This window comes from Musa acuminata, chromosome BXJ1-6 (assembly GCF_036884655.1).
Source record: "Musa acuminata AAA Group cultivar baxijiao chromosome BXJ1-6, Cavendish_Baxijiao_AAA, whole genome shotgun sequence".
NCBI lineage: Eukaryota > Viridiplantae > Streptophyta > Magnoliopsida > Zingiberales > Musaceae > Musa > Musa acuminata.
The window spans coordinates 43,447,753-43,509,124 of NC_088332.1; the positions used below are offsets into that span (position 1 = coordinate 43,447,753).

The following is a 61,372-nucleotide window of genomic DNA, read 5'->3' on the forward strand; positions in this document are numbered from 1 at the left end:
TCTCCTTCCTCTTGGATTTTATGTGGCCTTATACCTGATGGGGTGATTGCTAGAAGGAATTTCTGGTTCGTAGTCGATTCTTGCTATTTCGATCTTAAACATGATAAGATTTACGATCTTGCATCTCGTTCTAATAAGTTCTCCAGAAGTTTTTTCTCAATTACTCTGGGGAATTTTCATGGATGGATGGTGATTTCCCTCTTTAGTGCTCCTTTTTTGGGCTATCTTCATATTATGTTTCTAAGAGCCCAGACCAAAATTGCTTGGTTCAGCTTTCTACTATGTTCATCTTGACATCTTCTGTTCATTGAGTGCTTATGTTAGTTGGTGTCTGATTTTTGTTTTTATGTCAAGTGCTAAACTCTTCTTTTTTTTTTGTTTATTGGGAACTTTGTTTCCGAAACTTGATATTGGCAACCCCTACAAAAATAATAAAATATAATTTTATTATTTACAATCTCTCAATTATCAATCATATCCTTATTCCCACAACCCCTTATTCCTACAACCCCTCGAGGGGGAGGAGGAGATGGATGGTGATGATAGACTCATGATTAGGAGAGAAAAGAGGGAAGATGATGAGGATATTTACGTCTATTTGAAGAGGGATATCTTAGGAATATTAAAAGATCTTAAAATAAGATTGCAAATAGCAAAAAAGCAGTTGCCAATAGAAATCTCATCCTTTTTTTTTCTTGTTTTCCCTAATTTTTCTTGGCAAGATTGAAAAAAAAAACTTGTTATTCTTATGATTTGTCTCTTTCAGCTAGCTTTGTTCACAGTGAAGGATATGTATGAAGTAGAAAAGCATACTGATCTGTTTTCTCTTTAGAAAGGTTGATTGCTATGGGATTAATCCTGTTTATGATGTTACATCTACTACACCCGAAACCTAATTATGCATTTCGCAGAATAATTTCTATGAGAATTAAGGTTATATTCCATCCAGTTATTGATGAGAAAACAGTAAGGAAGAGAAGTAAGAAAAGATATATGAGGTTGCAACAGAAAGCACTGTCACTTGAAGATTTGTTGATTTCAGAGCAAGGATAATTTACTGTGGTTTTTTGGTAGGAGGATCTACTTGGATGTTTCTTTACAGTTGTCTACAAGTGAAATTAGTGGATGACAACATTTTAGTTCCATTAATCACAAACTTTTGGAAAATTTAGCATGTCACACAGCTACAAATTTATTAGATACTTATGCTTCTCCACTGGGAGTACTCTGAAAGGATGTAGGTTAAGTTTGTTCATCTTATTTTGCTGTGTGCTTATTGCTAGAATATCTTTGGCATGTCATCCATCTCTTGATAATGGAATGAGACTGAAAGTGATGAATGTGTTCATGCTCATTATCAAGGAACTCAATTTTGGTAGTGAACCAGTATCGTATCGGTCCATGGTTGGACCGGTACAGATATGATCCTTACCAACATACTGGCATATGGTGTGCCAACATATATATCAGTCGGACGATGGTGTTTACAGGAAGAGTTAAAAAAATGTTTCTTTTTATATAGTTGTGTAGAGTATTCTTGTCTTTCTGTGCCAGAGAAAATTCGGGGACGGTTTTAGCTATGTAATTTTAGGGACAACACTATCCGTGTTATAATATAGTTTCTGTGATAATTTTTAGTATCGTCTCGAAGGTTGTCTATCAAGTAGCAATTTCACAGTTTTAAGTGGATCTCATACTTTCAGGAGTGATGTTTTAGCATGTATGGCATTTAGGTTTGTTTATATGACACAAGATCAATATTCTACTCTACATAGGGGTTTCTATGAAGGAGAATGACCAGAATGGTCGGTCAGGAACGAATGAAGGAGGAACAGAGGGAAAAAAAAAAGATTAGATTCATTTCATCTAAGTAAAGAAAGGAAGAATATAGGAAGAATCGCAGACGTGCATACAAAGTCTCGATCTTTTGAGGTTAACCTCATGGATCCTTTCCTTCCATATGGCTCTTCTGAAGGCAATACGATTAGGCAAACTAAGAGTCGTCAAGTCTCTTTATTATGCTTTCTTGTGGTGTTCTTGAGCCTTCCTCTACTTTTGGTGTACTAATGCTTAATTAACTCGCATCGTTCTATCTATTGCCATTTCATATGTATATGAATTTTTGTTTATCAATTGAATGTCTTATTATAGACATGGTTTTGAAACTTCTTATCTGTACTTTGTTAGGGGTAAGTTTTCGGTTTTGAATGTCTTAAGATATCGGTGCAGTCGCTGAAATATGCTACTTAACCTATTCTGCTGGATAGTTATTTATCTTAGATGGCTGTTATATTTCAGGATGCATCTGAAGAAGTCGACAATGTTTTGGCTACAGAAGCTGATGAAGAGGATGAAGGTGCACCAATCAGTTCATCCGGTTTGACCAGTAGCCATAAAGATGAAGTCAACAAAACCTCCATTGCAGATGAAAAAGCAGCAGAAAAAGGCAAATCTGAGGACACCAAAACTGAGACTGATTGCTCGACACAAGAAAAGGTTCTCAAGAAGCCGGATAAGATTCTACCGTGCCCGCGCTGTAATAGCATGGACACCAAATTCTGCTATTACAACAACTACAATGTTAACCAACCGAGACACTTCTGCAAGAACTGCCAGAGGTATTGGACTGCCGGAGGAACAATGAGGAACGTCCCTGTGGGTGCCGGCAGGCGTAAGAGCAAGCATTCGGTGGCTTTACAGTGTCGGAGCTTGGTGATTCCTTCAACCGGGTTACAGTCTACTCAACCGGACACTCCGAACTCGACTCATCATCAACGAGCTCTCCCGTGTGTGCCGACGTCCCCTGCACGACCTCTGGTCGGAAATGGCACCGTCCTTAGATTTGGACAAGAGGTTCCTCTCTGCGAGTCCGTGGCCTCTGTGTTCGGTATCAGAGGAGAGCAAGGTGAGACTGCCGATTCTGGCTCCACGATACGTGGAGACAACAGGGAGGAGCCTTGCCGTGCATCTTCTGACATGGAACGAAGCAGCGTGCAAGTTCACTGCAACGGACTTGCTACCTGGGCGTATCCATGGAGACCAACTTGGAACGATGTGGCTGCCATGGAAGCGCATTCTTGCAGACCAGAGAATGGCGATTGGAGATCGGTTCCGTGGGGTGCCGGAGCGGTGATGGCAGCAACACTCCCTTTCCCTCTCATGGCAGCTCCATTTTGGGGCTTCACCGCCTGGCCAAATGGGACGTGGAATGTATCTTCTACGAGCAACAGAGGTTGTTCAGGAAATGACTCGCCGACTTTGGGGAAGCATTCCAGAGATAGCAACTTAGCGAGCGAGGCGGAGACGATGGAGAAGTCTTTGTGGGTTCCGAAGACTCTTAGGATAGATGATCCAGAGGAGGCTGCAAAGAGTTCGATATGGGCTGCGTTAGGTATCAAGCCTGACATGGGTGGTATCATCTTCCAGTCCAAGGCCGAGAAGACAGCTAATAAGTCGGATGTCGCACGTATATTGCATGCAAATCCTGCTGCATTGTCCAGATTCGAGTCATTCCAAGAAAGCACATAGAAATCCTGCTTAGGTTTGTGACAGAGAAAGCAGGATGACAAGTTCCTGTGCTGCTCACACGCAAGCAGGGAAGAGCTCGGCTTGTCAACGACACCTGATGTTGTGCAGGAACTCCATGTTGTAAATACAAGAGGGTGCAGTCTGTACCTTCAGATTTCTACTCCAGAGAAATAGTTCAGAACAAAAAGCATAGCGTTGGAACTGAGGAAGTGCTGAATCTTGAATCAATAATATATCCTTCTAGCACAGAAGAATAAATTTGACTTGTGTTTTTGTGTGGTCATTGGTTGTCTTGATGACTTCCTTTGAAATCTGTGAGCCATTTACATTTATGAGCCAACTAAAAGGTCTCCAAAACCTTGCTTTTAGACACACATGCATGATCTTGCACCTAATGACATTTCTCTTTGGGCATATAGCTTTAATGCAGCAACTGCCATTGACATATTATCTGTTTTCATCAGTTCTATGACAATGCCTGCAATATTTTGAGCATGAGTTGCTGAGCATGACATTGATTTGTTTGCTGAGGTTTGTACACATTTATCATGCCATAATAATAATAATCCCTGCCACCTGCAACCTTGGTTTTCTTTTGCTGCAGCATGACTGGCACTGCTGAGTCCAACTCTTTTATGGCATTGATGTGTTTGATGAGGTTTGTATACATTTGGTAAGAGCAACGAATAAGAATTCTGTGCCACCTGCAGGCTTGGTTTCCTCTTGCTGCAGCATGACTGACACAGCTGATTCCAACTCTTTTATGACATTGATTTGTTTGCTGAGGTTTGTAGACATTTATTTATCATGCCATGATAAGAGAGCAATGAAGAGTGTCTCTGACACCTGCAAGCTTGGTTGTCTCCTGCTGCAGCATGACTGACATGGCTGATTCCCACTCTTTTATGACGCCGATTTGTTTGCTGAGGTTGGTTTGTATACATTTATCATGCCATGATAAGAGGGATGAATAAAACCTCTGCCACCTGCAAGTTTGGTTTTCTCCTGCTGCAGAAAGGCTGACACAGCTGATGCCAACTCTTTTGCCAAAAGGTCAGTTGACATCACATAGAATAGGTATTACTGTCAGCGACATTTCTTGCGTGGCGAAAATCCTTTGCTAATAGTTCTTCTGTTTTTTTAGTCTGGAAATTGTGCATGTTGTTCAAGATGTATATAGTCTTGGGTGACTTTTTTTATAAAAAAATTAAAAAATATTTTTAAAAAATTGTCAGTTAGCATCTCAATTTTTTTTTTTTTTCTGAATATTTTTATTTTTAAAAATGATATTACCCATGTCGATAATCGCATCCGCCCAACATCATCACCCTCATCGTCCTCGCTCATAACCCCCTCCCCTTAGGTGACGATGGAGGCAACGATAGTCCTCACACCCCCTCCCCTATGCCACGTGTGAGGACAACGAGGGCAAGACGATTTTAACAAGAGCTAACGAAGGCAAAGGCAAATCCGACGGAACAGATAAGAGAAGAGTTAGGGCGACAATCCTAACCACTTGTGTTATGGGCTAGGTGTACAAGGGTCTGAAGAGAGCTAATGGGATCTACAAAGGTAGAGACGATGCAGAAAAGTGAGGGCAATAGTGTAAAATGAAGGCAACGATGAATCCAACGTAAGAAGAGTAAACTAATTATTTCACACAAGAGAGAAAGCACTCTATGAAAATTTTTGAAAGTTGAGACCTAACTAAGAATTTCTCAAAACTAGAGGGTTTTTTTTTTTAATTCACCTTGTACTCTTTTATAATATGTTGCCGTTGTGTTTATCAAAATTTCATATGGCATAAAAATCATGGCATAAAAAGACTGTTTTCATTTGTATTGTCTCATATGTAATCAACCATGAAGGCTTGAATAAATCGGATGCACCTTTTGTTAAACACCAATTTGGCTATCTGCCAATGGTAGTACATAACATTATGATTATACAATCAACTCTTACATGTACATATAAGAATTTGCAGGATTTTTCTCATTTTTGCTGAAACTTCTGACCACTACATTGATGAGATGTAGATGTGCCATTTTATTCTTCAACTTAGTAATCACAATTTATTTTTCTTGCAATAAACCTATAAACAATTTGTCTACATTCTCATGCTGAAAGGAAACATCTTTATCTAAACTAAGATAGTGAGGAAAGTTGAAATAGGCTGACAGCTCAATAAGTAAAGAAGCAATTGGAAATGTGCACATTCAGTTTGGCATAAAATACTGGTATCATTTCATTTAGGGAAAAAGGGACAGTTTGACCTTTTAAGAACAGAATATTCTATTTAGATGTAAAGGGATAAGATCACCCAGATAGACATATGTAAACAAACTTCACAAAGAATCTAACAGCCAAAATAAATCTATATCAGTATACAAAGTAACAAAAAAAAAAAAAAGTTAGGGAATACCCCAAAGGACAAAATAAAAGTCATGAATTCGCCTGCTGATGATCTGAAGAGGACCTCAATAGAGCTTCTAGGGCTCCGTCATGTTTTCGCTTAGCAACCTTCTCGATTTCCCTAACGATTTGTACATCGTCAGGTTTTAAGTATGAAGCAAACGCCTTAACCACAAAACGCGGAAGCAATGCCAACACCAAGATGCAGAGTAAGCAGAGCCAAAATAATTTGGTAGCCATTAGATTATTGATGGCCCTGACATATATAACAAATATGTATTAGAAATATGCTTTAAAAGCAACAACCCTTTCATGCATGTATGCAGCCATCTCTTAAAGAGTATGTTCTGATGTATTGATTTCTTTCGCTATGAATGAACTTGCATTTAGTCTTGTCAGATTTAATTAATTTCTCAATGCTTAAGTAGGATCCCTGAATTTACACTAACGATTACATGAAAATGCCGTACTGACTTAGAAATTATGCATGGACAGAAACTAAAATTGCAGGGAAAGTTCGAGAGGAAATACCAGTAACCAGGCATTGAAGGTGAGGCATCTATTGCCACTATACAACCCATTGCTATAGCTGTGACACCCCACAAAGTCACAAGTAGAATCCAGTTCCAACTGAACACATCCATGGCCAAATGTATGTTCACCAACAGGACAACTGAAACAATCCATATATCTCCTAAGCTGGAGTCATCTAATGTCCCTGAATAAAAGAGAAAAGGAACAAAGGCGGTAACTAGGCTCTGCCAAACGGAATCCAGCATAATCAGAACAAACAACTTTCGGTTGTAACGTTCATCTCTAAGCCCAGGTCCGTAGAGTTGGGGGTAACTTAGCAGAGTCCCATGACTCAAATCCTGATCATATATTCCAACGATTACAGTCGGAAGTGCAGTATAAACAGCTGAATATAGAAACCCACTGGCATCAGTTATAGGGCTTGTCAAACTGAATGCTGAGAAAAATGTGTACCTGCAGTTAACAGCCCATAAATTTCAGTTAATGTATTTCTCACATGAGGCAATTGTTATTCACTATAGATAAGCAGCATGATCAGATAAAGGGGGAATCTTAAGATGTTAGAGACCTATACAAGAGTATCCCTTAGCCAATACATACACAACCACAGCCACCACCTGATATGCAAAGTTCACGAAGAATAGGGCAGAAACTACAAAAGAAATTACCTTAGTCTTGTTCAATCAAGATGTATCATGAGATAAGGTAGGATGATCTCAGATTATGCAATCATCCAAGAATAACGTCGCATGAAATTAAATTGGGTTAAGGTCCATTTTAGCCTATGTGGTTTTGGCCATGGACCTCTTAAGCCCTTATGGTTTACTCGTGTTTAAAATAACCTATATATTTTCAAAAACGTAATATACGAGTCCCTCCCGTCAAGTTTGAGTTAACAAACATTAAAGTCTACTTACGTGACATCCTGACTAATAATAAATCATTAATATAATGATACATGCAATTTAGGATTAAGATTCATTTTAGCCCCTGTGGTTTTGGCCATGAACCTCTTAAGTCCTTATGGTTTACTCGTATCTAAAATAACCTCTACATTTTCAAAAACGTAACATATAAGCTTCTCTCGTTAAGTCTAAGTTAACAGACGTTAGAGTCTGCGTATATGACATGTTGACTCACAATAAACCATTAATATAATAACACGTGTAATTTAAGTTAAAAAAAACTAAGACCTCCATCAATGACGGAAGGAGGCATCGTCGTGGAAGCGAGTGCTGCTGCTGCCTAGCAAGGCGTTATATGCACGCAGCCTCTCCCGCATTGATGACGAGTTCATGAGCTTTCGGATGTCACTTGCCAGCTCCAAGGCGTATGCCACTAAGTCGCCCATCACGGTGCTGCCCGCCACCACGAATGGCACTCACTCCGATTCCGACGAGTACCACAATACCTTGTAAGCCACCTCCCCCGGGATGCATGACATCACGAAGATGGAGAGCAGGCGAAAGGAACGATTGAGCTGGTCCATGTATCCCTCCTGCACCCGCTCGCTCTCCTCGACCAACTTGTCGAGGAAGAGGAAGCGACGAAGGCCGTAGCGATGGACAAAGGCGAAGAGCCAAGATAGGAGAGGTCGAAGGCGGAGGTGACGGAGAGTTGGACCACCACGTCATAGGCACGACGGGTGGGGGCGCAGAAGAGGACGAAGTGGGAGGCGGTGGAAACGAAGATGCCCAAGAGGAGGAAGAGGGACCAGGAGACCATTGGGTGCCTAGCGTCGGACTGGTCGACGCACATCCACTTGAGGCAGGACCGGAAGCTCATGAGCTCATTATTAGCGCAGGAGAGACTGCGTACGTACGATGCCCTACTAGGTAATAACAACTCGGTGCTGCTGCTGGTGGTCGCTTCCACGACGACGCCTCCTCCCGCTATTGATGGAGGTCTTATTTTTTTTAACTTAAAATACATGTGTTATTATATTAATAGTTTATTGTGAGTCAGCATATCATATAATTAGACTCTAACATCTGTTAACTCAGATTGACATAAGAAGCTTATATGTTACGTTTTTGAAAATATAGGAGTTATTTTAGATACAAGTAAATCATAAGGGCTTAAGAGGTCCACGCCCAAAACCACGGGAGCTAAAATAAACCTTAACCCTAAATTATACGTGTCATTATATTAATGATTTATTATGAGTCATCATGTCACGTAAGCAGACTCTAACGTCTATTAACTCAGGCTTGACGGGAGCGGCTTATATGTTATGTTTCTGAAAATATAAGGATTATTTTAAATACGAGTAGACCATAAGGACTTAAGAAGTCTATGGCCAAAACTACAAAGACTAAAATGAACTTTAACCCAATTAAATTGCAAACTAATAAACAAAAAGATCATCAAATTATTGCAAATGTCATACTACCATGCAAGGGAGAACTTAAATAAAAATTAGAATTGTAAAATGATTAACATTCACATTTAATTAAACTTATTCTTGAAAACCGCCATTAAATTTTGAAGGAATGGTCATTCATTAAATGACAATCAATTAACTTCACCTCAAAAGAGAAAATGTACCGATGAGAAAATATAACTTGGACTGAATGCACACAATCATAAAGTGTAAGTTGATTTAAATGCAAAACCATACAAAACAGCACACATTGATATGCTCTATTAGTCTCTGATCATTCCTATTCAATTAAGCTAGATAATTAACAAGTCAAACAACTAACTTATCATAGTTTTGAAGCATGTCACAAAATATGTTTTTTTGGATCCATCCAAATAATTTTGTATAACTTAATTTGCATGAACATGAAAAGATCTTAATATCCAATATTAAGAAAGTCATATACAAGACAAAGAAAGCAACATATAACTGCTCTCCTCAACATAGAGAAAGCAACAGGGAATATATTTGAAAATTAGATGTAATTTTGAGACTTTAATTTTAACCATTTCTTGTTTTTTATAGTTTAGGTTTATATCATTTCCTATTCAAAGTAGAAGCAGACTATGATTTCAGAAGATTAAAGGGACTACAAGTATCGCTTATGATGCTTACCAGAAAATCAAGAATACAACCACAGAATTCCTATAAAAGTTGTAAATAATCATGTAACCTATGCGTTGGTAATTCCAGTGACCATGTACGAGTAAAAGCGGAACCAAAAATCTGAACTGTCCTATGGCAAAATCTGATGCCATAACTGCTTGTCGGCCCTCCTGGCCGCTGATGCCAATGCCAACATCAGCCATTTGTATCATTGAGACATCATTTGCACCTGGTCCATAAGGAAAAAGATCATGTTACAACTTACAAGTATCAATGACAAGCTCCCTCATGTTACCATAAGATTCTTACCATCACCAATGGAAAGAGTCATGTCATTTGTTCTCTTCTTTATAAGCGCGACTATTCCAGCCTTTTGCAATGGAGCCACTCGGCAACACAAGACCACATCGCATGTAGTGGCTACTCTGTATAGCTGCCTCACCCAGATGATGGAGAATCAGTATGTAGAAGGAGCAAATAAAAGAAGAAACTAAAGACAATAACCTAATCAGTATTTACCCCATCTTCTAATTCAGTTTCAAGAATATGAACCAACGTAGGGCCATCAATAATTAAGGCCACAGGAACTATAGCAGAACCAGTGCTCCCTCCATCAGTCTGTGTTCTTGAAATTGTCAGTTTTTCACACATGGTAATGGCATCTTCAAGACTCTGTTTACAGGATTCCTTGGAGTGGCTGTTTATTATGATTTGGCTCATATTGTTGGATATAAGCTTACATGAATACCCAATAGATATAGCAGTTTCTCGTTTATCCCCTGTTAGAACCCAAACCCTCATTCCAGCTTTTCTTAGAGACTCTATGGCCTCAGGCACACCTTGCTGCAGTTTATCTTCAATTCCAGTAGCCCCCAAGATTCTGAGATCAGACTCTACCTGGCTTGCAATGTCACCAAGTAGGTCTTCCCTTCCAGATAATGATGTGCTTGCTATATTATAACAAGCCTTCCAGTTCTCAAATTCTCTGCCACTCAAATCCCGCATACCAATTACCAAAGTTCTTAGACCCAAAGAAGAGTAGGCGTGAAGATGCATCTCAGTTGCACGTACTATCTCCAAATCAAAGGATCTATCAAGAATGCTGAACATTGCACTATCTGCACCTTTAACAAATAGTTTTACAGAATTGTCAGGGCAGCAAATTACAGCTGACATTCTCTTTCGGTCACTATCAAATGCATGAAGGCCCAAAACTTCAAACCTGAACTGACAACAATGACAGAATTCAACAAGATAATGGCTTCTGCAAAGAGATGTTGAAATAAAATTTACTTGTACACAAAATACAGCAAATCATTTAGTCAATTGTCATTTGCAAACAAATGAGCATGAGATCCAATAGAAGAGCATGGTTACTCATTGTGAATCATCACACTGTCACGGACTTAGCTGATTTTGCCTAAGTCGTGCAGCACCCTTACAAATCTATCCGTAAAAGGTCAGCCTTCCCGAAACCTCTTGTGGTCCCTTAAGAACTTACAACAGAGAAGACGGATTAGAGAACTTGTTTAACTCGGGATCCACAAACAATCATTTCAGCAAGTACTTGATAGACAATACAAATTATAAACATGGACTTCGCAAGCTATGAACGGTCATGCGACAAAGGGTCCAAGGTGGTCCACCACAGACCAAAGCCCTCACAAGTACCCACATGACACTACTATGGAACAAGACAGCAAACCAACTCTAGAAAATACCCCAAAGGCCCATCTAACCATGTGCTACCTGGGTAGCTCCTCGGTGTTGTATTGGTTAACACTCTGCACCACTCTACAGAGTTAGAAAATCTCCAAAATGGCTACTTGGATAGCCTGTTTCTAGGCAGTTATGCCTCTATGTGACGACTACACATAACCAACGTTTATAAGCCTGAAACAGCCACAAAGCCAACCAAACTAGGTTTGCTAGGCCTACTGCAAGTCCTCTACATGCTATGCAAAGCATGAACAAAAGATATGTATGTCTGATACGGACATACATGAGCATTCAATTGAACGCTCTGTGTACAGCTTTGTCCGTGACAACACGGATGATTTGAGAAATCGATTTGAGAAAAAGATATGCATCTCCCACTTCATATGCTGTAATAATGGACCAAGAAGTAGTCGATACTAAACAACTGCAAACATATCGAATCTTGAATTAGTCAACATCCTAGGTATACTCTAGATATGCTAGGATGATGGTAATGAGAGTTAGAGATGTCCACCAAAAAGACCACAATTATAAATAAAATCTGTTTCTTTCTTTAAAGTAAACAGATCCAAAATATGCATCTCCCGATTTGAGAAAAAGATATGCATCTCCCGCTTCATATGCTATAATAATGGACCAAGAAGTAGTCGATACTAAACAACTGCAAACATATCGAATCTTGAATTAGTCAACATCCTAGGTGTACTCTAGATATGCTAGGATGATGGTAATGAGAGTTAGAGATGTCCACCAAAAAGACCGCAATTATAAATAAAATCTGTTTCTTTCTTTAAAGTAAACAGATCCAAAATATACCTTATTTGATACAAATATAAAAAAAAAATCCAGAAAACTAATACAATTAGAATACAAAGGTTCCAATTGTTTTGCAAACTTCTAAGCAAGTTTCTTAGCATCAAGTGTAGCTTGATAATTCACCTAGTTCATGCATTAACATGGTCTTATTTGACCAAATTAGGCTGTCATGCACCTCCAAATAAGATCTCCTTGCTTAACCACAGTGGACAAGCTGGTGGCTAAGCCCCAAGAGTCAGCCCAGTTCTTGTCAGGGCCTCAGTGCTGCTTGGAACCTACACTTAGTTTTCTCCAGATGCAATCCATGTCCATGTCAAATTCCACGCCCATGGCTCCCAGTCAGGCCCATCACCCCTCCAAATCAGGTCCTAACACAGTCTAAGTGCTACCCAAAAGCCACTGGAATTAGCTCTCATTGGACCATCATACCAGGTAGGACAAGGGCATCCTATGCATGCAAAGGGTCAACTTCCCTAACATGACCCCTTGACACATACGTCGACCAAGGAGATCAGTTGACAGAAGAACTTGGAGTAATGGCATTCTATTTTGACTAGGGAATCATACTTCCAAAAGGGAGATGCTTCATCTTTGCCACATTTTGGCAATAATCACCTCTTGTAGAATTCTCTGAGTTCTCCACTCATTATCTTTATTTTCACTATAATGAAATAGGCTTCCCTACTACATCTTAGAATGATGAAGCAAGACTTTCTACAAGGCAAATCCTTCTAGAAAAGAAAGGGCATGGAGACAGCATGTTAGTCATTTACTTATGAACTAAATTTATTCTATACGAGTGACAATTTGGAAGTCAGTTATACGATTCATGGGAAAGTTAGGAACCCTTACAAGACCCTTAAGTTCAAGAATGCATGAGGATCATCCAGGTTATTATGGGTCTAAATGTCCCGGGATACGTTGTAACCCACCTGATTAATAAAAAGTCTCATGTTACCCAGCATATAAGTAAACTTCAAGCAGTTTTTTAGAGTCTCAAGAATATTGCACGCCCTTACTTTTTAGAGTATTAATCGAGAACATTCTTGATCGACACCTATAGAAATTTAGCACCACTAGAACCAGATGATATGAAAAAACCTAGGAATGCAACACCAAACAACTGAAAAATGACAGAAAGAAAGGAGTACCTCTGTCTCTCCCCAAGAACATCAATGGTAATATGCCCGGATGTTCTTTCTATTAGCACAAAACCATAGGCTGCAGCAGCATACACCAATGCCTGTTCGTCCGGCGAGTCACCCTGATAATCTATCAATTTCACTGCTGGATCAGATGTATCCAATACCTGAGGCACAATGGTGTTACACGTAGCCAATGCAAGGAAAAAACTAACAGCATATAATCCTGCTTCTGTGTCCCTCTCGGTCTCTAACAGTCTCAGGAGCTTGCGGTCAGTATTAACCATAACTTTCGGCCTCCAAACTTGACCATCAACTGCTAGCAACATGATAGAGTAAGTGATTAATGATAGGTTAATCACATCCAAAACATAATCAGAAGCACAGTTCAATAGTCATCTTGAAACAAAACATAGTACCCAGTGTTCATAACCTAGTGAAAATTCAAGAGCAACCAGGACATAAAAAGAAATAATTTCTAATGAAGTGCAATGTGGGTGCTCCAGTGAAGGAAATACGACCAAAATGTAGCATACATTCTACTGCTAAATTGAGAGGGACATCACATAGCTACAGTTCATTTATCAAGAAACATATATATTGGTATTATAAACCACAAGGGAGCAATTGCAGAGAAGATACTACCTATGGTGGGATGAGGGGCAATCTCGCCGGGTGTCAGAGGCTCTCGACAAACATAATCAATCCCATGAATACTGGCACACTGGAAGACCATCTTATTCTCCGTGAGAGTTCCGGTCTTATCCGAGAACACATACTTGATCTGCCCCAAGTCCTCGTTTATATTCAAAGCCCTACACTTGAGCTTGTTGCCGGTCGCCTCATGGCACATGCTCTCGTCCTGGGTCATCATGAACGATTGCATCAACCTCGACAGCTCCATGGATATGTAGAGCGAGATGGGAATGAAGTTCTGGAACCTAAAAATGGACTTCAGAAATGCGAACAGCATCTCCAGCCCTAATCCATTATACAAGTAATCCCTTGGCGGAACCCTGGAGTAGTCCTTCCGCCGATAGAACGGCAAGGTGTCCAGCTTATCCCTGTTGCTGTGAAGCCAAATCACAGTAGAGATCGCGATCAGTGAGCAGATTCCGACCATTATGACGGCGAGCACGATGATTTCGCGGTTCATGCGGGTCTCCAACCGACTGCGTTTGGAGGGCGCGCCGGAGTTGTTGAGCATTACCTTGGTCTCCGTCCCGATGTAGACGGCGACGCCGACGACCCAGGAGGTGTTCTTGATGTCGCAACCGCGGAGGACGATGTTGGTGGGACCGAGCGGGATCCTGGGGCCGTCGCCGCGGAGCTCGATGGTGGCCTGGAATCTATAGATGTTGAGGTTGGGTGGCTCACAGCGGATGATGGCGCCGGCTAGGGCCTCGGGGGCGAGCGCGGCGGTCTCGAGTTTGGCGTAGCAGCTCTTGAGGTTGGACTCGCCGTCGAGGTTGATGGTCTGCACGTAGGCGACGCCGGTGGGGTCGCTGGTGGCGAGGAGGACCATGTCGCAGGGGATGGTCTCGTTGGCCCCGACGCGGACGAGCTCCCCGACGCGGATCTCCTTCCACTTCTTCCTGACGGTGGAGGCGGCCTGCTGTGAACGGAGGGGGAGGACGGAGGCGGGGCGGTTGTTCTCGGCGGTGTCGGAGCGGTGGCGCTGGTAATCCTCGTAAGCGTCCTTGATGGCGGTGAGAAGGAGAACGGTGCCGAGGGGGAGGAAGGCGGTTTGGCGGCCGAAGACGGTGAGCTGGGGGATCTGGTTGAGGAGGGCCAGCGCCAGGAAGTAGATGTAGGCGACGCGGCGGAACTGCTCGAAGAGGTTGCGGGGGATGAAGGTGAGCAGGGAGTACTTGGTGGTGCGGATGGCGTTGCTGGCGGCCACGTCGGCGCCAGGGGACGAGGACCGGTCCGGGTCACCGACGAAGACCAGGCGGGCGTCCTGGGGGTCGCCGGCGGCGGAGGCCATGGAGGGGAGGAGGGGGAGGGAGAGTTTGGCAGGGGAGGAGGAGGAGCTCAGCATTCCGGTGAAGGAGGTGGAGGAAAAGGGTGCCACCACTGTTTCTTCTTATTAAAGAATACGTCGACCCAACCGGAGGCCTTTTGTCGCAAATGCTTTACTGGAAGCGGGTCCCAGTGGAGCCGTTGAAGAGACTGTCCGCTTGTCAAGAAGAGACCGAAACGGGGCAGATTTGTGCGGGAAGCGAATGACCTCCGAGGAGTTGACGACGGAAGTCCTTTTTCGATGTCTGCGTGGGCCCCGGTCCCACGTCAGTGGAAAGACGGGCACGGATATTGGGTTGCCGCGGAGACGAGTAGCGAAAGTGTTGCCCTTTTGTTTCGCGTGCGCGCGACGACACTCCGTTATGGAAGTCACGACATACGCGCCGACGTGGCGAGTGGGCCGGCGCTGACCGCACCTCAAAATATCGTGATCCAATAATTTAGAATCCGTAAACACCGCCATCAACTTAATTATGAGCATAATCGTAATAGATTGACCTCACGCATACACTAAAGTTGATTCTCCTTCCACGCCATATGTGGAATTAAACTAAGATGTCGCGTGCAAAACATGTAGCAAAATACACAAAACATTGTTCGTACTAAAACACATGATGCGTAGGACAAAATACGAACCGAGTTCTCATGGTCGACAAGGTCATTGTGATCTCCGATGAACATGGGTGCATGGGAATCTCCAAACCTCTTCACATGGTCATCGTAATCTCTAATCATAACTTAAATCACCATCGACAAAACACGTCACAGCTATAAAATCACCGGTCGATTGATGTGCACGATATATGAGGATTTATCAGATTGTGGATTTGGGCTTCACTTGTCGGGTTGGGCTGAATTGGTCAGCCTGGGAAGAATAGTATGCGTAGGCGCGCACTTGCAGCGGAAGAGACTGGACCGTGATGGATGCCTGTGGCGGTCGATGTTGTCCGAGGAAGAGAGAGAGGAGGAGTGGGGTCATCTCCATCGCTGAATAAGTAAAGGGCTGAGAGAGGGGATGAATGTGGCCTGCTGCGCTGCCTCAAGAAGCATGCAGGCGTGTCTCTGCAATGTTGTTAAGAGAAGAGAGAGAGACAGAGAGATTGGGATGACAGAGAGGATTTTTTGGATTTTGCTGTTGCCTGATAAAGCGGAGACAAATCCATGCGTCGGTTTTGTGTTCTTTTGGATGAGGGAGGAGGCACCGACTCGCTCTCTCATATTACTACTACGTGTGGTGAGTTGAGCCAACGCCAATGGTAGGGAGCGAGGGAGAAGCACAAAGGAAGTTGAAAGAGAGAATTTAGTAGCAAGCAGTGGAAGGGGGGAGTCTCAACAAAATTAGTGTTTGGGTGCGCCAAGAAAAAGAGGAGGAGGACCCACCAGCACACATCCGGCCACGCAGCAAATCCTGCGCCCGATATTATTCCTCTCTTTCTTCAGCTTCGCTGACGCCAAACCAGCAAAACGATAACACGAACATGTCCGAGCCGCGACACGAGAGAGAGAGAGAGAGAGAAAGAGAGAAAAGAGAGGTTACCAAACCGGCCCGTTACAGAATGCAGCGATTAGAATAACAGATGGTTGAGTAGAATATTGCTATTCCTACAATCAACATGTTGGGTCTCACATATCAGACAACGGGAGATGTCACATCATCTCCGACGCTTATATAGGGTGATTCAATGAACCTAAATAAGGGTGTTCTAGTTTCCAAAGTGGTGGCCATGAACATTGTTGTTCTTTACACTATACAAATAGAATAATTAGGGCATGTCATTTGGTGAAACTAAGTTGAATTCTACAAAGAAGAATGTGAAGGTTCTTCTTACTAATATATTTGGAATGCTACCTAATCCTAATATATTAGTGATGAATTTCAATGATGGTACTAAGTAAACCAAATTCAAAGGGGAGGTTAAGGTTGGATTCTGTTGCTGTTGACTTCTTCCATCCGTTTCATTAAGAATCCATGAGATGCCTCTGGTTGAAACCAAATCCTAATTCTCATGCACCACACACAACAATGTCAGATACAAGAAAGGAAATGATAAAGTTTCTTTAAGTATCAATTGTCCAAGCCAAAATCAACTTCCATTTTGATTGCTCCCCTCTTGAAATAAAATTCTTATTAGGACCATCAGGAGTTGAAAAGGAAAAAGGATGAAAAGAATTTGGAGTCAACATGCATGATCCAACATATTACACCAAATAAGGAATGTAACTTCCATGATGTCAACAAGCTTGAAAGCAGCATTTCAATTTGATAGCTTAAAACAAAAAATTGTGGTCCATCAACCATGATTGCTCACAAGCAAACTTAGTAAGATGTGAATTGAGAAAATGACCTATAACTGAACTAGTCCTTCTAACATGTTTGATAGTGATGGAAGATTGGCACATTTAATCTCTCTCTCTCTCTCTCTCTCTCTCTCTCTCTCTCTCTCTACAGACACACACACACATATATAATAAATATATAAATATATATATATATATATATAATTAATTACTGAGGACACATATAATTTAGGTAACTAAGAAAACCAAAGTGGGAATTGAATACTTACAAAGTAGCTCAGGAAAAGACACAGGAAAAAGGGCAAGAGTTGGGTCAAAGAAAGAGGCTGATATTGTTCTTACCTTGGTGCTCGTTTTACTTGTGCTTTGTCTTCTTGTCGAGGAATACATGGCATGGCTGCGGTCTCACTTAGCTTCGCAACAATTGGCATGCACATATCTATCAGTGGCAGAAAAATATTATGATACAACACAAACATGTCTGCTATTAGGTTTTCACATGGCTTTGAACACAAAAAGTTGAGCAAATGCATGTACCACCATGGCTGTTGTGATTGGTGAACAAAGCATTCACCAACCAGGACAGTCGTGAAGGAACTGCTGTTCTTACAGGAAGATGAAAACCCACTCATGCCAAGAAAAAGGAGCAGATCTACATGCTAGCTCATGTGACTTGATGAGTGGTTCGAGACCTTGCTGGACTTTGTGGATAACATAAGTCCATGGTAGCATGGAATAGGTCGAAAGACTTTATGAGCTCCTTTGTTCAATTTGTCTACACGCTGTAGGAGAATCTAGTGCATTCCATACATCTATCACCTCACCCAGATCTCTGCCTCTTGTCTCACCTAGAATTTTAAGATAGTATACTTTTTCTAAGAGAGAAAATAAGTTGAGAACAGTCCCTACTCTCTTTTTCTCTCCAACGTTTATGAAATGATCCAGAAGTATAACACCTACTACAAGAAGGCTAATGTAGACCTATTCATCTCCTTCTTTGCAAAGTTGATGACTTCTTTCCTGCTTTGCTTAAGCTTCAGAAGGACATCAACTGGTTGTCAAATTAGGATCAAAGGGGTTCCTAAGTTTATCATAGCAAAGCTGGCTGGTGGTTAACAAAAAGGAGTATGTCAGCTAAGAATGGTTGAGAGGTGACAATACATCACTTGGTTGTGTCTCTATCTACCGGGGTACTTTTCTTCTCTTTTTTTATTTCCTTATCTCTTATCAGGAAGGGAAATATTCTTATAGGAAAAGGGGACCGTTTCCATGAACCATTTTGTTGTTGTTACTTGCTACACCATGTATTTACTTAGGATTCTTTCCCATCCAATGAGCTATTGCCTGACCAAGGAATCTATATGCACTATAATCCAAATGGCTGTGGCATCAGAATTAGTCAAGAACAATTTATCAACATTATATTTGAGAGGACTCATTAAGTGGAAAAAAAAATAAGGCATTCTGTTATATGTGCGCATCAAATGATATATTTCTCCATACAAATAATCAAGTGTAATGGCCAATCCTAGTCAATGAAAACAAAGTTCAATAACAAGGTGCTGTGTTTTTTTTCAACCGGAACATGTTCTGTGGAGTACAGCTTGTGTTTCAGCTACCCAAGAAGACAACTAGATATAAGAGAATGTAGTATCTAAAGGCAAGGTGGTTGATTTAAGCAGTCAATATTGACTCAGAAAAGGTAAATGCTTGGAATTCTATTGCACTCATTCAAGAGACATATTCTTTCAGAGAAGCAAACAAGCAACCAAGCGGAAGAGAATAAAAGTGGAGGCAGGCTGATTGGTCCACGACACAATGTGTTCTGAAAGTGTTCTTGTCCTTCCAGTATATACACATATAGGTATTTAGTCGTCAACTGCAGTATAAAAACAGATATCTGTGAAGATTGATTGGCTACAAGATAAAAAGACTTGAATGAAGGCTGATTACACAGTGATGCTTCTGTATTGAGAATTGGGTGCAATGGACCTTCTCTAAGATACCGTAAAGAACTAAATAACCAGCTACCTTATGAAGTCTCAGTGTTTGTCAGAATGCACCTGGTCGAATTAGATGATCCAGATTCTTTAGAGTAATTAACCTATAAAAGAATATGGCATGTATTTATAATCGTTTTAGTTTTTATTCTCTGTTGTAGCAGGAGACTTTTGTCTGCTTGCGGGATTTCTTTTGCCTGCAATTGTTTGTACACAACATGCAGTGAAAGATGCAAGGGGAGAATAATTATGGCCCCAAGATGATGCAATCATTCTGTAGTCACATTGTCTCTTAGTTTGTGGCATATAATATTATTCCTAGTATTCTCGTTTTTGTTTCATAACTTAAAACTCTTTCTGAGAACTTAGCTAGTGGATGCAATTTACCCGAAATTCTAGCAGACAGAATGATGCCTTTTGATGGTGAGATTTAAATATTGAGAAGGCCCAGAAAACACAATCAATAAACTATTAATTGTGACCACCAAAACAGATTGCCTGAAAATTATATATATATATATATATATATATATATATATATATATATAAACATATGCATGTATATATACATTGGATGTAAAGAAATAAAGAAAGGATAAGCATGGGAGGTAGGAACGGGACAAAAGTCTAAAGGCGCAGTACAAGTTCCACCAAATAGAAGTTAGAGAGGCATATGATGCAGCACAAAAGTTTAAAGGCACAGTACATCTTCCACTAAATAGAAGTTATAGCAAACATCAGATGGTTACTGTACTAATTCTATATGCTTTTTGTTTTTCTTTTGGCACCTTTTCTTTGCTTTGGAATTGTAAGATTGGTGGGGAGGTGGAAAAAGACGAGGAAAGTTCTGATGGCTTTGTTGAGTGTTAGAGAGACAGAGGCCACCATCACATATAAAAGTGTGTGGGGGGACTTGGAGTCCCAGACCCACACGAGCGGTTCTTCTTTGAACCTGTGCTTGCAAACCCCAAGTTCCCACACCCTCCTCTGAGCTATCAGTCTCAGGAAAAAAAAAAAAACAAGCAGAGAGAGAGAGGGAGAGAGAGACTCGTGTGGTTTTCTTCCTCCCAAGCATGTTGCTGTCTTTGCTGTCCTTTATTTGAGTTTCTTTCTTGGTGAACATCTCTTGGGGTCCTCCACCATCTCTCTTTGCCTTATTTTTTAAAGCCCTATCATCTTCAGACTTGCCACCAGAAGCGGCTATTCATCAACTCCTCCTCGCCTGCTCACATCTCTGGAGTCCTCGTCGGGTCATCCTGGTCCTTCGACTAAAACAAAGCAAAGCAACAAATGGCTCCGAATGAGCTAAAGCTCACGGGTGACATGGGGTTCCTCCCTCCGGTAGCACCACCATTTGTTACAGGCTCTACCCATGGAGAGAGGGAATGTTGGGGCTTTCAAGGCTTAGCAGAGGGGCATGGGAATCATGGGGATCGAAGGAGCAACAGGGAAGGCAAGGAGGAAGAAGCTGGTTATGGTCATGTTCACGGGAACGAACGGCAGCACAGGCCATGTGCTAGGGGTCATTGGAGGCCAGATGAGGATGCCAAGCTCAAGGATCTTGTCTCTCAACATGGTCCCCAGAACTGGAACCTGATTGCAGAGAAACTACAAAGAAGATCAGGTACTCCAAATGGAAAAGAGAAGATCTTTGTCAAGAAAATCAAAGAACTCCACCCACCAGTAGTAGTTCTCTAATTTTCTAGCTTAATCCAGTCTTCCTTATCGTTTATTGGAAGGAAACTAGAGAAAAAAGAAAAAACCTGATCCATCTCCGTGTCTTGTAGAATAAATACATTGATGTGTTCTGCTGATTCATCTTCTTTCTCCTTGGTTCTGGATTTGGTTTTGTATTTGGGTAGGGAAGAGCTGCAGGCTGAGATGGTTCAACCAGCTGGACCCAAGGATCAACAGGGACGAATTCAGCGAGGAAGAAGAGGAGAGGCTGTTGGCTGCCCACAGGCTTTATGGCAACAAGTGGGCACTGATCGCCAGGCTCTTCCCTGGCAGGACAGACAATGCAGTCAAGAACCATTGGCATGTGATCATGGCCAGGAAACAGCGGGAGCAGTCCAATGCCTGCAGGAGAAGAAGGCCATCTGCTTCATCCTCTATCCCTTCCCTGCCTCACTCCCTCCCTAATAGGAAGGTGGTCAACCCCAGCAACAATGCATGCAGTGGTGAGTCAACCATCACCAGCACCAGAGATGAATCTGCTTCCACTTGCGCAGACCTTTCTCTCGGTTCCTTCACCAGCAGGATTGTTCCCAGCTTCCCTAATGGATACAGCCCCTCCCACCAGCCACATTCGTATCAAGCATTCAATGGTATGACCTTTCTTTCTGTTCCTTCAAAAATCCTCGCGTGTACTGCATTCTGATTTGGCTTTTACTTCTCTTAACCTATGCCATGCCCTTTTTCTATTTCCATCTCTCTTGTGTTCAATATCACACCTTCGTTCTGGAGCGTGATCTCTGTTAGTTACTTTACCCAGGGTCTGATGGAAAGGTGGTGACTACGAGTAACAGGATTTATGCGAAGCATGGTGACTCTGGTGGAAGCTTTTTCACACATGGTGTTCCCAAGATGTTGGTCCCAGGGTTTGATCAGTCTGATTGCACTGGCACCGGTTCAGCTTCTGGGGCTTCAGCAAATGAAGCTGTGGTCTACCACATGACCAACAACACTCTGCACCATGGTGAAACAGAACATGGGGGAGAGAAGATCAGGTTGCCCTTTTTTGATTTCCTAGGTGTTGGAGCAACATAGGGAGGCTTAGTAACTCCTTAGGTACACTATATCTATAAAGGGGGTCCTTCTATAACAAAAGGAAGAGAGGTTAGAAAGAGAAAGGGCAAGGGGTGTTGAAGAACTCTGATCGTGTGTTGTCTATCCTCTGAGCTTTGTTTAAATTTTCAGATCAAACCAATTGATATGATGTTGCTTTATCCTATGGACCAAGAAAACATCTCGGAAAGTCTCAGGTACATTCTAAGTTGCAAGAACAGTGGAACTTCATCTCTCTTCTGCTTTGGATTCTAAATGCATGACAGTGGATGCATGTTCATTGCAAATGAAAATTTTCCTAAAAGCATGATTGTGTCCAGAAGTACTGTGGGTTAACAATCGCATTGAATAGGAGCTCTTTCACTAAATGAAGATTCTGTGTGCATGTCTCACATATGTGCATCAACTAATATACATATATATGAAAAATGAAAAAAAAAAATCCATGCATTCGTTTAATTACTGAAAATTATTCTGGTGAATCAGTTTAAGATGAATCTGGAAGGATCCATCTTGTTTTCTTTTTTCAAATTTTCCCTAGTTCCACTTAAGAATTTTCAAGTAGAATTCATGGACAGATAAAAAGATGTGACCAAGATAATATGTGAAGGTAAATTTATAAAACCATACTTCAAAAAAAAAAAAAACTAAGCTCCGCGATAAAGTTGATACATACCGGGACACGTTTCTGAGCAGGAAAGCTTCTTTGACAAATACTGGGCATATTTATGTTTGACCACCATCAGAGGTAATTTATGGACATCTGATCATAGAAGTATCATTAATGTAAATAACAAGTAGAGATTTTCTTTTGAGCAACAAATCTACCACAAATATAGGAGAGAAAGTGCCTACCCCGTAGATTAGGGCTATTAGGTCCATCCAGGAATAGAGTAATGTTGTAGAATGAAGGCTGGATGCTGCAGCGTAGAGCTTTTTCAAAATTGAATGGTTGTCCTTGCCGTGAACTTTAGCACAAGCTTTTGCATGATTGCTCTACGAACCACTTCTGCAACACAGCAATAAAATCAATATTTAGCAAGTCCAAGAATGGTGCAACCCCATGCCGCCAGCATCTCCTTTCGTGATGACCATGACACACTTACCCATGGGTGAAACTCTAGTTTCCCACGGTTAAAAGCGTCAAGCTAAGCGTTCCAAAACGTGGCTCCGAGTGCCACAGTGGGAACCAGCAAGGCCAAGTTTGGCTTCTTCTTGTGCTGCAACTCCACATCATGTCCTCGGCCAGACTCTCTGCCCCCCAGCGGTAACGGCCTCCCACCCCCCTTGGTAGGTGGAGGGTTTGGTAGCCGGTCTGACACAAAATCCTAGGGTTGGTCATGATTCCCACGTACCATATCGGGTAAGAGATCAGCAGGAGTTGTTGGGAAGCAGAGGCCTTTTGTGTTGGCTTCACCTTCCGACTTGGGAGGCTGTTGGGTGCTCAGAGATGCTGAAGACTGACAGCCCCAGCTCAATCTGACAGTCCCAGCTCAATCATGGTGGTGACCAATAGTTACATTCAGTGAGAAGCTGAGAACCTTAAGAGAAAACATAGACCCCAGCCTGTTAGAGTCGATGCTTTCATCCACCTGACTGAGTGAACATAGTCCTCAAACCAGTTAGACCAATCCTTGGAGAAGAAAGCAACAGAGTAAAAAGCTGGAGTAAGATACATGTTACTGCCTAAAATTATGTTTGCTTTAGTAAAAAACGAAACTGTATGTGTCATACAGATGCTCAATGCTAGGTTATTGCAGTTGTACCCTGTTCTAAGATTCCAGAAAAGCAGTCTGCTTTCATTTAGAGAGCTGTCCCTGACAAAAGACTATGGCTGGGACTCCCTGGGGGGATGCTCCATCTCTCTTCGTTTTAGCTTAATGCAGAGAGGCAACTGTATCTTTTCTCCACCTTCACCAGTGGCTACGCCATCATGGTTGCTTGTTTGACGCATCCAACCTAAGGAGGTGCCATTTATGGGGTGTGGCAGGTGGTTCAAGAGACACCACAGCCAGATCCCACGGGTTCATAAATGTAGCTAAATGCTGCTGCTGAGTGCAGAGATTTGGGTGTTCCTTTCAAGAAGGATTTCAGCAATATGGACTCGAGGGTGGGAGAGAGAGCAGCAAGAAGAAAACTGCTGAAATGCTGCTGTCTAAAGTACTTAAATACTTATCCATGGTTTAATTTGGTTCTTTCAATTATAAATAACATGAAGAGAGAGAGAGAGAGAGAGAGAGAGATTCATGATGATTCTCTAACCCCAATTTGCACATACTTACATTACATATTTAAATGAATCTTTGAGGAAAAGTAAACGCACCTGCTTTGCATTAGTGAATGGATGTCCACCATCTTTTGCTGGGCCTAAATTTCACAGAGCAGGTACAATAGACTGTTAGTGCCATCACCAACATTATTAAGAGAACAGAAATAATATGACACCAGCAGATAAATAATACTAACACAAATTTAAATGTTTCTTCAGATTTTTTTTCCCCTCCGCAAAGAATTAAGAAAGCACCTCCTTTCCCATGCAAACATGCAACTTAAGAGGTATGAGCCCATTCAAGCAACATTGCAGATACAATGTCATAAAGAAAAAACTCATATATTGTTTTGTTTTATCCAACACCCAGAAAGCACTAACTGAACTGAAGGCGCAGCAATAGTTGACTTGGGAGAACCAAACTTAAAAATACTTATCTAGCATGCATAAACATTGCTGGTCATGTCATCACTTCAAAGGCTATCGAAATATACTTAAAATCATAAGTACAGGTGTCACACAGGAAGTCTAAAAGGCATTCAACGACTCATGCATTATACTCTTAAAATGATATGGCTACTTTTGGTCGGTGATGCCATGCTATCTTTAAACAATAACAGCAGAAGGAACTGTCGGTACAACCTGCTGAAGAGTCGCTTGTCAACATCAAAAATGGAATCTTGCTTAGGTGGTTCACCACGACTTCCGAGTAGTATAATAGACCTTGGAACTAACCACAAAAGCTCAATTGAGTTTTCGCAGCTGTTGGAATCTCATCCTATGGGCCGCCAAAGAGAGGAGAACCGACGGTCGTAAAAGCTACGTTGCCCATGCTTGGGAGCAATTTAAGGTTTTGGTGGTGGTTCTGGGGCCACTTAACTGCTGCAAAAGTCTCTGTCAGGATCACTTAACATACAAATATATACACGTGTTGCCTAGAGAATGCAAATTATTTATCAAAGAACAGCATGATGAGAACGAGACATCAATCAATTGGGAGGGGAGGATCAAGAGAGGAATGCCAAGCATATGAATGAAGAACCTATGTGTCAGCAGATAGATCATGCTAAAATCTAACCATTAACTTTCCAGATAAAATATATAAGGGATGCATGACAAAATCTCAATGTTTGCCATGATTCATCAGCATAGCATGATATTCCTGCTTTGATGAAAACAATCACAAACTGAAGAAAGGAATAGCAGTGTTCAGAAGAGAGGATAGCAATGAGATGGATCTCATGAAATTCGATTCTCCAATACTTCTTCAAACAACAAAGAACCATGAGTTTCAAATTTGTTGGGAATGCTTGGAGGGCCCTTGATAAGTTGTGTACAGTAATGGCAATGCCAACAATAAACAAGTATCCAGAAAAACAAAAAAATTCTAAAATGACAATGACAAAGCCAGTGTCAGAAGTGACAATATAATAACAAAAAACCTTGATTGAGATGCCATTTCATGAAACATTGATTACTCATAACATGCAACAACAAGCATATGTACTTGGATCCTATACCTACAGTGAAAAAGGGGGTGTCCACTGTATGAGGTTCTTGGCCATGTGGAATACAGGATGGTTCAGTATACACAGGCTTATCTTTATTAAATAGATTAATTTCATGACTCGAACATTGGTCATGCAGGACATAAGGGAAAAACCTCACCATGGTGTGAAGGCTCGGCTTTCAAATTCCTGTAGCTGTCAATCAAAATCACTAACCATCTATAAAAATTATGATCAATTCTTCAAGTTGAAATTGGTCCCACTTTCCACTTTCCAATCTCCTTTTCTCCCTTTTTGTGAGCATCAAAGCGATCATCTCTTAAGAAGACGTAAGTTATGGAATGCTGCATCAGAATACCTGGCCAGAAAAGCCAGTAAGCTAAACAAAAACTATTGTGTATGGATAATAATCGTGTCTTGCAACATACAAAAATATTAAAGGAACACAGACCAAGTTGACAGTCATCTATTCAAGTTTACATGACAAATGTACTAACCTTCATTTTTTACTTGTAAAAGGATAGCAGCACAACGATAAGGCTCTGCACTGGATTGGCTTCTTTACTAACAGATGTATCATAAGTACTACCCATAGGTCAGAATTACCACTCAATTTCCTAATTTGATGAAATGATATTAGCATCCTTTACCAAAATTTCCGAAAGCATTTTTCTCACTTTAGATGTGCAAAGTTGCATAACTTTTACCCCAACTTCATGCACAAGGTCTCCATTGAAGGTTCTCAAAACACGGTTGGTGACCTTCTTAGTAGCCTATGTGGACATAATAAGGTGAGCATCCAGAATAAAGTTTATGTAAGCGAGGAATCAAGTCAATAATATATAAATGTTTCATAAAGAAATAAACTCTTCAGGTGAACCAAATCACCCCGTAATTTTTCAAGGATGGTACAGCCACTCACTAACATGATGTGCGAGTCTACATGTGCTACCCCATACATCAGGTTTGTGAGATGCCACATCACCCTTGAAGAATTACAATGGTAATTTGGTCCGCCTAAATAGCTATTTTACTCTCATAAAATACGTAATTTCTTTTAAGTATTAATGATCATACAGTTTTATGGTAATTCATTCAAATTTATTTAATCTAAAAAGAGAAGACAAGTTGCCCTGATGATGTTGGTTCTTCACATTTTTTGGGAAAAAAAACAGTGGGTCAAACAACATAGACCCAAGGACTACAAGGCCATCTGAAACTACAAGTAGGTTATAAGGCCCATTTAGCCAATTCAGGTTCATAATACCCTCCATGAAATTGACCCTCTGATCCTGGAAAGTAACATGTCAAATCTTATTTTTAATGGACTTTTGTAAGTGGATCCAAAATGAATCAGACAATTTTTCAATGTGAATATCTCCCGATATTCTAGGATGGATGATAAGTAGCTCAGTTGAGGAGCCCAATGTCCATTGATATACGAAGATGATTACCGAATGCTGTAAAGTCAATATACTAGTAACCTACAACCATGGTGACAGGTTCCTCACAAGTCAATGTCTAACAAGAGAGGACTAGATTAACTGATGACATGCCATAAGATGTAATCGAGGCAATTAAGCACCTCCTAAAAAGAACCAAGTATCAGTGATATTTTATTTTCAGAATGAAACAGATGTCGATAATGTAAACTAAAAACAGTTGTTCTGTGAAGCAGAAAAAAATTGTGGATGTTATCATCACATAAGAACATCAACAATATAATTAGCAAGGAGAAAACATGATTAGACATATGTAAAGCTAACATCCATGCTTTATCGAGCGGTATAACTGTAATGCTGGATTGGGGAGAGGCGTGGTAGACATTAGAGATGCAGCAAAGTGGGCATCCATGCTGAATAGCAAATTTCAGTACTACAAGTTCTGTGAAGCAATCAACATCGGAAGAAAACGGAAGAAAGCATTCTAACCATCATCGCGTTCTCGGTTCTCTGATCCAGAAACACCAACGAGAACCCCAAAACACTACTTCTGCATGACAAAGGAAGGAGGACAACCCATTGCTTGAAGATCTTGGGAGCGCGGGGTAGAAACACCATCTCCTAGAGGCGCTTTTCTCGGCGGCGGGTGCTCTCCGACGATCCAAGAAGACCATCCAACGTCGACGCGCCGCTAGTTAGACGTCGGCTTCGGAGGATCTGCTATCGCTGCCGTGGAGCAGGCGCCCTAATGAGACCGCCGGTTGCGGTTTTGCGGGACACCTCAGCCACGGGCGATATAACAGACATCAACTGAGCCCCAAAAACCGATCCGAATCCGAAACCGACATTTTCGGGTATAGGTATTCAAAATTTAGATCCGTTGTGGTACCGAGTCGGGTACAGTTCCTAAATACTATATATATATGTATATATATATATATATATGTATATATATATATGTATGTATATATATATATATGTATATATATATATGTATATATGTATATATGTATATATATATATATATATTCTCAGGCAAAGTTCCCTTGTCAAAATATATTTTATATATATATATAGATAATATATATATGTAATATATATACTGATTACACTCACCGTTCCACAGAGACAGAATATTACATGACAAAGGACAGAATTCATGGGCGGGTGATCATCCTCCTTTGTTCACCTCAGCCTTCCTCCTCGCCCACCATTCTGATGATGCTCTCTTCTGCCACTCCAATGAGGCTCGGATGGCAGAAGAGAATGCCAATAAACGAAGAAGGAAAAAGAAACGAAGAAAAGAGAACGAGGAAATCAGCAAGTGCAAGGTCATCAATGACGAGGGCCATTCAAAAGAGAGGCCCCTCCCATGACCCAATTTGTGCTGCTAGCTATAAGACTTGATCGAACTGCGTGCTACTGGAAGCAAGAGGAAGCTGGAGCTGGTTTGGAGTTATGGAAGCGTTCAGAACTGGCCTCCCAAATACGTCTGCCCGAAGCTCCAGTTCGGTGGCGCGACGTCCATCGAGGTGACGGAGAGGCCGTCGCTGGTGGTGACGCTGAAAGAGAGGGACTCGCCGTCGAGGTTGCTGCTGCTCTGCCAGTTTTGGCCCCAGTTGCGGCTCATCGGCTGCCACCCGGTTCTTGACCCTTTCACTGACACGGCCACCACGTCTCCCGCACCCCCGACGTTGGTGATCAGAACCAGATTGAAGTAGGAGTGACCATTAATGGTGAATCTGATTCCTCCCTTCTTCACACAGGAGACCCTGCAAGGCGAATCCATGGATATTATACGAACTTTCGAGGGCCATAGGACATGGTCCAAGGAAGTGAGTACGAGGTGCTGATACCTTTTGTATTGGACTGGGACGATGCCTGCTTTATACTGTGCGATCTTCTCGAAGACGGGCTGAGAGAGATCAAAGTGGTGCCGGGGCGGATTGCACCACCCTCCATCGTCGTTGGGAAGCGCGTTGTTTGGAGGGCAGAAGTTAGTGGCGGTAATGACGATCGAACCCTTGAGGCACCACTGCCCGCCCGCGCATTTGATCTCGAAGCACGCACCGCAGCTCTGCCCGTTGTTGAACAGAGCCGTGCTCAGTGCAGCGCTCTCGGTGCCATACCCTTGGTCGTAGAGATTACCATAACCACATGCCCCTCCTGCGACAAAGATCGAAGGAGCAACACCATGTCAGGAAGGTTGGATGAGCTGTGGCGAATCGCTGGTGAAGTGGAAGCTTACCCATCGTCCCAGAAGCATCACCACCTCCATAGAAGGTAGCGTGTGCGTCGATCCATCCACCATCACCTCCATGAGCGACTCCGAACATGATCAAAAGGGTGACGAAGGAGAACAAGCTAGGAAACGCCATGTCCCCACACCGGAACAAGCAAAGAACTCGACTGGAGTGGAGAAGCAGAGGGTTTTTTGGTGGTAGAAGACAGTAGAGGGTGAGTGTATATATAGATGAGAGGTTGCGATGGTATGAATGAGAATAAGATCAAATTGGACTGGCGGTAGAGCAGTGTCTCAACCAAAACTAAACAGCTCAGCAAACTGGTACGAGAGGACAGCCAAATTTTCTATGCCTTGTTCTGCTAACCCTACAATATCAGCTTCCTATGGCCTACAAACTATTGCGAGCTTACTTTTAGGTGGGTCGATTAAAGTCCTTTTGCTGATTGAAGTCATCCGGAAATAGTAAATATTATTTACTTTTCTTCTCCTCAAAACTGAGTTGGCATCTTTCTTATTTTGTATCTGTTCGAGGATGAGAGAAAGCACCAAACTCCCGTTTTCGCTTAATTTACTGAACTTAAATGAACTTTGGTGTCTCTTTCGAGGAGATAATTATGCTCGATGCCTAAGACTGGGTTACTGTTACTGTTACTAAATTAATGGCAGAATCTGAGTTCAGGAGCTCAGAATAATTAGCAGCTACTACTAAAGTACGTGGTTTAAGCTTGAAGTTATCCCATGAAGTTTTCTTTGTGGAACTCCTCAGTGAGTCGTCTTCTTATAAGCTGTATTATATTGCTTCTGCTGCATGCACATGGTTACTGGTTTGACTTGGAGACTTGTGATTTGCCATTGGAATTGATGTCTTGACTTTTAGAGCTTTCTCAATAACCAGAGAGCAGGAAAAATAATATGTATCTGAATCTGAGACTTGCATCGGAGTGGGTGGCATGTGGTGAACTGACCAGCTTTGAAGCTAAGAAATGAGAACCTCTCCTGCTTCTTCCCTTCCATTGGAATCCGGTGTGTGTGTCTGTGTGTGTGTCCTTGGCTGTACCTTCTCGTATATCTTGTACTGACTTCATGTGGCTCTACTGTTAATATTGCGTCTCGAGCAACCTACATGGGCAGCTTGCTCGAACTTGTTTAAGGAAGGATTACGCACAGATCTCAACCAGTCAATGGCGTAGGTCATTTGATTTGCTTCACTGTGCCACCATGTTATAAGCTATTAGATAACCATGAAGGCTGTCCTCTTAAAGAAGCGGGCGAAAGGTTCAGTCGTCGACCACTCGGAAGTCCACGATTTGGTCAACTGGTATCATGGTGATTAAGAAATTTGGAGGTCAGTAAAAGCCGGCTGTGGAAATTTGATCTTACGATGTGATCTGCAGATCAGGCAAGACTTCGGGATTCTCTCATTCAATATCCTCAACCCCAAAGCCTGATATCTCATGCACCAGGTAAACGGAGTGGAGCTTCGTCAGAGCTTGTGCACGGCTCTTCAGGATATGAAAGAGCCCAACAAAACCAGACTGCCAATGAGCATTCGTCCAAGACCAGGGAGGGGTCGAAAGGCTGTCGAGATAGGGAGAGGCTTCACATGGGCACACATGGCCAACATGTGTCTTCATCTCCAGCCGCGGCTCTCTCTTTTTGTGTGCTCGCCAACATGGGAGTTTGAGACTGTTGGCGTCGCCCACACCCTGTTATCTGCCACAACTGGCAGCCAGCCATGGCCGGCGAGGCGTTTGCTAGGGCTACCGCAGAAACTAAGGAAGCGGGAAAACCATGTGCACCCACCGGAAGTTGGGCGGTGGAGTTGTGCCCACAGCTTGTTTGCCGGAGGCCTCAGGGTTCAGGTCGTTCTGCGTCAGAGGCTGCAAGATAAGCTTTGAAGCTCCTGTGATTGTTTATTGCATCTGCATGACTGTGTCTCGTTCTGTAATCTTGTCTCTCAAAGGTTTAGCTTTTACATTGTGTTCCTCAACATTAACCGTTCTCTGTAGGAAATTTCACCTCTATAGTAAAACTCAAAAAGAAACAATACATCGAACAACTGATCACTTGTTATATATTTGTGTTTCATCTAATTATATATATATATATATATATATATATATATATATATATATATAAAAGGACCAAAATCTAAGGAGATGACTTGGTTGGGATCCTGCGGTAATGGTTTTACGGCTGAAGCAGGGGATGCCATAACGTGATAAGGCTACCTTGCCCGGCCAAATCGCCAGGCCTCCGCGCTCCGGCACTGCTCGACGGAGATCGGATTCATCACGCAGTAGCCTGCAGCGGAACAAGAAGCAGATGATTCCCTCCCCATCCCGATCCCCTTGCAGCCATGCAGTCCCATGTGAAGGACTCTCTCCTTCTCCAGCTCATGCCTTCCGTTTCTCCTCAGAGATTGCTTCCTACTAGCTGAAGCAGGATTAATGGCTCCATTCTTCCCTCGCCGGCCGCCTATTGGCACAGGCACAGCGTCCAGGCCCATCAATTTGGCTACAACTCCTGGTTTGCACCAAACCACATTCTCCCCCGCCACCGTCGGCGGAAGACACAGGTTTCTCTCCAGGTCCAGCTGGTAACCGGCTTTGTAGGACGCTCCCACGAATTTGCTGCAGCAGCAAACGGATCTACGGCCTACTTCGAAGCTGCTGGGCCTCGCGCCGAGGTTGCGGAAGGACGACTTATACATGGCGTCCTTCCCGTCGAGAGAAAACCTCGGGTACTGATTCAGCGCATTCCGCGCTGACCTCAAGATGTCGGAGTTGTTCACGCACGACATCCTCCGGTGGACCTCGCTGTAGTCGTCGAGCTGCTCCCTCCTCGCAGCCTCTTCTTCCAGGTCCAGCTGCAAGATCATCTGCTCCAGCGTCAGAGGGGTTGCTGTCGCGTTACTTTCCTCCAAGTAGGAGCCCTCGACGGATGGCGCAGCGACGCAGGACACGTCCGGTTCGGCCTTCTTCTGCCTCAGGGTCGATGTGGAGCTGACGCCATGGCAGAAGTTCCTGAACCCTTTCTTCATCCTGGACGCGAGGGAGTTCTTGAGAAGGAACAGGGAGAGATCCTTCATGAAAAGCAAAGGGAGAAGATGGGGAGAAACGGTGATGGATTCCGGCCATTAAAAGGAGTGGCAACCTAACTCCAAGCGTGAACGGAGTGAATGGAGAGGTGGGCTGGCAAAGGTGTTGTAATGGCGATCACATGAGGAAAGATGAGCTTTCACAAGTCTCTTCTTCATCTGGCCATGCCTTGGCGATCCGAGATTGTACCGTAATGGCTGTCACATTTCTGGTATCTCCTCGAATTATTAGGCCATTGCTGTTCCTCTACATCGATAGCGTCCAAGGCATCAACAGCATCCTCATCTTCGTAGAGCCGGTGCTTCCATTTGGTTTGGGTTTGATTCGAATCCAGTCGGCCAAACTTGACGATTGGTTCGAGTTGCATTGCATTTTTTGGAATGATGGATCGACACAATGATCAACGCATCCCAATGTGATTTGACATTATAGATATTAGTACCCATATAATTTGACGAAGAAACATTTACGTAATATAAGCAATACAAATTGAGGAAGCACACCTCTCGTCATATCCAACCACATACATAACCAATAAGCAGGCTTCTCAAACCCAAAAAACATCACAGCCTGCACTACAGCAGCAAATCATCAAACATATATATATATATACAGACACACAAATTACACAGCGACGCAGAACGGAAGCATGGATGGCAGCTTATGAGCACCGTCTCATCTACCGGCTGCGGCAAAAGCCTTGTCCTCAGATTCCAGGGTGAGTCTAGCAGCAACATGCACAGGTAGGTTTGGGTTAAATGGAGCTTTCTCTGCAAGCTCATCAGGTCCGGGAACAGGCGTTCTTGTGTAGGTGAAGGAGAGATCCTTGTTTGCAGCCAAGGCAAGGAGCTCCGTCTCCTCCAGCCCCTTGGCTGGCCCAAGACTGCATCTTTCGGTGATGTGCTTCGCCAAAGCATCCTTAAATTTCTTGATCTGTTTGCGAAGCAGGAAACAGTGATTCAGAACAAGTGATCGGGTTGTGTTCGACATGGAAAGAATGGGATTTGGATCTTACGGTTGCATTGGTGCAGCTGAAGCTGCACAGGCGACCGTGCGCTCCGCGATAGAACCTAAAGAAGGGGAGAACATGGACATTCAATCTGTAGCACATGGACTTGTGTTCCTCGTGGTTTAGTTGGAGAAATTGAACGTCTGGATTCAACTCTGCGAATTGGCAGATCTTTGGGTGGAGGGCTCTGCAGCCTGCACATCCTGGGGAGAAGAAATCCACGATGACGAGCTTGTCGCCCGCGTTCGACAAGGAGTCGACGAGATCCTCAGCCGACTTGATATCCTTCATATTGGGATGAAGCCCCTTCTCCCACCATTTCGAAGCCTTCTTAAAGGACAGAGTCATCTGCAATCAAAATCATACAGAAATCAGGAAATCAGCACGAAAACACGAAGATCTAAAGAATTTCGAGAACCTAAAACAATAAAGATCCAAAAACCATCTTTTACTTCAACAAACAAAGCACGAAAGATCAAAAGTGTGAACTTTTGGGCCGAAACTTGAACAGGGGATATTAGGAAGAAACCTCCTAAAAGCCGCAAAAGATCAAAACTTTAGCACATAAAAGTACAAACAAACATGGCCATGAAGAAGGAAAAAACAGAAAAGTTAGGATTTTGTAGATTTTGGTCACCTGCACAGAGCTAGAACCTCGGTTGCCTCTCAACGGCCTCTCTCTCTGTGCGCCAATAACCAGCCTTCTCCCATGGAACTGGCTATTACAAGAAGACGAAGACCTCAAGAGATCATCCTTTGACGCACAAACAAGGCGGTTTCTCCGGTCGGAAGAGCGCGACAAAGAACGGTGGCCATGGGGCGAAAGGAGCGTCATTTGAGCCAAAGCATCCGCCATGGATTCCAAAGGTCCAAGCTTTTTCCCCTCTCCGAACGAGATCACACGAACGCGAGATCCAAACTAATAGAAATTCCAGAGGTTTAGATTGGGGTTTGCGGCGAGGCAAGGGAGGAAGAAAGGGGGTGGGGGGAGGGGGAACGGAAAAAGGGTCCCAAAGACCCCGTCAGTTGCGCTACAAAAAGATTTGGGGGGAAGACAAAAGGTACGCCGTTTTATAACGTCCGTTCCGTTCCTTTGGTTCCCGTAGTGAATCTCTTCCGTCGATCGATATGGTGGGTCCGGGACGGCGTATACCTACGGTGATGATGAGCGCGACGTGGACTCAGCGGCTCCGCCACGTTTAAACCCCGCCTCGTTTCAAAGAAGGGATAAGCTTTGGATAAGGCCGAAGGCACCTGAGGCGCGATAATTTATGACGCCAGATGGCTGACCCAAAACCTCGCCCATGGTCTTTGGTGCTGGTTTTAGTGTGGGACCCGCCACCAAGATATCCGCCCCTGGACTTGAACTTCCCCACCCCCCGGCGCCCCCATGTCTACCTGTCTTGTGAACGGCGCGCGCGGAGGGTTCCACACATGGCGCAGTACACCTCATATTTCCTCGGGGAAGGTAAAAGAGGCGTGTGGTACCGAATCAATCGCTCGCGCCCCAATTTGTGCGACTTGTGGGTCCGACCACAGCAATGTTTAGGAAACTGAGAGATTTATCCGCAAAAAATCTATTAATTCGCTTGTCAATTAATTTTCAGGGCTGCCTTCTAATGTAAATTCCAATCTTATTCTTAGATTCTAAATCAAATATGTTTTTCTATTAAAATTTGCTAAAACAATTCGAATTAGTAAATTGATTCAGGTCAAAATTCACGAATTCGTGCGTCCCTTTCTCCTCCTCTTCGTCTTCCTCGAAACGAGACCCTTTCTTTCTTTTGACACGTGCTTCTTAAGCCTATTCTCGAGTCCATGTTTTGATGACGTTCGCTCGGGCATCTCTTCGGCCGCTGGCCTGAGGTCTTCGTCACCGTGACATGGAGTGTCTTCTCCGTCCTCGCTGATCTCTTTTTCCCGTGCCTTCCAAGAGACAGACACTGCTGCGCGTACAGTGACGCTGGAAGGAAGAGACCTTCAAGTCTTCGCCTACCTCATGAATCAACAAATGGATGACTTGCATTGCTCGAGACATCATCTTAGCAGTTCCACATCGAGCTATTCCTATGCTGCTGCAGTCATCGATGACCAGCTTTACGACTTCACCCCAAGCTATTCCAAGAGACGGATCAGGATTTCCATGTGTCGGTGCTCTTTGCGACTCCGGAATCAACCATGATCGAACACATCATTTTCGCTTTCTTGTTCCTTTAGTTTCTTGTCCGGGCGGTGTCTCAGCTGTAGCCCACACCTCGCATGGAATCTGATCGACTGGCTGGTCAACAAATGCCAATTGAACTCCTTGGTATGAGCCCATATGTGGATCGACCCGGCGATATTGGTCAAGAATTAGGGTTCCAAGGTTATGCACGGTGAGGTCCACACGTAAAAGTAGAAAGAAGATTACAGGAAAAAGTGAGCAAGAGAGAGAAAGAAAAGATGGTTTCACGGAACTCTTCGTCTAGCCTTATCCACCCCTATATGGAAGAAAGATTAAGATGGCATCTTACCATAAGTACAGATATAACAATGTTCATACTTTAAGCTAATCTAATCTGTTAGTATACACCTCCATCTTGTTTCAAGATTTGGAGAAAACACATCAGGATTCTTCTGAGATATGGATAGTCTCCATATTTATCTTTGTGACCCCACTCCATCCTCAGCACCTCACCATACATCACCATCTGGTTTCGTGGCAAATATAGAGGAAATGCTCCTCCCGGATTCTCTCTCTCTCTCTCCCTCTTCTTTCTTTGCAGTGTTGCTTTTGGATTCTTCTGGCGTGCAGTCCAGAGATCGGTGAGGACTGCTGAAGAGAGAATCCAAGCAGGCGGTGGGATCACTGCACACTCGATCGGTTGGGGAGGCAGCATCGACATGGCGGATAAGATGAGCACGTCGATGATGAGCTCAGCTGATCAACCAGAAAATAACGGAAGCTAAGATTTGCTCGTATTGCCCTGCGACATCCGGATAGGTGTCGGCTCCTTATTGCAGTGCAAGGTCTGGTTTCGCTTCCAAGATTACGATGGATGGATTCGAGGACCAGAGCTGTAGCTTGCAGGACTCATTCATGGATATTTAGCAGCTTAGACTCGTGGTGTCTTAGTATCTCTCTCATTAGATCGACAGGCCAATGCTGTGGATGATGAGATCACAATTAGCGAGGTTGTCGGAATAAGAATATTCCCTACGGTTTCTTCCCCGGGTTTCGATGCATGAAAGGTGGGTTATGGCGGAAACGCCGGTGATTCTCCTCACACCAAGTCTCTGAGAGGAACCGAAACGCTTTCCTTTGAATGGAAAGCAAGCTATTAGCTGAAGCAAATCACTCACATTAATAGAAATCCCCCTCCACTTGCACCTTATCCCCTCCCTCCCTCTCTCTCATCAGCTTTAACTGAATTCTATAAACCCTCTTCTTGCTGACACACTCTCAGCAGTTGGTCATCGTGTCCCTTTTAATCTTTCTTTCAATGACTGTAACCCCATAAAGGAAGATTGTAAGTTGATGAGATTTCCTCAACATGCATTCAAGATGGCATATAAAGAAAATTTCCAGTAGAATTCACATATACAAAACAATAATACTTTAATTACATTAGTCCTCACACGTTTTGTTTCTCGATGGTAGATTTAATCTGCTTGTGCGACAGACAGTAAGGCGTATACATCTGGTAATCAAATCTAATACGCAATGTGAGACGAAGAAGGACTGCGAACACCATCGTAACGTATCGAATGCATCGATCTCAAAGTGTTCAGTACTGCCAGAAGTTCTCCAGATCAAAACCTGGTACGGTCGAGGAAAGGTCGCCGAGCTCATCGTAGTCCTTCGACGGCACCGAGGAGATCTCCGTGTTGTGGTCGGTGCTCAGCCCGGTTTCCTGCGAATGACAGCCCACCGAGTGGTTTGAGCTCTGCTCCACCTTGCAGTTCCTCGTGATGGCAGATGGTGCGTCGTTTTCGGCAGCAGCTAAAGCTCCCAGCATCGCCCCCTCCTGGTGCAAGTAGCTCAAGTTCATCGACCCCAAGAACGAGTAGGAAGAGCTGTTGGGGGGTAAATCTGGACCAACTTGATGGTAATCAACTCCCATCATGGACGAGAAGCTTGCATGGACATCCTGGAAGTTGAGGCTATCATCTTTGTTGCTGAAACTCGAACCAGGCCTGGTGGCAGAATCGAGGCAGGGGGGATCCATGAGAGGAGGTAATGCAGTGGAGTCCAAGAAATCATCTCCCAAGGAGTCGATCCTCTCCAAGGCAGGCAGTGTGCTTTTCTTGAGTAGTCCTGTATCCTTGTGGAAGACCTTACACACAACCCATTCATCCTGCAATCGTAGAGTTAAGATTCCTTTTACTGACACATACAACAGTAGGACATTACCAGAGATGAACAGTTAAAAGTGGCTGTCCACTAACAGAGACGAGCAGTACCTTTGCAGACTTGGGAAGATTGGGGATTAATGTGGAAGTGCCTTCAAGCCTGTATTCATGCATCACCCAATTCGTTTTCTCTCCCTTGGGTGCTCTTCCTCTATAGAACACAAGGGTCTTCTTCATGCCAACGACGACTCCTCGCCCCTTAAGAATCTCCTTATCCTTTCCCGTGGCTTTCCAGAACCCAGTTTCGGTGGCTCTGTTGGTCCTCGTGCCGGTTGGATACTTCCTGTCCTTCTGGCAGAAGAAGAACCATTCCTTCTCTCCCATCTTTGCATTGCCTATTATGCAAACCACAGCAGGACCCCCGGTCCAAAAGATTAAGGACTCCGGCCGCCCAAAAAAGGGATTCAGACATCAACAGATCAAAGAAGAAGCGTACGTACTTGGAAGATCCCACGGCTCACACCTGTTGAGATCCACCTCTCCCATAGCGGTTGCACTGAAGCTGTGGTCGACGACCTTTGGTGAGAGGTAATGGGTTATGACCTCTTCATCCGTGGGGTGGAATCTGAATCCAGGGGGCAAGTTCATGCACTCCTCCTCCTCTTTGCTGACCACGGAGACATCAGCCATGGTTGCACCTCTAGACACAAAGCAAAGAAGGCGTGAAACATATGCATCCAATACCAGGTTGGAGACCCAAGAAAGGAGAACAAAGCAGGAGATGGAAAGGAGAAGTGTACCAAGGCGTGTTGTGTGGACCTGAGAAAGTAGAGGATGTATGGAAGGGAGAGAATCCACATAAATAGCGGGGTTCGGTTCCTAAAAGCCTAACATACGTGCTGCGCAAGTCACTTGTAGGAGAAGCCTCCAATCTATATTCAAACGCTGCACCACTTGGTTGTTTTTACTGCCCAAATTACCTTATGTTGTACTGAGATTCTACCAATCTTAGCTTTCATCCCGAGCTATATCGACAGGATGGATTCACTGCTGAACGACAGACGGCAACATAACCATGTGGCATTCCAGTGGTTGTCTTCTTCTGCGTGTAGACTCAGCCACTTGCAAGGACAAATTTGTCGAAGCTGGTCCGTGCCGTGGACTGGCACACTGATCTTGTGAAGGTAATAATGGTGCGGGAGTTATCACCGTGAGTCAAAGAGCAGTCGGGTGAGGAGGGTTCATGCAAGCCTTGTTCGGAGGTTGGAGTCATCATCCCATTCGCCATGCAAGCCTTGACAACCCCGCCATGGGTCCCTTGCCACCTTCCCCATGCTGAGCCGGAAGTGAGGAGGCCTCCGACGTGTACGATCGCTACGCCACCCTACCATGTGTGTTACTGAGCGATTAGCACTAGAAAATTACAGAAGGAGAAGAAACCGCGTGGGGCCCTTAAGAGGAAGGAAGAAAGTCGCCGACTCCTTCGTTGGTCACCTGTTGCTTTACGTCGTGGAAGGTGTGGTGATGTGACTCGGAGAGAGTTTCACTGACTGGATAATGGGAAATGGGAGTTGAGTAACACACCTCCATAAATGATCGAAAATGATGCCATGGAGACGCATTATTGGATGAGTCATGTGCTCGTTATCTTTGTACTACAATAATAATAACATAAGTTTCAACTTAATTATCGTTGATTTAACATAATCTTTCATCTTGGTTTAAGATTATAGATCGTTATTACAGTGTCAATTTCGAAGCTCATGGATGGCTAATATTAGGAGGCTTCGATTAGAAGGACGAGCATCGATCACTGAATCAATCCATCATATATATATATATATTATCAACAGGCCATCGTAATAGATGCAAACTATATATATATATTTATATTTATTACAGTAGATTGACCAAGTCACACAACTCCAGCAACATAGCACAGGTTGCACAGAGCCAAATTACATCTTATTCGAGCTGGCCTGCATATTATATGGAATATATATCGCCCAGTAAATGCTCAGCAGCAGACGTTCAATGGCATTGTTCCTGCATCACAAGATGTACAGGTTTACATGGGCAGGCATGTCAGAAATCTAAGAAGAAGCCGGAGATTTAGGAGAACTCACACTGGGGGACGATCTTCCACCTCTGGTTGTCCCCTTTGAGCCACTCCCACAGCACCACAGTGGTTCCATCTCGGACTCCTCCATGGTCTTTGTCCCCGTGGAAGGCATCAAAGTTCAATCGGATGTTGTTCACCATCCTGATGCATCGGTAGCCGCGACCGGTGTCGTTGCTCTCGGACCACAGGATCGACTCGTCCAGGTAATCCGGGTTGTAAGGGATCAGCCGAACCTGCAAGGGATCGTCGATGAGACGATGAATTCTCGGAGGACCACCAGAGCAGCATGCGGCAGACGATGACTCACAGGATTCTTAGCTCCGATGGAGTGCTTGATGGCTTCGCCGGTCACCTTGTTGACGAGAGCAAAGCTCGGGAAGCCTTCCTCGTCCTTCACCTGGTTGCTGTACCTCATGTCCTTGTACCAGTGCTGCAGTGCAGTCCACAAGCAACAGAATAAGAGAGAGAGAGAGAGGGAGAGACGATACATGGAGAGTGGACATGAGTCCTTCTTGCCTGGTAGTCGTCCTGGGAATCATTGGGGGCGAGGATGACTTCGCCGTCACGGATGGAGAGGGAGTAATTGGGCTCGGCCTTGGTGTAGATCCTGACGGTGCGCGGCGGCGGCGGCCGGCCTCCGAGGTAGTCGTAGGAGGGAGGAGGAGGGTTGGAGACCTGCTCCTCCCGGTGGTAGTGGCGGAAGAAGCGTGACATCGTCGTCGTCTCTGGAATGGTGTCCTCGACGCGCATGCCATGGCGTTTTATAGGCGACGCGAAGGGTGGGAAAGCAAACCCGATAGACCAACTTTGCCTGCCATCCCTGCAAAGCTTCAAATGAAATAATATTTATTTTATTATGCTTAATATTAAGTTATAGAAACAAACAATTGACACGGAATTAATCTCTATAAACTGAGGAAAAATTTAATATTATTTTTAATTTTATTGGTGTTTGGAATTTTCTTTTTTCTCCTCTCTTATATTTTTGATCCTATAGCTCAATATTATTCGAATCAACAATGGCGGATTGCTCGTCTCTATCCATTCCCATAGTGGTCCATTAAATCTACCGAATACCTGCGTCGGCTCACTGAGACCGTTCTTTTACTTCTCACGCACAAAGAATTCATGTGAAATCTTTTTAGAAGAAGAAGAAGAAATATACGAAAAACATGGGGAGAGAGAATCTTATCTTCTCATATCGGACATTGGAGAGAAGGAAAGATTGGACTAAAGACAAGATTCCATCTTGTTTTCCTACCTTTCTATTGTTCGATTTCCTCACACACTGTGCCAAGAAATGGATGTGTCCCTCATGGCATCGGATCCATATTCGAGCACTATAGCTACAATTTGACGTCCACGAAATAAAAAGGCATAGAATCGAATTAACCTTCCATTTTAAACCTTTCACTTCTTCTCATATCAACCACTGCATTATTCTTTTACGAAAAGAAAGAAACTCATTTTTCCTATCTTCAAGGAGATATGAGAATTCGATTTAACTTATGCTCTTACAGATTTTGTAGATACTGAGTCTTGATTTAAAGTATGAGTTATTGTTGATGAAAACCTAATTATTAGTAAATTTAATTACATCCGATTATAGATGTTTTCTTTTACAATTATATTAATAAATTACAATTTGTGACGATGGATGGCACGAAATGTCTGATTTCGTATGAACGGCAGATAATGATACCTAAATATATCTCCTTTACAATTTTTTATCTAAACAGAATTACAGTGAAAGCCAGTGACCTGGAAGAGCATCGAGTTGTAACATCGAGCAAGCAATTGCATTAAATAAGAGAATATAAGAAATGAAAATCATACACATCTTCGACACACCACAAAGCACAAAAATAACATGAGGATATATTGTGTTTTCATAGTCTGCTAAACATTAAGGTAGAATACACTGTATCTGTCTGTCTTCAGAATATAAACACAAATAGGCACACTGAGCAAAAGGGTACACCAAACAAATGCCAACCCCACAGCTTCACCAACATGAAAAGCTTGCTCGAACAGGGAGTCACAAGCTCACCTCTATGGCAACTTATTCGCAAACTAAAACGATGGTGCCAAATAAGCAGGTAAAGATCGGGACACCCTGGCGTTTCTCCTGCATGCAAATGATGGAAAAGATAAGATCACCGGAATGGATATTGAACTCAAAGATGCCTGCTTATCTGATGCATATTAGAATAACTGGTGTTTCAAGACAACATCCCTCTTGGTTCCCTTCTATTGGATCCAAGAGTGATAACGAAGTGCACAGTTTCATGTAACTAGTAAGATGGAGCGACTAGCTTCAGCAGAGTATACTATTAATGACCGGCCCATATGTATAAACCAAATGCTTCAGATAGAAACAAGAGTCTGAGATTCGATATGATGCAGTGTGGTGTAGCACTCACTAATCAATGGCACTTCAAGTGCCATCTTGTTAGCATAATGAAAGGGCGATGGGGTATTTACAGTTTTCAACTTTGCTCTTGTTCCTCATCCTCTCTTTTTGGTTTCTTTCTCCTTACCGAGTCTTGCCAGCCGCTGCCTCTGAGCGTACCACGCGCAGGCCATTTCTTCTCGACAACCCAAGTCACCAGCTGCTTCTAAGCATACAAAAGCAGAATAGCACTCTGCGGCATTGTGTTCCTTCACCGAAGTAGCCTAAATGTTCGGTATCTCTTGCAATATCAAGATAGACTACACCATGGCATGATTATGGATGAATTTGCAGTTTGACAATCACATAAGTTTGCCATTCGATGATAATTCACCATTTGCTTTGCATAAGATGCCTTCCCCCTTTCTCTACAATCTATGCTAGTTTAGTGCACTTCACCATATCAATCCTCATCTCAGATCTACATAACCAGTGGCTGCTAGGCATATACCAGATGAAGATCCTCATCAAATAAATTTAAATTGCTTAGTGTCTTTGTACCATAAAGAGGCCGCCTAAACTAAAAGCTATGAGAATTTACCGAACCAATTCTTCAAGACTTCTTAAAAATGCAACTCAAAATGTAATATCTCAGACAGTCTTCTTACTTCCATTCACCAATTCACCTCCATTCATGTCTTCCCCATTAACAGTAGTTATCTCCTTATCTCTACTAACTAAAGCAAATGACAGGATTCGGTATTTATTGAATGACAAAAAGAAAACAATTTACTAAGAGAGTGAATCATATACAATGACTTACAGTAAGGAACAATCTTCCACCTCTGGTTATCACCCTTGAGCCATTCCCAGAGCACGAGAATGGTTCCGTCTCGGACTCCTCCATGGTCCTTGTCTCCATGGAAAGCATCAAAGTTCAAACGGATGTTGTTAACCATTCTTATGCATCGGAAGCCCTCCCCCGTGTCCCTGCTCTCAGCCCACAGGACTGACTCATCAAGATAGTCTGGATTGTATGGAACCAGCCGAACCTGCAATGAGTGTGAAAGAATCGCAAGACAAGATGAGGATAGGGAATAGAGAGAACATAAATTAGATTAGATTCCGTACACAGATAAGTAGATAGATCAGTGCCTACAGTCTAATAAAAGACCCGAGGGAAGCAAACAATCGTTTAAAAGACTAGCAGAAGAAAAGTAGCTCGTTTGTTTATGATCTCTTAGCAGGATCCCAGCAGGGCTACTCCTTACGCAAAAGAGATGGTTTTAGGATTCAATTTCATGATCCAAACACTTGCATTGAGAATATTTAGCTACACGGATTAGGCTAAACTCACCGGATGGGTTGCTCCAATGGAGTGCTTCAGAGCTTCTCCAGTGACCTTATTGATGAGGGCAAAACTTGGGAAGCCCTCTTCGTCTTTCACCTTCGTGCTGTACCTCAAGTCTTTGATCCAGTGCTACGAACCAAAACAAAAACAGGAGAAGATGTGCAAAAAAATCCAAGTTTTACGCCCAAAAGATGTGGAATTTTGAAGGAAGAACCAAAAAAATTTGCAACTTGGTTTAGGATCTGTACCTGGTAGTCGTCGCTAGGATCGTTGGGGGCGAGTATCACCTCCCCATCCCTGATCGAAAGGGAGTAGTTCTCCTCTGCTTTAGTGAAGATCCTCACGGTAGGCTGGCGAGGCCGCGAGGGCTCCTCCGCCCATCCCTCGTGGCCGCCTAAGTGGTGGGTCCCCGAGGAATACGGGGGGCGATGGTGGTGGAAGTGTTCGCCGCCACCCCTGCCATAGTAGCCGGGAGCGGGAGGGCAAGGGTTGGGCTGGTCGAACCCGGGTCCGCCCTCGTGTGACACGTGCTGGACAGGCGGGTAGGCGGGCCGGCCGTACTCCTCGCCGCCGCCGCCGCTAAAGAAGGAGGATGGTGGGGGCGCCTGGCCGTCGTCGTGGTGGTGGCCGGGTGGGGGGTAGCGGTGCTCCTCCCGCTCCTCCTCCTCCTCGCGGCGGTGATGGTGGTGGTCGGGTGGGGGGTAGCGGTGCTCCTCCCGCTCCTCCTCCTCCTCGCGTCGGTGATGGTGGTGACCGTAGTGCCCGAAGGGGAATTCCATGTGGATCGAATCAATTTACTCGATCCGAGCACGATGCTGGGATCCGCTATATCGACGCGTGCAACGCTGGGCCGAATGATGTGGTGAGATGAGATATCCACGCAACGGCAGGAAACATCATTATTTTAGTGGGACCCACACGGAAAAGACAGCTGGTCTCTTGCGGACGCGACTCCCGTCCAAAGCTCGATCACCCTTCGAGGGGACCAAGCCGGGCGGCGATGGGAGCCGGTGTTCCTGTGTTTGGTGCTCGGCCAGCACATGGGATGTGCCACAACGACGGTGGCCGGAAGAACACGGTGAAATATCTCCCGGCACGACGGGAAAAATATTATCGAGTGGGACCCACACGGAGAAGACAGTTGGCGTCTTCGCGAGGAGCAAGCTGGCGAGCGGTGGGAGCCGGTATTCCCGCCGCGGTCGGTGCCTCGGCCGATTCGCAGGACCTTCGTCCGTGTCACAAAAGAGCCTTCTGGAATTGGGACTATTCGATCGAACGTGATGAACTCGAGTGGCACGAGCGTCATGATTACGTGAAGGGAGAAATATTAGGCTGTAAACATAATTAATACCGCACGCTTAACATGACATCTGTCAATTATTTTTACCATTAATTATATACCGTAATTATTTTTGAAGATTCGAAAGGCATCAGCTATTATTTTTGTTGAATCAAACAACACATATCCTCGTAGGTGGCATTAATTCGACGTATGTGATAGGTCAGCCACCACATGTAAGTCAAGTCCTCACATGATGATGACGTACCCTTTAGTCTTATCGACCACATGTCGATTTGTCAACGTTATTGATGATATGAAATTAGAGATCAGATTCTATCTAATAGGGTTCTTCGTTTGTGTTTCCCATGGCTGAGACCATCACTTTTTTATCTGATTAGTTTAAATTATTTTTTTTAACGCATATTATAATAATATTGGGGCTGATTGATTTAGATATCAATGTGATTTTTCTAGTCTTCCGGGTAGAGGTAATTTGGCTACCACTTGATGAATGAATTGTTAGGTGGTCCAAAATAATCGTTGTAGACCCAAAATCAAAGGTCGATCCAAACGTAAAGATTTCATCCCAGGAGAATAAATTGTGAATTATTAGAAGGTTTATTCAAGTTTGTTCTCTATGATTTTTGGATACGTTGTTCTTCACATCTCTATTGGTGAGATTTTACTTTTCTCTTTGGTTTATTATTAAGTGGTAATTTGCTAAAAATAATATTCTTGATGATGTTTTAGTTAATCTAGAGACTAATATTGGCTAAATTTTATCTAACCTACCTCGTAAGTTTGGCTTCACGCGAAAGAGTTTTTTTTTTTTTATTTGTATATTTGTTTCTTGTGGTTTGTGATCTTTTATCTCATTATTTTATAACTTGTATATGATATTTAATATTAGTGTATCCTCTTTAATTTATAGAAAAATAATGATTTATTACTTCTGCATAGGCATCTTTTTCCAAAATAAATTGATATGATATAAATGAAATGGAGTCATCAAACACAAAAAGATTCCATACTCATATACATATAACATAATGATTGAGGATTAGAATATGTAAGGCATATTAAGTTTTTATTTCATTTTTATTTTTATCATGCTCCTGTAAGATTTAGCTCAAGAATATCAACTATGGAATAATATGATTGAAATAGCTTATCAACGAGAGGCTTTGTGGAGTCAACTAGTTTATCAAAAATACGGATGAGAGAAATATGTAGTTGATGCTTGATAACTTAATCTCCAACAAAGTAAAAATATATAACAATGTATTTTATACAAGAGTGGAACGTCAAGTTAGAGTTGAGCAGGAGGTAATACTATATTCGTATAACAGATTGCTGATCTAATTGAGTTCTACGATGGTGGTAGCGATGGCTCGGTATTCAGATTTGGTGATGAATCTTGTGATTATAATTTATTTTTAAAAACTCTAATTAATCATGTTTGTTCTAAAAAAATAATATAGGCTAATATAGATATTATATCATTAGTATCGACAAAAGCATGAAAATGAAGAAATAAGTATTTATGAGAAAAAAATCTATTATTGAAGGCCCCTTTAATACATCACAAGATAAATTTTAATGCTGAACAATGCATATTGGAGGGTCGATATATGAATTATAATAATTTATTAATTATAAATAAAATATTTAAAAGTGTAAGAGATAAATATTGTAACGAACAAAATACTTATTGTTATTATGTATGATTTATAGTAGGATTATCACAATATAATTTTAGTGACTCGAGTTAAGTTCTTCATGGAATTTTAGTATGGTTGGCCTCTTCGCGAAGATTATTAAAAACGAAAATACAGAATGTTAAAGTATTTTGTTCTCTATGGAATACTTAAGCAACGCAAGCTAAGTTCGTATCTTTGCCGTAAAGGTGCCTCAGGCCTCAGATAATTCCAGCTAAGGCTGTGACAATGTGGTATTGTGGAGTATATTCCTAACACATAAATTTATATCGATGTAAAGAATTTTGGGTTTGGATAATACTTATGGGTTCAATAGGGTCAGGTGGAGAGTTTGTGATAGTATATTAAGGATTTGGCATGATTTAAAAATATTATTTTTTAAATATGTCATGTGATATTTAAGTTCGATGATATTTTTGAGTTCTGTTGATAGGATGAGAATTGATAAAGAGTTAGTGAGATATATCTAATTAGGCAGATATATTTCGGTATCACTTAGCCGAAAAGAGAACAAAAATAGCATTTATGATGCCAAGAGCATTAACTTTATTGGATGTCGTAGAGCGAGTTGGTAGAGAGGTGGATGAAAAAATTACAGAAAAAATGAGGTGTTCCTGAAGTGGACTAATAAGTGAGTACAATTCTAATGGAAAACTGTTAGTTGATATGATAAGAGATCAACTTAAATGGGTTTGAGGTGTATTTATATAAACCCAATGATGAATGGTTGCTGTAATGACTCATATTTCTAAAGCAAGATTTTGAAAATAAAAAAATATAATATAATACAAAGACCTTATGCATTTAAGGATTAAAACATCAAAAAATATTATATTTAAGAGAGTATCCAATGAGAATGCATAGTATGAATATTAGTGTTACCTTGTGTGAAGCGAAGGGGTGTATCGAAGGTTAATATAAGCAAGCAAATATTTAAAGTTTTTGAATATTTTGAGTTCAATGAAATGCTCATTCAAATGATGACTAGTGTTGTAGGAATGTGATGAGTATGCAATTAATGGGATAAACTGTTATTTAAAATATTGCTAACCAAAAGATTAGTGACATGAAAGCTTGGTGGAGGAGGGTGAGACTAGTTTCAACCATGTGTCATTGCTTTCGTTCAGTAGTGTCAACTAATTAAGGTGTATGTGTGGTGACTTAAGATGTTATATATTAAATGATAAAAGGTAAGTTATTAGAGCTTGATATTCACCTCATTTTTTAAAAATAAAGTGTTTGAATAGTAAACTAAAAAAAAGTCTTGATAACCTTTCTGAAACTAGTAAAAAAATATAATAATTCAAATTTATGTTTGAAAGAATAAAGTCATACATATTTAGTGGAATAATTTATGAAAATAACATAAATATGAAATTATTAGATAAAGTAATTAGAGTAGGCCCAAGCATTAGTATAAATAATTTCAAATAATTTAGAATAAGATATGTAAGATGTTTTAAAATATAGCATGCAACTTTTATTAATAAGGCGAGCATCACAATGAGTAGCAGTTTTACTTGATTTAAAAGTTTGAAGGGATTAACGAAAAATTAATTACTATTAAATGGAAAATAACGGATAACCAAAATAGTGATGCCACATATTTGTTGGGTCAGTAATTAAAGTAAGATCGATTGGTTGAGTAATTTATGAAGTTGACGATTACTCGTATATATTATTTTTATTCTGGTTTCAGACCAATGATGCCCTCGGGCTCAGTTTCGTTCCAAATGACATTCTTTTAATGGAAGTATTCTTTTATTTATATTAAGAGATAGAAATAAGGTTCCTTTTGAGGTGAGATGCACATAATATATCATCAAGTGTAAAAGTATTTGTGTATGAATTATGTGTTATGGAACTAGTATGAATAATAGGGATTCTATTACCATTACCAATGTTAAGGTTTTCATTGCCTTCATAGTCTATATGGATGAATAAATTCTACATATTAGAAGTGATATGATGAAAAACACTGAGTCGACAATTCAATTGATTTGATGAATAGTTGAAATAATTGTGATGTTTACTCGAGGCAAATTAAGTCTAATAGTATGCTTGGGTTAAGATTGATGCGTGTCCAATTTTATCAAGTAATTAGTAGATATCTTTTTATTGATTGTTATTATTGGAATGCTAGAACTACTAATAGTTATAGTGATTATTATGATTGAAGTTATTTTTTTAATTGTTTGAGTTAAAGTTGCCACCATAGTTGGAGAGTTAATAGTATAATGGAAGATGATGACTCTACATATTACCCATGTATCTAGGAGGTATCTTGTTTAGTCATTTAATTAAAATTATTATTACTTTAATTATTCTTTTCTTTGGATATTAGATTGAATTGAGTTATGATAACTGATCCCGTCTTTCACTCTTTTCGTTTTAAATACATTTCACAATCAATCAACTTATTATACGATTCTTTAAATAACATTACTGAGTCTCATATCTGAATTACTTTCGATAATTCCTTATATTCGTCTTCTAAGATGTTAAGAGTATGAACGATGAATTTTTCATCACTAAGGGATGATCTATTAAAGCCAAGTCATTTATAATAACTTTTAGATATTACATATATCTAAAAATAGTATTTTCCTTCTTAGGTTATTTTGATTAGAGTAGATAAGAGAGTAATTAACAAAGATGGTTTATAACTAACACCATGCTTTGCTACAGTATTATATGAAGAGATTAGTGGTACTATATAGCCAATAATTAAGACTTGAATGGCTTGCAAAATAAGATGATCTTGATGGAACCACAATTTATGATTATGATTTTTCATTAAGATTGGTTCTCTTGATATTTGAATATTTTCAATTGGACAATTAAGAAAACCATTAATGTAGCCTAGTAGATTATCTCTAAAGCGAAGGTTGATGAACTATGCTTGTCAAGATGCATAATTATTGCCTTTGGATGCCTGAAAGGAATTAGAGTGACTACATTATCGATTATTGTTGATATTTGGAGGAAAAGATTGGATAAAGTATATCAAACCTAATGAATTTCAATTGGACAATTAAGAAAACCATTAATGTAGCCTAGTAGATTATCTCTAAAGCGAAGGTTGATGAACTATGCTTGTCAAGATGCATAATTATTGCCTTTGGATGCCTGAAAGGAATTAGAGTGACTACATTATCGATTATTGTTGATATTTGGAGGAAAAGATTGGATAAAGTATATCAAACCTAATGAATTTCAATTGGACAATTAAGAAAACCATTAATGTAGCCTAGTAGATTATCTCTAAAGCGAAGGTTGATGAACTATGCTTGTCAAGATGCATAATTATTGCCTTTGGATGCCTGAAAGGAATTAGAGTGACTACATTATCGATTATTGTTGATATTTGGAGGAAAAGATTGGATAAAGTATATCAAACCTAATGAATTTCAATTGGACAATTAAGAAAACCATTAATGTAGCCTAGTAGATTATCTCTAAAGCGAAGGTTGATGAACTATGCTTGTCAAGATGCATAATTATTGCCTTTGGATGCCTGAAAGGAATTAGAGTGACTACATTATCGATTATTGTTGATATTTGGAGGAAAAGATTGGATAAAGTATATCAAACCTAATGAATTGTCACCCTTTGGTCAAATTCAATAAACAGATAAGATCTAATAGATAAGTGGTCTTTATTGTCTATAGTCTAATCTGATTAGATTTGATAAGGTGGAACATATCTGATCGGAGGGATGCAACCATTATGGAGCGATCTGGACTAGATCAATCACAATGAGAGATCACAAGGGGAAATCATATAAAAAAATAATTATGCAAGGAGGGATGCAGCCTTTCTTCGATCGTGTAAGTGTTGGAGCAAAGCAAAATAGGTTGTTGTTTTCGTAGAGATGAGGAGGAATCACTAATGGGGAGAAGGTGTCATGAGAAAGATGAATTACTAATGCCAAGCAAATAAATAAGAACAAGGGAGTGAGGGTCGCTATTGATAGGGGTAAAAACTGATTTGACATAACACCCCGAGATTTGACATAATACACCCTCACGTCAGACACCCTGCGCGGCACGTTGCCCCAGGGAGCGAGCATTAACACCGACGCGACACGCACCCACGCCCGTCGTACCCAAGTGACCACCTCGGTCGATCCCTCCTAACTGGCCGAGGCAGGGGGAGGCGTCGACTGACACTCCCCATACCCTGCAGCAGCTCGGCCTTCCACGCAACGCCCACGATGACGACAGACGCCATCAGAGGTACGGCCCTGCTCTGGCAGGATGGCACATCAGGTAACATCAAACCCACTTATAAATACCCCCGGGCCCCCAACGGGCAAGGGGGAGGAAGACACGATCTCACTCGAAACTCCACTCCGCCTCACTGACTTGATCGTCAGAGGGGTCGGGTCGAGCACCTCAGCCCGACCTTTGTACAGGTGCTCGACCGAAGCTGAACCTGCTCGGTGCCGCGGAACATCCTCGCCAGCCGCGTCTGATCCTAACCATTTGGAGCCCTGAACCAGTCGCGTCGACTCCGAGGTCGCGGCTAAAAAAGTTACTTACCGTAACAGCTATCGCCTAGGCAAATGAAGGAGTCGTCGGGACAGATCAACGATTAAGCTTCAACAAGGAAATTGATCCCTTACAATTAGAAGAGGGGTAAAGAGAGGAAGAAAACCTTCCTCGGAAGCAATGGAGCTCTAATACCATAAAGAGTTTACTGTGAAAAAAAATAATTTTATTAAGATAATACATGTTTATAAGGGAGAGATTTATTTCAATCATGTGCTTAAATTATATATAAATATTATGATAATTGATCTTTAAATCATAAATTGATTAAGAATTAAAATATATAAAAATATATAAAATTATCATTCTATACATATCCCTATCATAATAGTCAATCATATACCACCACAGTTTTAAAACTGGAATAGACTATGACGATTTGGATAAAAGTTTGAGTAAGACGTGATGCCAATCACTTGGTAATGTGAGCTGTGGAAATAATAAAATAGATGAACGGTTGCTCAAATTAATGGCCACAAGCTACCACAGGACACAGATGAAGCCGCAGCATTAATGATTTGAAGAGAGTGGCATTTGACGACGTCCAAAACTTTCTTGTGGTTCACTTTGTTTTAACATGTATAAAGCAAGTTCTAGACTCGATCTTATCGCTTGTCTTCCATCATGGCATGACCTTTTGGAAGGAATATATTATCTTGACAAGAACCAGTAGTCACTCCTATTTTTAAGTTACACTCCAAGGCAAGCAATTAATTGCTTCACTTGCAGAGAAGATGGTTATCAGAAACAATCATCCTTCCTTCCAACCAGTGAAGACTTCTCAACTTCGAGGCATCGGAACCTGACCTTAATCAGGCATATCAGTCACATTCGAGAGGTGTTCTTGCACCTAATGATGGGTGTCAGGAATAGTCATAGCTTGCCCGCTGTGGACTCCTCTAATTGTTAGGAATTAAGTATAGTGTGTAAGAATAACGTTGTTTAATGTCCATTCCACTTTATTCTCCTCCCTCTCTCTAAAACCTGTCCTTCTCTTTCAATGATTCCAATGTGATGAGGATAAGAGTTGCCTTACCTACTTTATTTGTCGTCGATGTACCACTGCCGTACATTAAACGATATCATTTACTTTGATCAAACTTATGTGGAGATGTGGGATGTTTATAGCCATGGCTGATCTTATTCAACAAGAAGAAAGTCATGTACCTAATCATGCTACATGATATCTACAAGCCAACAGCTTCAAATGATCCGGTGGATCATCTTCAATAATCGTATTTGACTAAGTGTGATCTCCTGAAACTACTACTACATCATCATGCATGACCGCTCTGCTGAAGCGAGATAAAGCTTCTTGAGGGGGGCAAAAATGGCGTTTCAGTACCCATTTGATCTCTTTTATGCTACTTTTGTCTTTTTCCGTTTCCTTTATTCTTCTACCACTTGTCCGATTACGATCGATGCGTCAATGTAATCCCAGCTGAGGGTTCAGCAGTATTTGCTGATTGAAGAAGCGCTGGTTGAGCAAGTTGCACTGAGTGCCGTCGAACTGGTCGGAGAACTCGGTGGTGTAGATGGTTGCGTCACTGCTGGGTTTCTTCCATGGGTGAAGGAGATCGTTCATGCCGTCTAGGTAGGACTCCGTCATCCGCTGGTGCTTTGTAGGGTTGGCAGCAACGGGAGCAGCGGATTCTTCTCGGATTTTATACGGAGCGAACGTGTGATTGTCATTGCTGCAGTTGCTGTTATCGGCTTTGAGTTGATTCGTGCTCGGTTGGGCCATGAGCAGGTCAAGCTCGGATCCCTGCATCTCCGGTAGGTTATCGAACAGGTGCGACGGCGGGGCAGAGTAGTTCTCCAGGAAATCTGACACGGAGAAGGATTTCTGCAGCCGAAGACCGCTGGGTTGCTCCGTGTTGCGAAAGCTCGATAGGTAGATGTCCCCGGAACCGGAGTCTTCTTGTTCTTGATCCACCAGTGGCGGCACCGATTGGAGATTGTGGTTCTTCTTGTAGATGCGGCAGAGCACCCAGTCATCCAACTGCAAGACGGAATCAATGACCACGTCAAAAGACATGAATGGTGTGCGTTGAAGTTGGCATCCTTTTCGGCAGAAGCAAGCAAACAAAGAGATTGCCATCGCAATCACAGTGCGCAAGGGGAGGTTTGACTCCGTGTGCGGTATTCCTGCAAAGAGGAAATGGAGGTGAGGAGGAAGTGGCTGCTGATTACCCTCATGGAGGCGTTCTTAAACTTCATGGGCTTGTAGGTGTTGCCATGGTGAGCTTCTGCGAGGCGGTACTCGTGCATGATCCAGTTGGTCTTCCTCCCTCTCGGAGGCCGTCCCTTGTAGAAGACCAACGCCTTCTTCACTCCGATATGCTCGTTCCCTCCGCTCCTGTGGATCGGCTTGTCGGTCCCGGTCGCCTTCCAGTAGCCGGAGGCGGCCGCGCGGTTCGGCCGGACCCCGTTGGGGTACTTGCGATCCCTCGGGCTGAAGAAGTACCACTCCTGCTCCCCAAACATGGCTTTGGCTGTGTCAAGCAGGAAAACTCGTGTCATCACAGAAAGCACAGAAGAGGGACGTGGATGGACCACTTCGCGGAGCGAGCTAAGCACGAACCAGGTAGGTCCCAAGGGTCGAACTTGTAGATGTCCACCTCGGCGATGATGGACACGGGACATGGCACAGAGGATGCCTGGTTCCGCAGGTAGTGCAGAATGAGCTCTTCGTCGGTGGGGTGGAACCGGAAGCCGGGCGGGAGCGACGCAGGATCCGACATCGTCACTGAAGGAGACGAAGCCAAGGGAAGGGGGGAAGAGATTGAAATCTCAAGGAGCGAACTGTGGCGCTGCCTTTATGGTGGGAGGCGTTTTTGTCCTTTAGCGACGCCGCGCGATCCATACACGCGGTTTCATCCATCGATCGGCCCCAGCATCAACCGTTGAGGACCGTCGGATCAATCTTAGTCACCGTCGACGAGGCCAAATTGAATGAGGACTCCTTTCCCCAGTGGAAGACAACCAAAGCCACTCGAATCATCCTAACCGTCCATTTCATCATGCACGGCTTCGATCTCCCTTGGGTCAACGTTTTCAACTTGAGTCAAGATGGACAGGTGGTTGCAGCGCGAAGGCCTACACGTGTCCGCGAGATCTGCCGACCCTGCCGAACACACAACATGGACGTGCACATAGACGGAGCCATGACTCATGCATGCAGACAAAGAGCTCGTATCTGGGTTTGTCGAGATGCATTAAAGGCAGGGATCCTTCAATAAGTCTCGTCTCAGTGCTAACACATGTGGCGGAAGTGCATAGGCTAGCAAGTGTGGTGACAGAAAAGTACGCTTGGTAGGTGTTAGTCGACGTTACTTCTGGTCCCCGTACTTGCCGAGAAGGTGTGGATTAGGAATAAAGGAGGATTATCCTGTGAATTAGTGACTGTCATTAGCTTGGACGCCATCACAAGTTACATGCAATCTTACGGTAGCTTCAATGGCAGGAGAGGCATCGGCGATAGCGACATCCGTCGGCAGATGCAGAGGGGAGCGGAGCTAAAGCCCAAGGCTTCGTCTTCCACATCTCCACTAGCATTCTATATAAAGTAACGTCAGGTTGTCATGCACTGATTCGCGTCAAGTCGGAGGTGACAGGTGCATGCACCATGGCATATGGGGGGAGGAGGAATGCGAGCCGCGTCGGTCGTTTTCGTCGGATGGCGATCACGCTGACGAAGTGGATGATGAAATCCCCCCCCTTCTCCCCGAGGGAGTTCCCATCCAGCAAAAGTTGATGTTGATGACGATGATGATGCACATGAGTACGTGGAAGTCGAACGCACGGTGTTCCTGTCATGCTCAGGAACTGCATGTTCGCCGGTCATCACAGAACCTTGGCAGGTTCAGTTGCTTTGCGTTAGCATTCTGTGATGAGAAGTTTTGTCGTCAATTGCTCGCGCGATTGGTCTTGTGACTGATCCACAAGAAATGACTTCCTAGGTCCGTGGAGGTGGTAACGGAGGATGGATAAGATCGCGAGGAGAAAAGACAAAAGTGTTAGGGTGGAATGTTCAAGTTAAACTCTGGCAGCTTATTGGAGGGAGGAAAGGAGAGGGACAAAATGGCTTGTGACATCGATTCTATATGCTCATCTTCCCATGCATGCATATCCACAGGGAGATGCCGGAGGAGGAAGAGAACCATTCCAGACCACTATTAAATATCTAATCGTTTTCTCGTGGTAGATTAAGACTAGAGATGTAGCATATAAGTGCACGCCATATATAATACGTGATGGTAAGCTATCTTCTTTGTCTTTATGGCCTACGAGTCTTACTTGGACTTTGGACTTTGGAATTTTAGGATGTTAATAAGAAACTAAATGAATGTGCAGCAGTCAAATCTGAAGTGATACACGTCATCATATCGTACAATTCTTCGGGGGGGATGGATGACCAGAGAAAAATGAAGTTGGAAATGACAAGAATCATATGCTGGAACATGGGGAATGTGAGCACTCACTGACCTTTTCCTTACGGCGGAAGCTTCAGGTGGTGATCCTTATCCCCCACCCTCATCGTTGACCACCCGCTTACTAAGAACCCTGAGGAATCGATGCTGCCTCATCCAGTGCATGTAACCATCCGAAACAAGACGATGTGGTGGGAATGGTGAAGACGGGACTCTCTCTCTCTGAGAGAGCGGCGATCGATCTCCATTCGCAGCAGCATGGAGAAGGATTGGGACGTGGAATTGGTGGCTCTCCACGTGGAGTCTGAGAGAGAAACCATGCAGGTTAACGTGTTCGTCGTCAGATTCACCCCTTGTCTTGGTCTGCTTTGGCATCACCTGATGAAGATGCTGTGGCACTGTTCCACAAGTCACTCACTCTAAACGATAACGATGGAGCCAAATCCCGTTCCATTTACTTCTACGTGTACGTTTGATTCTGTGCAGCTTTGCCAATAGTGCTTAATGGCCAAAGAAGAAAAAGGACAATGACATTTTCTACATCATAGGGAGTTAATTATGCCTCTTTTCCTTGTATTCTAATAATACTAAGTTCACACACCCAAGAAAGATGGAGAACTGCTCTACGTGAATGCTCTCTCTATCTCTCTCGCTAAAGGAAGTCCAATCCATGAAACTAATATTTCAAAGATAGAGAGGATACGCCTCTCTATAATACAACCAGATCGGTGTGGTGGAGAACCTACCACGGCATAAGACAATATTGTACATATATAGACCTCTAAAATAAGTTATTTTTGTAGTTATCCCTCTGATTATTAGCATGTATATCTGTTTATCTCTATGGGTTAACTCAAATTCCGAAGTTAATTAAAACTCTAAATAATATTAATACTCTTTTTTAATATTTCATGATTATATATTGATAGTGGCACTTTAGGTATTCAAAAATTGGTAACTTAATCTACCTGATGTGTATATGTATGTATGTATATATATTCATCCAAAGATTTACATCCACGCATCTTTTGCCAAACCTTATCCAACTAATGCTATATTAACTATACATAGAGTACGTTTAAAAACATATTTATATTTTAATTATGTATTTAAACAAACAGGTTTGAGTGAATATTTAGTTGTGAAATGCTTTGACTGTTTAGTAAATAATAGATGAAATTATATTTTAAATATGCATTGATGTAAGTATTATTTGGTAAGATTATATTTTAAAATTTTATTATATATTATACAATAAATTTATCCTTTTAATATTTTAAATAATTTATTTAAAAATAAATATATATTTTCATTTAAATTAATAAATAAAATAAAAATAAAAAATGTATATATGTATGTAATCTTTAAAAAAAATTGTATGTCTCATATATATAATAAATAATAAAAATAATCATATACATTAATACAAATTAACTTTAAAAGTAAATAAATAAAATCTTATTTAATAGAAAATATAACTCTTACTGGTTTATCTCTAAATCAATATTTAATAAAAAAAATACTACAATTTAAAAAAAAATGTTAAATGTTATTTGAAATGTGCATTGAGCCACATTTTTCCAAAACGTACCTATAAATTGTTGAAGAAAAAAATATACCTAAAATATTTTTATTATTATCATCGATTATTTTAGTTTCATTCTCATTTATTTTTTATTCTACTTCACCACAGAAAAAAAAAAAATCAAAGATTACTTCAAACATTAAAACAAAAGACTTCAAACTGACATCACAGAATAATATTAGATGCAATAATATAGTCGCATAATCTGATGGATATGATAGAAATAATAGAAGATAAGAACAAATATTGAATGAAGCTTTATTGAATAGTTGAAGATGCTTCGATACATTAACATGTTCTCTCTTCTATTTATACAAATTAGGAGGAAGGATTTCCCTAACATAATAGAGGATTTTCCTCAACAGAATAGAGAAATTTCCTCGTATAGTTAGAAAAATATTATCTTCCTAAGTCTGCCAAATGTTGGCAGATCAGCAGATCAACGAAGACTACCGCGGTGAGGAAGATGAGGATTGACCACGGAGCCTCTTAGGAATGCAACGGCGTTGGTCGCTGGCCGAAGGGTGAAGCTTCACTTTTCTCAGTGACGTTGGTCGCTGGTCGACGGCAAGAGTGAAGCTTCACTTTTCTCAACGACGTTGGTCGTGGTTGCGATTACGACGGCTGCGACGGTAGAGAAGAAATCTATAACAATGTTGCAGTGATGCTACTACAGCGAAGGAGGAAACTGCAACAGAGGAGGAGGAGGAAGCTGTAGCAGAAGAGGAAGACATGTTCCCTCTCCTATTTATACAAATTAGGATGAAGGATTTCCTTAACATAATAGAGGATTTTCCTCAACAGAATAGAGAAATTTCCTCGTATAGTTAGGAAAATCTTATCTTCTATCAGGATATATATATATATATATATATTGCAATGATACTTTGATTTATATTTGCACTGGACCAAGAAACTTGAACGAAGCTGGTGGCTGCATGTATGATTGTGAACACAAACGTGGAACCGGAGGAGTTCAGCTCATTTCCAAGCCCAAAACGCAGAGAGAGAGAGAGAGAGAGAGAGAGAGAGAGAGAGAGAGATGGTAAAGGGCAAGAGAACTTAAATATCGAAGAGAGAGAGAGAGAGAGATGGTAAAGGGCAAGAGAAGTTAAATATCGAAGGATACATCTTAACTGTGCACACTGTTTGTCGTATTTGAGCAACAGAGAAGGTCCGATGTGTTCATGATGTACAACATCACAACATGCATACGAATTTAATTGGGATCTCCCAACTCTTTCCAAATTAGTATGAATAATCGCAAAATATTCCTCTGGTATTTTGTCTCCTGGCCTTCACATCCTAATTCACATGAGACCAAACATTAACGTACTGTTGGTATCAATCAAGTCTCCTCCTTCATTACCTACTGCTGTAAAAATCCTTGTACACTCACTCAGCTGATGTCCATGTGGTATTACATAGCATCAGAGTGCAAACGTGACTAATGAATGCCAATGCTGCAGTAGCAGTGGATTAATGTGTCCTACTCTATTCACTATGTACAGATGCTTCTGTCTTCTCGGCGGATCGATGGAGCTCAGAATGGTGGCATGATTTGGGTGGTCTTGAGATACGGAGATCCCATAGATGGGAAGAAGCAGCACTCTTGGTTCACCACATCGACCACGGGCAGAGATGCGATCCCGGCAAAAGGATTCTGCAACTCCTCCAGATTCAAGTCCACGAACCAATCGCTCTCCTCCTTGAGCTTTTCCAAGGTGTGGAAGGGATGGCATCCTCGTCGCACCAGATCATCCAGCTCCGGGAATCCGGCGTGCTCGATGTCGGATTCCGGTGTGCGCAAACTATCCGATCCGGCGTCCTCGTTGATCTCCGACGTCTCCATCGCCGCCTCCTCCTTCGCCTGCATCTTTTTCTCCCAGCTGTTCTTCTTGTTGTACAAGCGGCAGAGCACCCAGTCGTCTAGCTGCAGGTGAAGGAAGCAAACGTTGAGAGAGAGAGAGAGAGAGAGAGAGAGAGAGAGAGAGAGAGAGAAGGTGTCGTACCCTTAGGCTGCCCTTCCTGTTGGGGGAGCGGTTGGTGTCGGCGAGGCGGTACTCGTGCATGATCCAGTCGGTCTTGAGGCCTCGAGGCGCCTTCCCGTGGTAGAACACCAAGGCCTTCTTGATGGCGAGAGGGCGGCCGCTTCCCGGCGGCGAGACGGGCTTGTCGGCGCCCGTGGCTTTCCAGTATCCGCTCCCGGCGGCCCTGTTGGGCCGGGAGCCGTTGGGGTACTTCCGGTCCCTGGGGGTGAAGAAGTACCACTCCCTCTGCCCGAACAACGCCTTCTCTGTTTCCACCACAAGGAAGAAGAAGAGGCTTGAGATCCTTCCAGCCCAACCGTGTCAGAATCGTGTTGCAGAGGAAGGCGGATGGGTGCGTACCTGGAAGCTCCCAGGGGTCGTACTTGTAGAGATCGACCTCGGCGATGATGGGCACCGGCAGGCGCTGGCACGCGGCCTTGCGGCAGAGGTAATGGACGACGAGCTCCTCGTCGGTGGGGTGGAATCGGAACCCCGGCGGCAGGTTCAGCTCCGCCTCCGCGTCTCTCGTCCTCCTCCCCATCGCTCTTATGTCTCCTTCTTCTTTAACTAATGCCGCAGACTTCTTCTTCTCTTCTTCCTCTCGTTATTGTGCCATGGGGAGAAGGGGGGAAGATAGATATAGAGGGATGAGGCAGAGACGAAACCGGTGGCGTTTGGAACGTGGAACTTGAGACGCAACGAAGAGGGGCGGGGGGCGGCGGTGGGGACCGCCACTGGCTGTGAAGCACACACGTGGTGGTGGGCGGGCGGAGGAAGAGGAGGATGAGGTTGGCGAGGGGAAGCTTCCACCGAGGGGACTCGCCCAACGTGCCAATTGGAGGCGGTCAAAGGCGGACGGGGAGGAGTCGGCTGGACTCGCGTTCAAGGTGAGGTCAAATCTCGGCCTCGTGTACAGTGTTCGGTAGAGCCGTCGCGGTCGGACTAATGTCACCGACTACATACTCACCCGCTCCTCCCCGCCCACCACTATCACGTGCCGGTGACAGCCGTCGAAACAGCATGTCCGTTCGATCTCTAAGTAGCGAAAGCAAGCAGGCGTGCTCCAAAGATTCGTCTTAGTTGGCTCTCTGGAACCTTCACGTGTCGCGTTCTCGATCCAGCCAGGGGGAGGCTCGAGTGTCTCTCATGCTACCACCAAATGCGTGAATATTTCGGATACTACATGAATTTTTCCTAATATGATTTTTTATTTAATGCGAATGCAATGGATTTAGTAGGACTTAAATTGATCGAGTCAAAGGAGTAAGCTATAGATTCATTTTCAAGATGGAATATTCTGAGGGGAATGAATTGGAGTGAAATGGAGGATGTGAATCCACTACGTATGCGAAGACACGTCATTTACTGATTACTCTGTGATGAGACATGATTGTTAGCTTGGCAGGATGGTTGACTCGAGCTGAGCCTGGTCAACAAATAGTGAAGCAACTTAACATACCACTTCCCAAAGCTGTGGGCTGCCAAACTATCACTCGGGCAAATTTAGGGCTTGCATGACGCTACATTATGTGCTTTTCTTTTATCATATGAAAATTAGCATATCTATACAACCCGGTGGGTATCATGTAATAAACATTGATGACAAACGACATAAGAGAATTTATTGATGAAAAATACGAAAAATGCTGCATAGCATGTGATATATCAACCGTTCATTTTACGTGGTTCCTAAAGAGAGATGAGATGAGATGAG

The 61,372-nt window shown here is 42.6% G+C and overlaps 10 protein-coding genes across 11 annotated transcripts in view; 2 read left to right on the forward strand and 8 right to left on the reverse strand.

Moving 5' to 3' along the window:
- Positions 1-3,811, forward strand: part of LOC135677176 (cyclic dof factor 1-like) — a 4,235-nt gene extending 424 nt beyond the window's left edge. The window contains exon 2 of the mRNA XM_065189186.1: positions 2,299-3,811. Within this exon, the coding sequence (XP_065045258.1) occupies positions 2,299-3,528 (1,230 nt within the window). The 3' untranslated portion in view covers positions 3,529-3,811. The remainder of the gene's footprint in view (positions 1-2,298) is intronic.
- Positions 3,812-5,748: 1,937 nt separating this feature from the next.
- Positions 5,749-15,258, reverse strand: LOC103975108 (phospholipid-transporting ATPase 1). Its single transcript, XM_065189187.1, has 7 exons — positions 13,825-15,258; positions 13,189-13,495; positions 10,022-10,724; positions 9,812-9,935; positions 9,512-9,731; positions 6,472-6,927; positions 5,749-6,196 (listed from the first exon to the last, which is right to left on the reverse strand). Exons 1-7 carry the CDS (start codon positions 15,218-15,220, stop codon positions 5,971-5,973), a joined length of 3,432 nt encoding a protein of 1,143 aa, XP_065045259.1. The 5' UTR covers positions 15,221-15,258; the 3' UTR covers positions 5,749-5,970.
- Positions 15,259-20,416: 5,158 nt separating this feature from the next.
- Positions 20,417-22,447, forward strand: LOC103989650 (transcription factor CSA). Its single transcript, XM_009408565.3, has 3 exons — positions 20,417-21,123; positions 21,362-21,826; positions 21,994-22,447. Exons 1-3 carry the CDS (start codon positions 20,790-20,792, stop codon positions 22,266-22,268), a joined length of 1,074 nt encoding a protein of 357 aa, XP_009406840.2. The 5' UTR covers positions 20,417-20,789; the 3' UTR covers positions 22,269-22,447.
- A 5,279-nt stretch (positions 22,448-27,726) lies between these two features.
- On the reverse strand, positions 27,727-29,949 carry LOC135677177 (expansin-A15-like). The gene is made up of 3 exons (XM_065189188.1): positions 29,754-29,949; positions 29,362-29,671; positions 27,727-29,277 (listed from the first exon to the last, which is right to left on the reverse strand). Exons 1-3 carry the CDS (start codon positions 29,881-29,883, stop codon positions 28,974-28,976), a joined length of 744 nt encoding a protein of 247 aa, XP_065045260.1. The 5' UTR covers positions 29,884-29,949; the 3' UTR covers positions 27,727-28,973.
- A 1,852-nt stretch (positions 29,950-31,801) lies between these two features.
- On the reverse strand, positions 31,802-32,987 carry LOC108953196 (uncharacterized). Its single transcript, XM_018827979.2, has one exon. The coding sequence runs from the start codon at positions 32,839-32,841 to the stop codon at positions 31,978-31,980; it is 864 nt and encodes a 287-aa protein (XP_018683524.2). The 5' UTR covers positions 32,842-32,987; the 3' UTR covers positions 31,802-31,977.
- Positions 32,988-33,286: 299 nt separating this feature from the next.
- On the reverse strand, positions 33,287-34,895 carry LOC135677178 (thioredoxin-like 1-2, chloroplastic). Its single transcript, XM_065189189.1, has 3 exons — positions 34,498-34,895; positions 33,867-34,208; positions 33,287-33,784 (listed from the first exon to the last, which is right to left on the reverse strand). The coding sequence occupies exons 1-3, from the start codon at positions 34,714-34,716 to the stop codon at positions 33,527-33,529; spliced, it is 819 nt and encodes a 272-aa protein (XP_065045261.1). The 5' UTR covers positions 34,717-34,895; the 3' UTR covers positions 33,287-33,526.
- A 2,517-nt stretch (positions 34,896-37,412) lies between these two features.
- On the reverse strand, positions 37,413-39,064 carry LOC103989653 (NAC domain-containing protein 100). Of its 2 annotated transcripts, XM_009408570.3 has the most exons (4): positions 38,993-39,064; positions 38,693-38,892; positions 38,304-38,587; positions 37,413-38,197 (listed from the first exon to the last, which is right to left on the reverse strand). In XM_009408570.3, exons 2-4 carry the CDS (start codon positions 38,880-38,882, stop codon positions 37,628-37,630), a joined length of 1,044 nt encoding a protein of 347 aa, XP_009406845.2. In that variant the 5' UTR covers positions 38,883-38,892; positions 38,993-39,064; the 3' UTR covers positions 37,413-37,627. The 2 variants fall into 2 exon arrangements, with proteins under 2 accessions (XP_009406845.2, XP_009406844.2); XM_009408569.3 differs by having other exon boundaries at positions 38,693-39,041.
- Positions 39,065-40,055: 991 nt separating this feature from the next.
- Positions 40,056-44,889, reverse strand: LOC135677179 (ricin B-like lectin R40C1). Its single transcript, XM_065189190.1, has 7 exons — positions 44,306-44,889; positions 44,064-44,186; positions 43,516-43,758; positions 40,831-40,956; positions 40,622-40,744; positions 40,319-40,547; positions 40,056-40,238 (listed from the first exon to the last, which is right to left on the reverse strand). Coding segments are annotated over exons 1-7 (1,377 nt in total). The 5' UTR covers positions 44,837-44,889; the 3' UTR covers positions 40,056-40,236.
- Positions 44,890-52,729: 7,840 nt separating this feature from the next.
- Positions 52,730-54,407, reverse strand: LOC135677181 (NAC domain-containing protein 2-like). The gene is made up of 3 exons (XM_065189192.1): positions 54,195-54,407; positions 53,804-54,105; positions 52,730-53,612 (listed from the first exon to the last, which is right to left on the reverse strand). Exons 1-3 carry the CDS (start codon positions 54,352-54,354, stop codon positions 53,037-53,039), a joined length of 1,038 nt encoding a protein of 345 aa, XP_065045264.1. The 5' UTR covers positions 54,355-54,407; the 3' UTR covers positions 52,730-53,036.
- A 4,559-nt stretch (positions 54,408-58,966) lies between these two features.
- Positions 58,967-60,364, reverse strand: LOC135677180 (NAC domain-containing protein 68-like). The gene is made up of 3 exons (XM_065189191.1): positions 60,019-60,364; positions 59,641-59,924; positions 58,967-59,561 (listed from the first exon to the last, which is right to left on the reverse strand). The coding sequence occupies exons 1-3, from the start codon at positions 60,197-60,199 to the stop codon at positions 59,172-59,174; spliced, it is 855 nt and encodes a 284-aa protein (XP_065045263.1). The 5' UTR covers positions 60,200-60,364; the 3' UTR covers positions 58,967-59,171.
- Between the last annotated feature and the right edge of the window lie 1,008 nt (positions 60,365-61,372).

Coding starts and splice junctions, on each gene's coding strand:
- LOC103989653 (XM_009408570.3), bottom strand. CDS start 38,882: ATGGCTGATGTCTCCGTGGTCAGCAAAGAGGAGGAGGAGTGCATGAAC. Junction 38,588..38,692: donor TGAGCCGTGGGATCTTCCAA/GTACGTACGCTT, acceptor TTTGCATAATAG/GCAATGCAAAGATGGGAGAG. Junction 38,198..38,303: donor ATCTTCCCAAGTCTGCAAAG/GTACTGCTCGTC, acceptor CTACGATTGCAG/GATGAATGGGTTGTGTGTAA.
- LOC135677180 (XM_065189191.1), bottom strand. CDS start 60,199: ATGGGGAGGAGGACGAGAGACGCGGAGGCGGAGCTGAACCTGCCGCCG. Junction 59,925..60,018: donor CGACCCCTGGGAGCTTCCAG/GTACGCACCCAT, acceptor TGGTGGAAACAG/AGAAGGCGTTGTTCGGGCAG. Junction 59,562..59,640: donor ACAGGAAGGGCAGCCTAAGG/GTACGACACCTT, acceptor CTTCACCTGCAG/CTAGACGACTGGGTGCTCTG.
- LOC135677179 (XM_065189190.1), bottom strand. CDS start 44,836: ATGGAATTCCCCTTCGGGCACTACGGTCACCACCATCACCGACGCGAG. Junction 44,187..44,305: donor ATCCTAGCGACGACTACCAG/GTACAGATCCTA, acceptor TTTGGTTCGTAG/CACTGGATCAAAGACTTGAG. Junction 40,957..43,515: donor CTTACTGTAAGTCATTGTAT/ATGATTCACTCT, acceptor TCCTACGACTAC/CTCGGAGGCCGGCCGCCGCC.
- LOC135677181 (XM_065189192.1), bottom strand. CDS start 54,354: ATGTCGGATCCTGCGTCGCTCCCGCCCGGCTTCCGGTTCCACCCCACC. Junction 54,106..54,194: donor CGACCCTTGGGACCTACCTG/GTTCGTGCTTAG, acceptor TGCTTGACACAG/CCAAAGCCATGTTTGGGGAG. Junction 53,613..53,803: donor TTAAGAACGCCTCCATGAGG/GTAATCAGCAGC, acceptor TCCGTCTTGCAG/TTGGATGACTGGGTGCTCTG.
- LOC103975108 (XM_065189187.1), bottom strand. CDS start 15,220: ATGCTGAGCTCCTCCTCCTCCCCTGCCAAACTCTCCCTCCCCCTCCTC. Junction 10,725..13,188: donor GTTCTTGGGGAGAGACAGAG/GTACTCCTTTCT, acceptor TTGTCAGTTCAG/GTTTGAAGTTTTGGGCCTTC. Junction 6,197..6,471: donor CCTTCAATGCCTGGTTACTG/GTATTTCCTCTC, acceptor TATATATGTCAG/GGCCATCAATAATCTAATGG.
- LOC135677178 (XM_065189189.1), bottom strand. CDS start 34,716: ATGGCGGATGCTTTGGCTCAAATGACGCTCCTTTCGCCCCATGGCCAC. Junction 34,209..34,497: donor GAGGTTCTAGCTCTGTGCAG/GTGACCAAAATC, acceptor TTTTGATTGCAG/ATGACTCTGTCCTTTAAGAA. Junction 33,785..33,866: donor TCAGCTGCACCAATGCAACC/GTAAGATCCAAA, acceptor CTTCGCAAACAG/ATCAAGAAATTTAAGGATGC.
- LOC108953196 (XM_018827979.2), bottom strand. CDS start 32,841: ATGAAGGATCTCTCCCTGTTCCTTCTCAAGAACTCCCTCGCGTCCAGG.
- LOC135677177 (XM_065189188.1), bottom strand. CDS start 29,883: ATGGCGTTTCCTAGCTTGTTCTCCTTCGTCACCCTTTTGATCATGTTC. Junction 29,672..29,753: donor TGATGCTTCTGGGACGATGG/GTAAGCTTCCAC, acceptor TCTTTGTCGCAG/GAGGGGCATGTGGTTATGGT. Junction 29,278..29,361: donor GTCCCAGTCCAATACAAAAG/GTATCAGCACCT, acceptor TTCGCCTTGCAG/GGTCTCCTGTGTGAAGAAGG.
- LOC103989650 (XM_009408565.3), top strand. CDS start 20,790: ATGGCTCCGAATGAGCTAAAGCTCACGGGTGACATGGGGTTCCTCCCT. Junction 21,124..21,361: donor GAAACTACAAAGAAGATCAG/GTACTCCAAATG, acceptor GTATTTGGGTAG/GGAAGAGCTGCAGGCTGAGA. Junction 21,827..21,993: donor TTCGTATCAAGCATTCAATG/GTATGACCTTTC, acceptor TACTTTACCCAG/GGTCTGATGGAAAGGTGGTG.